The 71,160-nt window shown below is 34.5% G+C and overlaps 5 protein-coding genes, 1 long non-coding RNA gene and 1 other non-coding gene across 11 annotated transcripts in view; 2 read left to right on the top strand and 5 right to left on the bottom strand.

The window, feature by feature from the left end:
* The window catches only part of LOC111016438 (uncharacterized), a 5,912-nt gene extending 3,420 nt beyond the window's left edge, over positions 1–2,492 (bottom strand). Inside the window, 4 exon segments of the mRNA XM_022291843.2 lie at positions 1–406; positions 559–638; positions 1,261–1,409; positions 1,537–2,492. The exon segment at positions 1–406 is cut by the window's left edge and continues 228 nt beyond it. Of these exon segments, the coding sequence (XP_022147535.2) occupies positions 1–406; positions 559–638; positions 1,261–1,402 (628 nt within the window). The 5' untranslated portion in view covers positions 1,403–1,409; positions 1,537–2,492.
* An 18,073-nt stretch (positions 2,493–20,565) lies between these two features.
* LOC111024178 (uncharacterized) lies at positions 20,566–24,997 on the bottom strand. Its single transcript, XM_022301791.2, has 8 exons — positions 24,824–24,997; positions 23,990–24,109; positions 23,663–23,797; positions 23,292–23,393; positions 22,660–22,731; positions 22,278–22,362; positions 22,139–22,199; positions 20,566–22,001 (listed from the first exon to the last, which is right to left on the bottom strand). The coding sequence occupies exons 1-8, from the start codon at positions 24,894–24,896 to the stop codon at positions 20,937–20,939; spliced, it is 1,713 nt and encodes a 570-aa protein (XP_022157483.2). The 5' UTR covers positions 24,897–24,997; the 3' UTR covers positions 20,566–20,936.
* A 4,439-nt stretch (positions 24,998–29,436) lies between these two features.
* Positions 29,437–36,267, bottom strand: LOC111024192 (Thioredoxin superfamily protein). 4 transcript variants are annotated; one of them, XM_088117111.1, is made up of 5 exons: positions 35,882–36,267; positions 35,689–35,762; positions 35,450–35,524; positions 29,967–30,095; positions 29,437–29,826 (listed from the first exon to the last, which is right to left on the bottom strand). In XM_088117111.1, exons 1-5 carry the CDS (start codon positions 36,160–36,162, stop codon positions 29,750–29,752), a joined length of 636 nt encoding a protein of 211 aa, XP_087973237.1. In that variant the 5' UTR covers positions 36,163–36,267; the 3' UTR covers positions 29,437–29,749. The 4 variants fall into 4 exon arrangements, with proteins under 4 accessions (XP_087973237.1, XP_022157516.1, XP_022157517.1 ...); XM_022301824.2 differs by having other exon boundaries at positions 29,967–29,993; positions 35,882–36,262; XM_022301825.2 differs by lacking the exons at positions 29,437–29,826; positions 29,967–30,095 and adding an exon at positions 31,341–31,835 and having other exon boundaries at positions 35,882–36,265.
* Positions 36,268–38,191: 1,924 nt separating this feature from the next.
* TRNAV-AAC (transfer RNA valine (anticodon AAC)) lies at positions 38,192–38,265 on the top strand. The gene has a single exon. It is a non-coding gene; the product is annotated as a tRNA-Val (tRNA).
* A 1,784-nt stretch (positions 38,266–40,049) lies between these two features.
* Positions 40,050–41,546, bottom strand: LOC111024180 (putative indole-3-pyruvate monooxygenase YUCCA8). The gene is made up of 3 exons (XM_022301793.2): positions 40,875–41,546; positions 40,396–40,767; positions 40,050–40,277 (listed from the first exon to the last, which is right to left on the bottom strand). The coding sequence occupies exons 1-3, from the start codon at positions 41,544–41,546 to the stop codon at positions 40,050–40,052; spliced, it is 1,272 nt and encodes a 423-aa protein (XP_022157485.1).
* Positions 40,164–44,286, top strand: LOC148208805 (uncharacterized). The gene is made up of 3 exons (XR_015787105.1): positions 40,164–40,303; positions 40,402–42,439; positions 43,852–44,286. It is a non-coding gene; the product is annotated as an uncharacterized LOC148208805 (long non-coding RNA).
* Positions 44,287–58,156: 13,870 nt separating this feature from the next.
* LOC111024208 (myosin-6) overlaps positions 58,157–71,160 on the bottom strand; it is a 16,520-nt gene continuing 3,516 nt past the window's right edge. The window contains exons 11-38 of one of the 2 annotated variants that reach the window (XM_022301850.2): positions 69,743–69,800; positions 69,524–69,625; positions 68,942–68,979; positions 68,679–68,805; positions 68,365–68,535; positions 68,145–68,276; positions 67,643–67,752; positions 67,498–67,558; positions 66,489–66,666; positions 66,177–66,382; positions 65,859–65,978; positions 65,110–65,208; positions 63,848–64,060; positions 63,578–63,717; positions 63,287–63,401; positions 62,738–62,782; positions 62,549–62,638; positions 62,276–62,461; positions 61,272–61,412; positions 60,984–61,169; positions 60,776–60,901; positions 60,615–60,685; positions 60,434–60,533; positions 60,145–60,201; positions 59,507–59,563; positions 59,329–59,409; positions 59,138–59,220; positions 58,157–58,669 (exon numbers count right to left, since the gene is read on the bottom strand). In XM_022301850.2, the coding sequence (XP_022157542.2) occupies positions 58,555–58,669; positions 59,138–59,220; positions 59,329–59,409; positions 59,507–59,563; positions 60,145–60,201; positions 60,434–60,533; positions 60,615–60,685; positions 60,776–60,901; positions 60,984–61,169; positions 61,272–61,412; positions 62,276–62,461; positions 62,549–62,638; positions 62,738–62,782; positions 63,287–63,401; positions 63,578–63,717; positions 63,848–64,060; positions 65,110–65,208; positions 65,859–65,978; positions 66,177–66,382; positions 66,489–66,666; positions 67,498–67,558; positions 67,643–67,752; positions 68,145–68,276; positions 68,365–68,535; positions 68,679–68,805; positions 68,942–68,979; positions 69,524–69,625; positions 69,743–69,800 (3,208 nt within the window). In that variant the 3' untranslated portion in view covers positions 58,157–58,554. The remainder of the gene's footprint in view (positions 58,670–59,137; positions 59,221–59,328; positions 59,410–59,506; positions 59,564–60,144; positions 60,202–60,433; positions 60,534–60,614; positions 60,686–60,775; positions 60,902–60,983; positions 61,170–61,271; positions 61,413–62,275; positions 62,462–62,548; positions 62,639–62,737; positions 62,783–63,286; positions 63,402–63,577; positions 63,718–63,847; positions 64,061–65,109; positions 65,209–65,858; positions 65,979–66,176; positions 66,383–66,488; positions 66,667–67,497; positions 67,559–67,642; positions 67,753–68,144; positions 68,277–68,364; positions 68,536–68,678; positions 68,806–68,941; positions 68,980–69,523; positions 69,626–69,742; positions 69,801–71,160) is intronic. The other variant, XM_022301852.2, reaches the window with a different exon arrangement.

The raw sequence follows: 71,160 nt of genomic DNA, 5'->3' as shown, positions 1-71,160 counted from the left end.
CTTCCGTGAATTTCTGACGAACAAGAGCCATCTTCTTTTCATCAATATTATTGTCAAAGCTTCCATACTGCAATTTTTCTCTGTCATAATTTGTTTTCAAACATTGCTGCCAGATTCCGTAAACGTCTACTGAGCTTTGATGAATTTGATATAGAGCTCTCTTCTCCAAACAGTCGTCCTCCTGTTCTATACACTCTGGCGGCAGCCTAGATTCTTTAACTGTACACTGAGAACCTCTTGAAGGTGTTCTATTAGCAGCTGAACAACCCTGCTCTGGCAGAGTATCAAGCCCCATCAACTTTGCAACAACGTTTGGGGGAGCAATCTTAGACTCGGAATCTTTGGACATTTCCTGGTCTATGAGCATCTTCATGGGCGTTCCATTTGCCTTCACAATTGGATATCTCTGCAATGCAGTAATAAACCAAATTTTTACACAACTAAAAAAGGAAACCAAAAATCTAAACAACATAGTTTAGTGAATGGACACGTAGTATGTGAATTTTTCATGCTTTGTACAATATGTGCCACTGTTAACAAAGCCTGCTAACAATTTACCAGTCCATCCTCTACATGACTGCCATTGGAGGGATTTGACATCATTGATGCATCTGATTGACTTCTTCGGAGTACAGAACCTGTCCACAAGCAATGTCAATTTCAACAATTATTAGCTCATTAGCAAACACAAAACACACAACAAGTAACAGTGGCATCATAAAGGAGCTCTAGAGATTACAAAAATACATGAGAAAAACAGAATTCAGCAGCCTCAAACTTGCCAACCGTCATCAGACACCCATGATTTTTTTGACCGTATCATAAGAATAATTTTAGGTTTTTCATTTGCCTTTTTTCTTTGATAGCAGGAGAGTTCCGAAATGTGTAATGCATGAATAAAAGTGACCAAGAGCAAGCTAATTTTTTTTACTCGGCCAATTAAATATGATAAAATATGGATTAAAGAAAAAAGACAATTTTCAAGTGAATATGGAACTTGGCAAAACCATATGGGCAACCAAAGTCATGACCGATCGACATTTGAACAGGCAACCAGGTTGAAAACACAAAAACCCAGATTTAGACAGAAAAAAAATCGATAAAATTAAGAACAAAATTCATCCGTTGACTAATAACAATTCGCATTAGCGGACAGTCAAACCTTCAAAGAAGAAATTATATAAATTTGGGAAACGATTATGGTGGAGAGAATAATAAGAGAGAATCGTCGGAAGAACAAATGAGAAAAAGGGAAGTCACCATCACAATGGGGTTTATCCGTGAGAAGCTTGTTCCTACTAACGCCTGCACTCAAGTCAAACAGGTTCACCATTCTTCCCAAGCACCCAGGGAAAGGCTTCTCCATATTATTACGGACTTTTCTTCTTTGTATCTCCTTCATTTCAACACTATGAAAATAGGATTCAACCAAAATTAATTGATTTCTTCAAAAACAACAGAAGCAAAACATTCATCGAGCGTATTTTCAAGAATTTTACAACAACAAGGAAAAAAATGCAAGGGTTAGTTCCGTACCTTAAAGCTTCTGGTTTCAAGCTTCCACCTCAGGACAAGGAACCAACCAAGTTGTAGAAAATTCAGGCAGACGAAGCTAAGAGCGGCAAATTTGGGAGGTAAGATCCCAAGTTTCAAGAAGTAAGAAGCCAATGACCATGGATATGAACAAAGAGGGAGAGAAAGAGAGAGGAAGAAGCCATTCAATCGACAGAGAACAAGGGACTGAATAATGCAGACGGAAAATTCAGCATGTTCACACGAACCATCACATCAGTTCTTACGTCACGGCATGTTAAACCCAAGAAAATTTTCAAATTACACAATTTAATGCTACTGGGTTTTCTGGGAGGAGCTCACTGATCGAGGTCTCAAAGTTCAATTCGGCGTTTAAAATCAGAGTATTGGAAGTTAGAAGCACTGGGATCGAGAATCTCCACTAGAAAAGAAAGGCAAAGCTAAGAAGAAAACCCTGCAATCACTGCCCTAAGAAGGAACTCAGTAAGTTGAAACGCAAATTACTCCGAAAACCAAAAAGGAACAAGTAGAAAGATCGAAAAGGAGAAAGAAAATGGGAGTGATTAAAAAGGAACATAAGAATCTAGTTTCAAAAATCAAGTGAAAAAAGCTGCAATCACGTCAGGCAGAAAGAGAATGAGATTCGAAAACCGGTGAAGGGTTCGGAAAACGAGAGATCGAAACGGAGACTGAAGAATTACACAGCAGCGGCGGGGTAAAGAACCAACATTCTGACGCTGAGAGGAGCATTCCAGAGAGAGATGTCGGAGCCGGAGAAGACGCCGGAGAGGACGGACCGGAGATTCGGCCGGGATCTGTGAGGGAAAAAGAGCGTTCGTCGCGTACTCGTGCGGGAGAGTATAAGTTCTCTCTCTCTCCACCGACTCGCTGTCGGACTTGAAAACTTTTTTATCAATTCTGATTTATTTGCGGCTTTCGATTACGGGACCATAGCGTGTAATTGTATTGGTATCTGGTAATTACCATTAAAAAATGGCTTTATTTATTGAATTAAGAATTTTGTCCTTATATTGCAACATTATGCCCATATTTAGTCTCTATGCTTAAAAGTAAATAAATAATTATCGTCAAAAAGCGAGTTTACACGCAAACATGTTATACTAAAAAATAAATAAATAATTATTCAGTATAGTCAATTCGAATGAATATACATTGTATTTATTATCATTTTAGATATGGCTATGTCCATATCAATGGTTATGTCCATATCACTGTCATTGATGATGGTTTGAAAGGAAAAAAAGTTGTTAAATTTTTATTTTCGCAACAAACAAAGTCAAGATGAAAATCTAGTCCTCGTTACTGTATTCACTAAGTAGGATGATTTTAGGCAACTGAGATCATAAAATTCAAATAGATGATTAAATTATAACTTTTTATCATATCTTCATTTGAAATCTCTTATATATATATATATATAAAAAAAAGATATAATAATAATGTCCTCTCTCACTTATCTCCCTCATGCAATGCAAGTAATCATTTTACCTCCAAGTTCAAGGTTGATTTTGGTGATTTTATTTATTTATAACTCAATTTGGGTCCAGTCAAAAAAATAAAAAATAAAAGAAAATCTCAATTTGGGCCTAATACACCAAGTACAAGTATAAATGATAATTATATCAAATAACATTATTTACCAAATTATTATGTTTGATATTCATTTATTGAATAGAAAATATATTACTTTGTAGGCTATGAAATACGCATATGTATAGAAAGAAAATCGTAGTTTTGTAAACCAAAAGGTTTTAGAAATAAAATTTGTGGATTTATTTCCTTATTGGAAATATAACTTTCTTCTTTTGAAATTATATAAAATTTAGATAATTTCATATAAAATTCAAAATTAATTGGATATATTTCCATTTATATAGCAGTTTTCTATTGAAGTGATTCATATAAATTATTGTTTAAAACTTTCGTTCTAAAGGCAACACAGAGATAATGTTTGCTATTTTCGGTAAAATGATCCAAAAATAAATCTCAATGATGAATATGTTAAAAGGATCAATTTGAAAAGAAATTTTATTTTAGTTTAATATTTTTAGGGATCAAATCAACTCTATGAGTTATAACTCCTGGCAAAAAATCGATAAAATAAAAAAAAAAGTCAAAAATCAACGAAATATCACTAACACATATATAATATTAGTATTAGTAATATTTACCTTATTTAAAAATAGTGACAATATTAATTTGTTAATTTATTTGTTATGAATATTTTATTTTTACAACTTTTCTAGAAATATCCATCAACATCGAATCAAATTGAGATTTCGACATTTCCATCTATATAGACATTAAAATCTATAATTAAACGCTGTTTATGCAATGATATGCACAACAGTGTATTTCAGATTGCAGCTCGAACTCGGCCTCCGGACCGATCTGAATACTGGGGCGGACCTGCACAAAAAGGTGAGCACTCCGACGATCAAGTCAGTATAGGTCGGACTCCCAACTAAGTTCGAGGTCAGAAATCATCGTACCTGATCGTGGAGTGAGGTCCTCTACTTATGGGTGGTAGTCCCGCTAATCTTGCGACGGTTACACCCGGTAATCTCGGGACCGTCGGTTACACCCGGTAATCTCGGGACCGACGGTTACACCCGATAATCACGCCGCTGACAGTAGCTCACATCGGCCCCTACCGAGCTTCCCAGTAGGTCGGACCTCGGCCAGGTTCACCTCGACCCTCATACTTAGCATCTGTCAACGCTAGTGGTGGTGATCTCAGCGGTCCGAGCTGGGCATGACTCATGAGTCATCTTGGAGCACCAATAGGAATCCTCCACGTGTCCAGGGTATTCTCTTCCCCAAACATTGGCCCCCTCTCTGTCGGGTCCGATCTCGACCTGGCAGCGAAGTTCATTCGACTTGCTTTGGACACGTGGCGACTCCCTACTCGTGGGAAAATATAACCGTTGCGGTAGATTTATCGTCGGAATATTCAAATATTCCGACGCTTCGGATCTTAGGAAGGATCCTAGCCGCTCGTTGATTACACGTGTACGGTGGGGAAATTTCTCCGACGAGCTATAAATACCCCCAATCCTTCAGGTCATACCTTACGTTCCCTGAATTCTTGGAGTTCGATCTGAAGGTAGCTCGAACCCTTGGTAGGTCGGTCTCTTCCCTCACTTTCTCTTTCGAACGTAGTAGCCATGTCGTCCTCTTTTAGCAGCAACTTAGGATCCGATGAGGATTTAGCTCGTAGGTTAGAGTCCGAGCTCGAGGAGATAGAAAACTTTAGGTTCTCCGATGACGAGGAGGATAGTGATGCCTCCACCTCGGGTCAGGGTTTGGAATACCCTTCTAGGATACCTGAGCACTACCTCGGATCCCTTCGTAGGGGGTTCGCTATCCCTGAGAACATCCTCCTTAGGATTCCGGAGGAGGGGGAGAGAGCTGACAATCCTCCAGAGGGATGGGTCACTCTCTACTTCAAAATGTTTGAGTACGGCCTCAGACTTCCCCTTCACCCTTTCGTCCAAGAGTTTCTTTTCCGAACTGGGCTGGCTCCGGCTCAAGTGACCGACAAGCTGCTGCTTGAGTTTGGGTTGCTAGATTACAACCCCGTAGTTCGTCCCATTGAATCCTCAAGGCCGAACTCCGAACTTGGTACGCCGAGCTTGCTTCCCTCCTTTTTCCTCTAACCTTGTGTTGACCCCTGTTTTTATTTTACAGCCATGGTTTGCGGATTTGCAAGCAACGTGAAGCGCAAGTCCAAGGGCCGAGTCCATGCTCTCGAGGCCGTCCAGAGTTCGAAACCTGCCACCCCTGCTGTGGTAGGGCCAGCCTCGGAAGATCTAGCCCCAGTGATCGAGCTGGAGTCTTCTGGGGGTCCTTCGAGGGAGAAGCGCCCCAGGGATCAGACCGAGGCGGTGGACGTCTCGCCCTTGGGCGAGGAGGTGAGGGAGGAAGTCCCTCTGAAGCGAAGGAGGAAGAAGAAGAAGACCACCTCCCCCTTGGAGGTCGGAGCTCGTGGGGTCTTGCCTGCGAGCTTCGCAGATCGGGTGGACGATCCTGAGGCCAGGATAGGCGGGACGTCCGATGTGACGGCACGGTTCAGAGTTCAGCCGTCAAGTTCTGGGGTGAGGGACCAGGTATCCCACATCTCGGCCGCAAGTTTGGACCGCTGCCTAAGGAGGGCGTCCAAATTTGTAAGTGACCCAGGGTCCGTTCTGCAGAGGACCATCGACTACGCCGCTGAGGTAAGATTGGTGTTTTTGCTCAATTTACCTAACAGGTAGCTCGGTCTAACTTCTTATTTGTACCTTTTCTCAGGCGTTCGTTGCTTCCATTCAATCGGCTCTAGCCGTGAAGGCCGAGCTGGATGGGAGGGATGTTCTGGCAGCGAGGGAGAAAGAGGAGTTCTCTACTGCCTTGGAGGCTGCTTCCTCCACCATGAAGGATGAGCTGCTGAAGGCTCACTCCGAGGTGGAAATTTTGAAGGCCGAGGTGGAGACCAAGGCCGAGCTGCTGAAAAAGGAAGAAGACAAACGCAAGGCCCAGCTCCGAGCTGCCCACGCTATCACCAAGGGCTTGGAGAAGGAGAAGTTCCAACTCCTCAAGGAGAAGGACGACATGCTCCAGGCGCTTGAAGCGAAGGATGGGGAGCTGAAGCATGCGACTGCCGAGCTGGAGACGGTGAAGGGGCGTCTCAACAATGGAGCCCTATTGGAGGAATCGTTTAGGCAACATCCTGACTTCGATGGATTTGCCAAAGACTTCTCTGACACGGGCTTCAAGTTTCTCATGAAGGGCATTGCTTCCGACATGCCTGACCTTCAGATCGATCTCGGTGGTCTGAAGAAGAGGTACGATAAGCAGTGGGCGTCTGGGCCTAGCGGCACCCCTGGCCCCCAAGCGTTGGTGGACAAGTACGTCAGAGATCTGGACTCTGACTACTCCGACCTCGAAGAGGATCAGGTCGGCACCATTCAAGAGGGCGCTCCTCAAGCAGGCTCTTAGGCGACCACCCTTCAAGAGGCTTTTCGCTGTCTTTCTTCTCTTCTCTTTTGTTTTTTGTTTGTAAGTGTCAGGGCAGAGCTGCAAGGTCTATAAGCCTTGGCTCTGCTCTCCATTCAATAAAGAAGCTCTCATTTGTTTTTACTTTGTTGTTGGCAACATCTTTCCTTTCTTTGCTTTTTCTTTGAACTGCAGCCAATGTTACCTCGCACCTCTTACTTTTGAGGTCGCGCCTTCAATTAAAATAATTTGAAAGTTTGAACTTGAATCTCTGTCTAGCATTCAATGCATTGCACCAACTCTGGATTTTTTAACATCGCACCCTTAACTTAAAAATGTTAAAAGGCTAAAATCCTAAGTCCGTAGCTGTTCTTCATATCGTAGATCGTACCCTTAGGTTCAGAGGCTTGATCATTTTGAACTTTTCACATCGTCCCTTTACCTTGAAGGTTTGAATTTTAAGTTCATCAGTGGTTTTGGCATCGCACCTCGTACCCTTAGGTTTTGGAGGATTGAATTTTAATCGACTGCTAGAATGTGATCGCGTGGGAATCCGTGGCCCCCATTTAATTTCTGGTCGAACTCGGAATCATGAAATTAAATCATCACGTTTATTCCGATCATAATTCTTTTGAAACAGTTTTTTACAGATCCATTGAAAACCCTTTTGGCATTTCAAGGATAATAACGCTTCAGGTGCTCCGCGTTCCACGGGTGCGCGAGGACGTCTCCTTCCAGATCGGCCAATACGTACGTCCCAGGTCGGACTATGCCCTTGACCTCCAACGGGCCCTCCCAGGTCGGATCAAGGGCACCCACATGGGTTTGGACCCTCCTTAAGACTAGATGTCCGACTTGAAAGGTCCGAGGTCGAACGCGGGCGTTGTAATGCCTGGCCATTCTGCCCTGATATTCCGCCAGGCGTAGCTGGGTCATTGCTCTTCTTTCTTCCAACAAGTCGAGGTTGAGGAGCAGCTCTTCCTCATTTGCCGTAGGCTCGTAATGCTCTACTCTGTCGGATGGCATGTCGATCTCAACCAGGACTACAGCTTCGGAGCCGAAGGCCAGGGAGAATGGGGTCTCACCCGTCGATTCTCTTTGGGTGGTCCGGTACGACCATAGAACCTCTGGTAGCTCCTCGGTCCACCTGCATTTCTTGGAGTCCAGTCTAAGTTTGATGCCTCGCTTGATGATCTTGTTGACTGCCTCCACCTGCCCATTTGCTTGCGGATGTGCGGGGGACGAGCTAAGGTGACTTATGCCAAGCTTGCTGCAAAAGTCTTTGAACTTGGCGTTGTCAAACTGCTTCCCATTGTCTGTCACAATGGCCTGCGGTATGCCAAAGCGACATATGATATTTGTCCATACGAAGGACGTGACTCTGGATTCCGTTGTGTGGGAGAGCGCCTCGGCCTCGGCCTACTTTGTGAAGTAATCCACAGCAACCACAGCGAACTTGGTCTGGCCCTTGCCCAAAGGGAAAGGACCAATGATATCTACCCCCCACTGCGCGAATGGCCATGGGGCCGAGATGGGGGTGAGCAGCTCGGGAGGTTGGTGGATGATGGTTCCGTAGCGTTGGCAATTGTCGCAAGTTCTTACGAACTTCTTGGCGTCCTGGCTGAGGGTCGGCCAATAGTATCCTTGTCGGATCACTTTGGCTAATAGCGACCGGGCGCCTGAGTGATTGCCGCACACTCCTTCGTGGATTTCTCTGAGGACGTAAAGGCCCTCTTCAGGGGTTAGGCATCTCAATAGAGGCTGGGAAAAGCCGCGTCGGTACAATGCTCCACCTCGGACCACGAACCGAGCTGCTCGCCTTGCCAACTTTCTGCGCTCCTTGGGGTCTTGTGGTGAGTTGCCCCTAATGAAGTCCGCAATCGGGTCCATCCATGAGGACTCTGGAGCGCCAATCTCCATCAGATCTGGCTCTGAGATCGAAGGATTATCTAAGATCTCGACGGGGACCGACCTGGCCAGGTCGGTCTCGTACGCCGACGCTAACTTGGCCAAGGCGTCAGCATTAGAATTTTCTGCTCAGGGAACCCGGCTTACTTCGTAAGTTCGAAACTGGGCGAGGTACGATCTGACCTTGCCCAAATACTTCTCCATTCGGGAGTCTTTGGCTTGGTACTCTTCCTTGACCTGGCTCACAACCAGCTGGGAGTCGCTGAAGACCTTAACACAAGAGGCCCCGAATGCTCTAGCGATTCGCAGGCCGGCAATAAATGCTTCATACTCAGCCTCGTTGTTAGAAGTCCGGAAGCCGAACCGCAAGGCATACTCAAATCGCTCGCCTCCTGGTCCGAGCAAGAGGACCCCTGCCCCGCACCCCTTCTCATTGAAGGATCCGTCGCATAGATTGTCCACGGTAGGTCGGACTCGCTCAGCTCGGAAGGTGGTGTGAGCTCGGCTATGAAATCTGCCGCTGCTTGTCCTTTCAACGCAGTTCTAGGTTCGAACTAGATGTCGTACTCACTTAGCTCCATTACCCACTTTATCAGGCGTCTAGAAGCTTCTGGCTTATGGAAGATGTTTTTTAGGGGCAAGTTAGTGAGCACCACCACAGTATGGGCTTGGAAGTATGGTCTAAGCCGTCGGGTCGAGGTGACTAAAGCAAGAGCCAACTTTTCCATTTGAGGGTATCTGGTTTCGGCTTCGGTCATAGCCTTGCTTGTGTAGTAGATCGGGTTTTGCCGCGCTTCCTCTTGCCTGATTAGGGCCGAGCTGACGGCGCTGTCAGACACTGCTAAGTACAATTGGAGCTTGTCCCCCGGCATGGGCTTGGCGAGCAAAGGTGCCGAACAGAGGTAGCTTTTCAACTGCTGAAATGCTTGCTCGCACTCCGCTGTCCATTCAAACGGCCCCTTCCTCCGTAGGACTTTGAAGAAAGGAAGGCACTTATCTGTCGATCTTGAAACAAACCGGTTCAGGGCCGCAATCTTGCCATTGAGGCACTGAAGCTGCTTCAGCGTCTTAGGTGCCTCCATCTCGAGCACGGCTTTAATCTTTTCGGGGTTGGCCTCGATTCCCCGGTTGTTCACTATGAAGCCAAGGAATTTTCCCGAAGAGACTCCAAAGGCACATTTAGCTGGGTTGAGCTTCATTTGATATGTCCTCAGAACCTCGAAGGCTTCGGTTAGATCGGAGAGATGCGACTTAGACTGCTTGCTCTTGACAAGCATGTCGTCCACATACACTTCCATATTCCGGCCGATCTGCTTGGCGAACATTTTGTTCACCATTCTCTGGTAGGTCGCTCCTGCGTTCTTTAACCCGAAGGGCATGACCTTGTAACAGTACAGACCCTGGTCTGTTATAAATGCGGTATGACCTTGATCTGGGACATGCATCTTGATTTGGTTGTATCCAGAGTAGGCGTCCATGAAGATGAGCAGTTCGTGCCCGGCTGTGGCGTCCACGAGCTGATCAATCCTTGGCAGTGGGAAGCAATCTTTCGGGCATGCCTTATTTAAGTTCGTAAAATCTACGCACATTCTCCACTTTCCGTTAGATTTTTTAACTAATACAACATTGGAGAGCCACTCGGGATACGAAATTTCTCTTATGTATTCAGCTTTCAAAAGTTTGCTAACTTCCTCAACAATTACATCACTCCGCTCCTTGTTTATAGGTCTTCTTTTTTGCTTTACAGGTCGGAATGACGGATCTATGCTGAGGCGATGCGTCATAATTTTCGGGTCAATGCCAGGCATGTCCTCATGGGACCACGCAAAGACATCCGAGTTGGATCTGAGGAAGTGGATTAGCTCCTCTCTGTCGGTGGCCCCCAGCTTGGTTCCTATGCTTACTTGCTTCTCGGGACTAAGCAGAGGAACAAGCTCGAGCTCCTCAGTGGTGCGGCAAACTCCCTCATCGGCAGGTCGGCCTTGAACTCGAGCGTCCCATCCCTACTGGCGAGAGTTTCAAGGGTGCAGCCCGATGAGCCTTTGAGTGCAGAGGCATAGCACTCCCTTGAAGCGGTCTGTTCTCCTCGGACCGTGCCCACGCCATTGGGGGTGGAATACTTCAAAACTTGATGAAGTGTCGAGGGGATGGCCCGAAATGAGTGGATGATGGGTCTCCCAAAGATGGCGTTATAGGCCGACCTACCGTCAATCACCACGAACTCGGTCATTTGGGTGACCCAAGTTTGGTCCTGCCCAAGCGTGACCGGTAAGTCGATGCAACCCTCTGGGATGACCGATTCTCCAGAGAACCCAACCAGCGGTGTCGGGCTTTTCTTCAATTGCGACCTCGTCCATCCCAGGGCGAGGTAGGTCGGTAAGGATAGGATGTTAGCAGATGCGCCTCCGTCTACCAGCACCCTCCTGACCAGCACATGATCAATCAAGGGAGCGATCACAAGTGCATCATTGTGGGGCAGGTGGACCTCCTTCAAGTCTGCACCGTCGAAGGTGATTAAGCAGGTCGGCCTCTACTCCCTAATGACGCACACCTCGCGCCTGGCTGCACGAGCTAACTCCTTTCTTTTATGTCCGGACTAACCCCCGCTTGGCCCTCCGAAAATGGTATTGATGACCGCAGGTCGGTCAGTGCGTCGGGGCGGCGTCCTCGAACGCTTCCGCGCTTCCTTTTTCTTTGCCGAGCTGGTCCTGGGCTTTCCCACAAATTTCTTGAAGTAGCCATCTTGAATTAGATCCTCAATTTGGCGTTTCCACTCCCAGCAGTCCGACGTGTTATGGCCGTGCTCCCGATGGAAGCGGCAATACTTGTCCTTGCTGCGCCTCTCCGGGGCTCCCCGAAGCTTCTCAGGACGTTTGAGTAGTTTTTCCATTCTAGACTCCTCGATGTTCGTTAGGATCTCGGAAATTGGAATCGTGGTCGGGGTGAAGCGTTCGTAAAGTCGGCTCCTGGTAGGTCCATTCTCCGCCCTCCGATACTCAGCTCGGCCGCTGGAAAAGGATCCCTTGTCCTTGGACTTGGGATCTGCCCTTTCTATATCTTTTCCACTTCTGCCCCGGCCGATCTTTCGTTCTGGTCGGCCGGTTTTAGTTCGGAGGAGCTCCTGTCCATCGATGACTTTCTTCGCCTTCTGAAGCACCTCGGCGAAGGTGGCCGGGGCCTCCTCTCCAAGTTTCACCGTGAGGGCCTCGTCGGCTAGACCGGAGAGAAAATAGCACATGGCCGAGTCATCGGAGCAGTGTGCGACCTTCAACTGCTCCTCTTGGAATCTGGTGACATATTCTCGCAGCGTCTCACCCTCCTTCTGTCTGATGGTGGCGAGATGGGTCGCTGTCTTTTTGTCATAATGCCGAGAAGAGAACTGGGCGAGGAACTCCCTTCTCAGCTGAGAGTAGGTCGAGATCGACCTGGCTGGCAGTCTTCGATACCACAATCGCGCGTTGCCAGTAAGCGCGATCTGAAAGGCGCGGCATTTGATTGCGTCTGATGCCGCTTGGAAATCCATGAGGCCTTCAAAGACCTCAACATAATCCTTGGGGTCTTTCGACCCATCATAAGGTTTCACGGTAGGAGCTTTGAACTTCGGAGGGATCGGTGCTTCCAAAACGTCCGAGGTGAAGGGCGATTCTCCCAAGTCGCCATCGTTCAGTGGACCTTCTTTCTGCTCACATTTGGCCTTTAAGGCCTCCACCTGAGCGTCGAGCTGGCCCCTCAGCTGGTCGAACTCCTCCCTTGTAATCACTCCTGCAGGAGTTACTGGGTTGCGAGAGGATTCAGCCTGCTGGTTGGAGCTCCTGTGTGAGCGGGATGGTGACTGTTCATTTCGGAGAGACGAGCCTCTCTTTCTGTTGAGGTGTTCACGGAGGTCTCCTCTCTGGCGAGTGTGTCCCTCGCTCTCGTTGTCTTCGGGATGTTCCTCCTCGACTGGGCCGAGGTGGGAACCCCTTTGCTCGGGTATGTCAATGCGCGTCATTCGGTTTTCAGATCGGGACCCTGCGCCTGTAGCTATTATCATCTCGTCATACATTTCCTCCATGGACCGCATTTGTGTGCGCATTGCCTCCATTTCTCTCTGGAGTGCGTCAAAGTTCTCACTTGGTGGAGCCGGGGCTGGATCCCGGGTGCCCTTCTTAGCGGTCCCACCTCGGCCACGGGTGGCCTTGGATGTCCTTGGGTGCGCAGGTGGTAGGACAGGCGCGGTGATTCGTGCCGACCTGCGGAGGGGTTCTGTGGCTAGGCCGTCGTAACCTTGCCCATCTACCACTGCTGCTCCGACCTCCCTTTGGTGGGCATCGCCGGCAGCTAGAGTCCTTCGATCTACCGTATTGGTCGAGTTTGCTGGGTGAACCATTTTCGCTCACGTATTGGTTTAAAAGGATTGGGGTGACTTAGATTGTCGCTCCCCACAGACGGCGCCAAATGTTTATGCAAGGATATGCACAACAGTGTATTTCAAATTGCAGCTCGAACTCGGCCTCCGGACCGATCTGAATACTAGGGCGGTCCTGCACACAAAGGTGAGCACTCTGACGATCAAGTCAGTATAGGTCGGACTCCTAGCTTAGTTCGAGGTCAGAAATCATCGTACCTGATCGTGGAGTGAGGTCCTCTACTTATGGGTGGTAGTCCCGCTAATCTCGAGACGGTTACACCTGGTAATCTCGGGACCGACGGTTACACCCGATAATCACGCCGCTGACAGTAGCTCACATCGGCCCCTACCGAGCTTCCCGGTAGGTCGGACCTCGGCCAGGTTCACCTCGGCCCTCATACTTAGCATCTGTCAACGCTAGTGGTGGTGATCTCGGCGGTCCGAGCTGGGCATGACTCATGAGTCATCTTGGAGCAACAATAGGGGTCCTCCACGTGTCCAGGGTATTCTCTTCCCCAAACAGAGTGTGTTAAGTTTAAAGTGATAATTTCTTCGAATTAAACTTTGAAGTTCAAATAAGTAGTGAAAAAAATACCTTTTATTAGTTGAGATTTCTATTTATTTATTTATTTTTGACATGTGACTAAACAAAACTATTTCTTATGTAGATATTGATTCTTTTCATTGGATTATTGGATTTAGGTATTACCATTTTGAGCTTGGATCACATCTTTCTATATGCTTGATTTTGTAGTTGAGTTCAATCATTTTTCTTGTAGTCAAAAGTTATATAATTTTCATGACTTGATTTTAAATATTTTATGTAGAGGGAATTTTGTGTGATTCATTGAAGTTTAGAGCTTAATTGGATGAAATTGACTCACTAATTTAAGTATTGAGATTTTTTTCTTTTAGTTCAACCTAAGTATATGGGATAAATGGAATTTTTTAAAAAAATGAATGATGTGTAATTTAATTATTATATTTATTTAACCAATTATTGATTGACTTAGTAACATTGGGAGTCTTGGGACAAAGGAAAAGGGACATTTTTTTTTTTAATGAGATAAGAAAGAAAGATGGACTTGGGTAATTTTGCATAAATTTCATGGTGCCACCAACTTTAGAATAAATTTTTGGTATTTCTATTGTAAGATCTCGCCGTTGTTACGGACTTGTAAGATTAGTCCAGACATGTATAAGCTAATTTAGATTCACACATATATAAAAAAGAAAATCATGTTTATTTATAAGGTTGTTTTCCTATAAAGAATGAAAGGGGAACGCCTAGGGTTAGAAGAAGAAGAAAGAAAGATGGGGAGACATATACTTTCGAAACGTCTATTTTGGTTCTTGTATTATTAAAAAGGGATTGTTTTTGTCCATTTGATTTTACTTTTATCTAATTTATTTCGATCATAATTTTAATATGACATTTCACTCATTAAATTTTTTAAAATGTAAAAAAAATAAATTTGTATTAAAGTTTTAATTTTGTATAAAACTTGGGTTAAAGTGTTGTAAATAGGGATCAAATTATTAACTTTATAAAAGTTTAAAAGTAGGAATAAAATAGTAATTAAATCTGAAATAATTGAAAAATGAAAGGAGAAAGGAAAAAGGTGTTATGAATAGGAGGTAATTAAAGTCAATTCCCAATAATTATTTTTATGAGGTTTCTTCCACCGAATTGTATCTACCAATCACTCTCAAATTAATTAATTTTTGTTTCATTCTAGAAAAAAATTATTTTTTCTTTCTCTCTCTCTTTATTTTTGTTTTCAGTTTTTAAAATTTGTTTCTCTGTCTCTGTCTCTCCAATAAAGTAGAATGTTAGTTGAAGAATATCCTATCTTAAAACATCTCATTTTTTCTGTCAAAATGTAATAATGAATCATAGAAAATTTTCTAAAATGACATCTCTTGATTCCACGATTGATCTTTGTCATTGAATAAATATATTTTAATTTTTCACTCTCACTAATATACATATAATATTCATATCAATGTGAATCGTTTTTAACTTATTTAGAAATGATGAAATGCTTATATGTTAATTTAAATATTTCTTATAATTTTTTTATTTTTATAATTTTTCTAGAAATATCCATTGGTATTAACATTTTTATTGATATTTCTGTGAAATTGAGATCTCGATATTTCTATCAACATCGACATTTAAAATCTTGTCGGCAAGACAATTAGTTTTAAATTTTGGAACATACATGTTTTTGTGGTAAAATTTCAAATTCGAATGAATATGCTTTTTGTTGAGTTTAAATGTTAAATATTATATGAATTTAAAAAGCAACGAAAGAGACAAATATGATAAAAGAAAAAATTTAAGTAGATATAATATAATTCAAAAAGAAAGTTGTGAACTAAAATTATTACCGGGTATTTCTTTGGTATTCTTTGAAGAGTTTGATTTTTTGAAAAAATGGGAAAAGAAGGAAATGTATTTTGTAAAAATCATATAAGTTAAATTTTTGAAAAATTAAAGTAGTTTTGAAAATACAATTAAACGTATTTTGGTCAGTTTTTGTCAATAAAGTTGGTAGATAATGATATATATTTGTGCTTGCTTACATTTTCTTGATGAAGCAATTTTTTTTTTGTCCACGCTAAAGAAAAAGAAAATATATATATATATATATTGTATGCATATTCTTTCTAAACATGATACTATCATCATCTTCACGGACAAATATAATTTAAGTAATTAATATAAAATTTTTGTAAGAGAATGTTGAATATGTCATTTATAACATTAGAACGTTGGTATTTTGGAATCAAATATTTTCGCATTACCGTGACACCTTTTTCCATTCATGAATGAATATATTTTTACTGCTTGAAATAAAATCTACTAAAAATCGAAAATATAATATAATATAGATATAAATATAAAAACTATTAAATAAAATATATGAAAAAGTTGAAATTGTTCCATATAAATTCACAAATCTTTATTTTGAAAATCTATATTTGTTAATGCAATTTTATTTATATTGATTGACGTTTTAATTTTTATCACATATTAGTAATTATAAGGCAATTTTTTCACACAAACATATAGCTCACATACTCTTTTTTTTTTCCTAAGAATTTGCTCAATGTTCATAATTGATAGTAAAATGTAGATTAATCTTCATTTTAATAGTAACATGCTGCAAAATTGCAAGAACCATAGTCAGAAATTTAAGAAAATAAAAATGTAGTTAAAAGGCAAAGAATTTGTAAAAAAAAAAAAAAATTAAGTGCGTAACAATTAGACCATTATTACATGGTAAATGAATAAAGTTAGGGAACAATTCTTTTTTTTTTTTTTAACACATGCGTTATTTTAGATTGAATATTATACATTAAGTAATTATTTAATATGCCAAAACGTAGTTAAGTGCTAATTGACATATATCTCCAATCAATATGTTGTAAGTTGAATCTTCTGCCTTGTTGTACTAAAAAAAAGTAATTATTTAATATTATAATTAATTTTCTACAAGCTAGCTCCATGATGAAATTGAAAGTTTAATATTAGAAATGACTTATATAGATGAGTGGAATTTTCGCACATTATTGATACAATTGATTATATAAATTAATATATTAACACATTTGTTTAAACAAAAAAAAAACCCTAGTCATTCTGAAAACATCTTTCAGAAATGAGCTTAAAAAAAGACTAATTTTGAATTAAACAATTTTATTTTATAAACTTCTTTATCAGCTAGATTTTTGACAAATTCCGTGTTTTTTTTAAACCAATTATTATTTTTAGATTTCATACCGAACTCCCCCTCTAATTTCAATTATGAACCTAAGGCTATATAAAGGGAGCGATGCAAAGAAGATTAGAAAGCAAAGAAATGGAGCCAATTAGTTGCAGGGTGTTTTTGGGAACATGTACTCTTATACTCATGGGATTTCATCTTATCGTTTTCTAGATAGATGCTAGAAAAATTATTGTCCCCATCAAAGATTTAGAATAATCTATTCAAGAAAACGAATCAATGGTTAATAAGGAAATGTACTTAAAACAAGTACCAATTATGCATCCAACTAGGTTGAGTGAGAGGTCACGTCCTCCACCGCGCTCCATCGTCTACCATTTCAAAGAAGAAATTGTGACCTTATTTTGTAATACATCCAAAGGACAACCTAATTTCTCATTCTGGGCCGGGTCAAAGGTTTTCTCACTCATTACCACCTCCATCGAAGGGATTATGACCCTTTTGGTAATGCATCTAAAAGGTAACCTAATTCTTCATTTTGAGCCGACTCAAAGGTTCCCAGACTCATAACTTCCTCCACCAACGAAAGGATTATGACCATTTTTTGTAATGCATCTCAAAGGTAACCTAATTTCTCCTTCTAGATTGAGTCAAAGGTTCTCGGACTCATCACCTCCTCCAACGACGATGGGATTATGACCCTTTTTCGTATTTCATCCAAAGTAAACTAATTCCTCCTTCTGGGCCGAGTAAAAGGTTCTCAGACTCATCACCTCCTCCACCGACGAAGGGATTATGACATTTTTTTGTAATGCATACAAAAGGTAACCTAATTCATTCTTCTGGGTCAAGTCAAAGGTTTTCTGACTCGTCACCTCCTCCATCGACAAAAGGATTACGGCTCTTTTTTTAGTGCATAAAAAAGGTAACCTAATTCCTCATGTCCAAGTTAAAGGTTTTCGAATTCATCACCTTCCCCACCACGTGCTCCATAAATCATTTTTAAGAAAGAAATGAAGTTCAATTTTTAAATGTATCAACAAGGTGTACCTGTTACTACATCTGTGTGGAATGGAAGGATACTAAAATTACTATCTTATTAACGGTCTTTCCCATCACAGTCCTCTTAATTAAGAATCTCATCACTACTTATAATAAGGGTTGATGATTGAGGTATCTTCCTTTAGATTATGTCAAAATAAAAATACCTATTATTTATTTTTTTTTATCTCAAAAGTTCACCTTAAATTTGTCCTACTAAAAGCATTAGGTCAAATAACTATAATTTTATATTTTTAAAAAATTAATAATCGTAATAAATTACATGAGTGTAATTTTATTTTTATTTCTAAATTTTATTGTCTTCGAATTAAAAAAAAACATATGTTTTCTTATTATTATTTTTTATAGTTTTTGTAATATTTCACTTATGATAAATGAATAATCATTTTGGACTATTATTTTCACACTCTAATTCAACAACTTTAAATAAATAAACATAAAAAATAAAAATAAGTTCATTTAATACATCAAATTAAAAGAAATAAATAAAACATAGATCAACGGCAATAAAAGAAAAATAATAACACCATTAGAGAGAGAAATCATACATGGCTTTTAGATAATTTTCTTAGAGTACATTGGTATTTGGTTGTAGTTTAAGATCATGCATGTTGGAGGTGTTGATCAACACTATGTCACGAGGACATAGAGTGGAAGGACCAGCAAGTCTATCAAACATACCATACTCGATTTGACTAGGCTGAGCCAAGTTGAGCAGAAGTCTTGTGCACGAAGTACGCTTTTACAATCCTACTCTTGGATCCACTCAACTGAACCTATTGTCTGACTTAAACATTGAAGTGTGTTAGGATTATCATCACACTGGCCTCATTTTGTATGTGATGTTCATTGGTGCATTCGATATCGAAACCCGAATCCAAACCCCTTCATCAAGATATTATATATTTAAATTAATACGCAGAAGAAATAAATATAATATAATAAGAACCAATCTTTCGAGAAAAAGAAAATTAAAATTTTGATTTTTCTAAAAGATACGTCTAAAATCCCCTTTTATTCATTTTAGATTATAATTATATGGGATTAATGCTAAATTTTGTATTTAAAAGGAAAAACATTCACTTTTACCCTAAACTTGTACGGTATATCAATTTTTATTCTAAAATTTCAATTTCATCCGGTTGCACTATAAACCATAATAAATGTGTTTTCTTTTTTTATAAATACAATTTACTCTTTACACTGTACACTTTAAAAAAGATGCAATCATAAGTTTTCATTTTAAGAATCATAAAAAAAAGTAATTAATTATAAAACATTTATTTGATACCCAATTGGGGAAAAAAACATTAGAGCGAGATGTTTTCTTTTTTTTTTCTTCCTTGAATTTGTAAATATGATAGAAGTTATTTAATAGTCGATTTTGTACATTAATCAAACTAAAAGTTATGCTATACTTTATTCTCATTAATTAAATTAATAAGTTCTAAATTTAGGCTTCAATATGATAAAACGGAAAGTTTACGGTGAAAATTGATACAACTGGCTAAGTCTAAAAGTAGAAATTGATTCTTTTCCATAACAGTTTAAGAAAATAAAAATATTTAGAATGGTTAAGAAAGTCTATTATTTATAAGCATTGCTGAAAAATGAACAATAATTGAATAATGGAATTTGGTGAGAAGGGCAAGGGACCATATAGAGTGTTGGTCATATAACAACCACCCAACCACTGTGGCTTTGGTGGAACAAATAAAAACCTTCAAATTTCAATAATACAAAAGTCAATTTTAGGTACATTTCTTTCTAATTTATTTAATGCCATCCCATGTTACTCTCCACCAAATTTCTCTTTCTCAACCCATAAAAAAAAATTTAAAATTTTTAAAAGAGCAAGATTATATGAAAAATAATTCTCAAATCACTTTCTATAATTATTTTGAAGTTTTTGAGACTTGTGGAATAGTTGTGAAATATATTTAGAAGAATTTGGCTCATGTATGGTTTAGAATTAAGAAGTTTGAATTTGTGTACATAGTTGTTCCGAGAGCAGCTCTATTGGCAAGGACATGGGACGTTGGAGTTTCACTTACCATGATATTTTGTTATTAAACTTTTGGATGAGTGTTTAATATCGAAAACTCTTGATGTCTCTCGAGGTCCAAACTTTGAGGTGAGCGTCGGTGCTTCTAGTATCGGGATAAAAAGCTAAAAAAAAAAGACCTTTATGATTTATAAATTAAATGTGTGATTTGTTTGTGCACCTATGTTGTATTATCAAATATATAATCTAAAATAAAAGAAATTAAAAAAAAAAAAACTTGCGTATCACTATCAAACATAGACTTAACATTATAACTCAAGTAAGACACCCAATTCATGAACCCAAAAGGAGAAAAAGAATCATGAATCAAACACTCCTCTAACATTTACAACTCAGTAACAATTCTTAAAAATAATTTCCTTAAATTACAAATTTAGTCTTTAAACTTTCAAAGTCTTGTCTAATAGGTCCGTGAACTTTAAAGAATATCTAATAGATTCACAATTTTTCAATTTTATGTCGAATAGATTCCTAAATTTTGAAAATGTCTTATAGATTTCAAAACTTTTAATTTTATGTTTAATAGATCCTTAATTGATCCCTCGCCTATTTGACATTTTTTACATTTATAAATCTATAAGACAATTGAGTTACGTGTCTAATAGAATCTTGATTTTTCAATTTTAAAATTGAAAAGTTATGATCTTATTAGACACTTCTAAAGTTTAACGATCTATTAGACACAAAATTAAAAATTTAGAACCCGTTTGTTAACATTCTTGTTTTTGTTTCTGATGCCCAACCCACATAAATTCAAGCATGATAAAACTATATTCTTATATATATTTTATAACAAATTGAAAACGGAAACAAGAAACAGGAAACTTGTTTTTGTTGTTCCAAAAATTTCTATACATGTTTCTATAAACTGAGAAACAAAAAACAATAAATAGGTGTGAAATGTTTATATTTCTTAATAATATTGGAAACGAGAAGCAAGAAATCGTTCTCTCAAGAAACGGGCCATGGATTCCATGAGTATGAATGTACAAATTAGTTGGGGGTAGATGTAGTAGAGTGGTTCTCTCAAGAAAATGATTCAAGTAACAATCTGTCTCTGTACTGCACAAAACTTGAAGCTCTTAGAGAGAAATTTTCATCCTACCATGAAACACTACCCCTTACGTATTGACTGTATTTCAATCAAGTTGAGTCCTCTCCAAGTCTCAACCAAGAAACTTCTTTTTTTTTTGTTTCTTCCACACACACACACCAGAAAAAGGACACAGAATCAAAAGGATCAATCAAGTCATATGTAATCCATTTCAGTTATATCAACATTTATTTTATCAGTCAGTAGAGAGCATACCTTCCTTTCTTGAAAGAACGACTTGGGCTGGATAAAGAAGGGCGGCCGATCTTCAACGAATGCGTCATATGAACTGCCATAATTGCAATCTTCATGGACGGGGACTGTAGGTCTCATTTCATCCATTGGGAATTCAAGTATATGATAAGCTGTTTGGCAATGCTCTTCTGAGCCTGAGAAACATTTCCATCCAAGATCAAATACAAAGCCAGAAGCGCTGAGACTTTCTATAGAAGAATGCTGAGGTTCGTCATCCAGCACATTGTTCATAAGCCAACGCGCACTTTGTGTGTGGAAGAAGTCACAGCTGCCATTGTAATCGGTGTAATTATCACACTGAATAAGACATTTGGGTACATATGAGAAGTTCAAATGCAGGTTGTTGAAAGCGGCATGTGTATTTTCCTGCCTACTTGACCCATGAATTTGATAGCTGGCTAAACTGGAGTATGGAAATGAGTATAAGTTTCCATGATTACTGGAAGGGAAAGGAGATGAACACAGCGCCACGGCACCAGATCTCTCATGCAAGTTTGGCTGGTGATCATCAGCAAATGAAGTTGGTGGCTCGGCAAATTCGTTCAATTCTGTAAGTTGAGAAGAAAAAGCACTTTCATCTTTTATGTTGTCAATATCCCAACTGAGCAGAAGAGCTTCTGGCTCTTGCTTTATTAGTTGCAAAGGTTCACCAAAATCATATCGACTATATCGCGGTTTGAACTGGCTGGAAATAAGCGATTTATAGTCTTCAACAGTAAGAAGTGAACTATTGGCATCCAGCAAAGTAATTGTTCCTTCTAATTCACAGTCAGATTCGTTGGTTCTGTACTTAACTTGGAATTCGTTATCATTGCTATTGGTTGAGAAGTCAGAGTGGGAGAGAACCCTTCTTCTCGATTTATTCAAACGAAAGGATGATGAATTATTATTCAAATGATGCTCATGATCAAGTCTTGAAGAGCAACTTCCAGGAAACCATTGTAGTTTTTCCGAGTTATTATCGAACTGTGGGGAATCAGGTTCATTCTAAAATCAGTAGCTATTCACATAGAGCTGAATTGATAGAATTTTTAAGAACAGTTTTAATTGAGCTGAAAAATCCGAAAAAGTTGAAACTATTGGATAACGGTAAAAGAGCATACCCTATACTGACTGCTCTCAGGTAGAAGCCGGCCAAGTAGCATGGAAATAACACCACCAGACCTGGAAAAGTTTCAAAGAACTCCATTGTTGGAGCCAGAAAGTTAATGAAATAACAGATAAATCAGAGGCGAGTCTGACCCCTTTTCGTATGAATCAAGCGTTCCATAGAATGACATACTCTGAATGAACTGACGTAATTTCTGCCTCTTCCTACTAAAAATATCTGCATGAATATCCCATCTTTCTTTTAATGTAGAAAGGTAAACAAATACATTACATGTCAATGAACACGACTCAGAATGTTTTTAAAACTATAAGATCAAGAATCCCCAACTCCGTTAAGAATGCAAAAATGGATTAAAAAAGAAACCAAGGAATGTAACAACAAATTTATGTATTTCCAAAAGATGACACTCGCTGATCAAAATTCAAAGTTGGGATTCTCTATTTTTTTTTTTTTAAAAAAGGAAGAAAGATAAAAAAAAGGAAATAGAAAGAAAATCAGATGACAAAGAATTACCATCATTTTCCATGCTTCTCTGTTTGCTCTGTATATCCAATGTTTCATGAGCTTGTTTCACATCTACCTCCTCTTCAATAAAACAAAGGACTCAAGTTACTATTTGGAAACTATTTTGTTTTCCTGTAGGCTTTGATTTCATCATGTAATTCAAACCCAAAATAACAAGAACCAAATTGAGAGATATTACTTTTTTTTTTCCAATTCATTGTATAGAACTAACATCAGTAAATGGTACACAAATTATGTTTTACAGACTTAATAGATATCTTTTCAGTGACACATCAATAGTGACAACTCAGTTAATACTAGCCATATACTTGCTCCATTGACTTTTTTACACATCCATCCAGGATCATGCACATCAATTATCAAACCAAAATTCATAATTTATGTTGATTTGCTTGCTTGCATATAATTTACTCCACTACATTAACCTACATAGTATAGTGGGAGGAATACATGGAGGTATGCATGATGAAAGAAAAAGGTAATGTTACAAAATATTAATAACGTCTTCAATTATACATGTTCTGTCAATCTACATGTCAGACACGAATTGACATAAAATAGAATATAAAATTTGATGAACGTCTGCAAGCAGTGTACACCCGAAATTTTGGAGGAATTACCGAGTGGAGAACTCATTGAATCAAAGTTAACAGGAGTCACATTTTCAACAAGAAAATGTGATGTGAAGTCCTTGCAGCAGTTTTTGACAGGGCTGGTTCTCTCTGGTTGGAAAGAAAAAAATTGTTACAAGTTACAAGGCACGTACAACTTTTATTGTGATCCTATGTTTTATGGTTAATTCTAAGAATGGTTTAACTTGAAGAAAAAGTACAAGCTAACATGAGGCTGACTGGAAGGTTTTAGCCTCACATGTGCAGATATAAGGAAGATACCGGAAGTATAGTTCTTATAAAAGATCTACACATTTTTCGTATCCCAAAGCATTTTTCTTTTCTTTTTTTTTTTTTTTTGGCTAAAACTTACGTCTTACCTCTGAAGCAACCTCTTGGGTTGAACTTCTTTGATTGAAGTTCCTTTTGACGTGGAAGAGAGGAACTGAATCTAAGGGTTGCATCTTCCTTGAACTTCTTAAAGAATGCAAACTCAGAAGTTTTTGCAGTATTTGCTTCTCATTGTTCCCACAAAAGAAAACATTTCAACAATTCAACAAGGGTTCGTGCGTTAAGACAATAAGAAACTTAACTAGAATAAAACAAAAAAAAAAGTACAAAGATGAGTAGTAATAATAACACCGAGCCTTATATCTCGCTACTGTAGCAAACTACAACAAGAGAGTTGGGTAATTTATAAAACTTACGGTTCGTAACATGTCCTTCTTTCGAGGGTATGGCCCGTATAGGAGAAGTGTCTCTTTTGCATGTCAAAGGTGCATCATTATTAAGATCTCTAACTTTTATTCTTTTACGACAGCTACTTTCTGTTAGGAATGTTCATAAAGGATTAGCAACATTATTTGAAAAGAAAAACTGTCGGAGTCATTTAATTTACTAGGTAGAAATTCACTAGCTGTAACAAATTAGAGCAAACAGGGGATTGACTGAAAAATATACTCTTGTAGTTTAACACAATTGCAAACGTAACTTGGATGGTTGATACATAGGAAAACCTATCCTTATTGCTAATATGGAACCAAACTAAAAAGGGTGTTCTCGCATTTTGCAAAACAGTGACATGATAACGAGAGCGAAGGAAGAAATCAATGAAGAAAAAGGAAAAAGAAAAGAATCTTTCTCACTATTTGTACAACTACATGAGACTAAACAATCATTTTCAACCCAAAAAGTTACATTTATAAGTGTGTTAAAAATTGCATGTGTCCCAAAAATGAAAAGATGAAACTGATGTGATCTGAAAGATTCAATATGTATTCAAATCAATGATGTTGAATTTTACAAACAAACCACATAATAGTTAATTACAGAGTATATACAATACGAGATCAGAAGAAAAATTGGGTTCGTGCAGAAATTGATATACAATTGGCATTTTTACGAAAGTAATCGAAAACTGGAATGAGGAACTGAAATATCAAAGGGGGAAAGCATGGAGTGGGATTGATGATTGAAGAGCGAAACGAAGAGACAGCAGTATTATATTGGAAACCCAAAAACATGAGAAATGGAAGAGAAACCATTGTTTGGTTGGAATTCTGAGGCATGAAGACGCTGTGGAGAAGCTCGGAGGAGGGTCGCTTTGCGCTTCATCTATGCCCTACAACCGAAGGATTCTGCTTCTTCTTGGCGTCTCTCCCATGGAAAATTAGGCGCCAAAATGCTTCACGGAGACCGGATATCACATTTTTCACTTTTATATTTTACACCAATTAGATTCACGTGCTACCCTCCACGCTCGGCGATCGAATTCACCATTTGATTTTCAGAGATATATATCAATTATCAAAAATATATGATTAATCTTCTATTAATAAAGTTGGTTGATAATGTGTGTATATATATTTTTGACAAAGTAGATAATGATATATATTTGTGTCGGTATACCTCATTTTACGACGAAGAGAGTTGTTATTGGATGCATATATTCTTTCTAAACATGATACTATTATCTTTTTCACCGATAAAATATAGTTTAAGAAATTCATCTAAAATTTCTATTAGAATAAGTTTAATCTGTCAATGTTGATGTTTTGGAGTAAAATATTTTTGTATTACAATGGATAAATGTGATATATTTTTCATGAACACATTTTTCAATCCATGAATGAGTAGGTTTCATTGTTTGAAATAAAATTTGTTAAAAATATAAAACATAATATTTTTAAATTATATATAATATAGATATAAATATAAAATTATTAAATAAAATATATGAAAAAGTTGAAAATTATACATTACCGTTACTTCTTTCTTTCAGGTGATTTATATTAGGTATATTTATAATTTCCAAATCTTTATTTTTTATTTTTTATTTTTACATGTATTTTGAAAATCTATGTTTGCTGCAATTTTATTTATATTGATTGATCTTTTAATTTTTCTCTTCGCTTTTCAATGGACAATTCTACTTCTTTTTCACCTTTTTTTATTTGCATTCGTTTTTTGTTTTCCCATTGAAAATTAGTAACCATATATTAGTAATTATAAGAAAATTTTATCGCACACTTTTTTTCAAAGAATTTTCTCTATGTTCTTAATTGAATCTTCATTTTAAATATAATATACTGCAAGATGCCAAGAAACTGATTTAGAAATTTAAGAGAATAAAAATGTAAGGAAAAAACAAAGAATTTGTTAACCTCAAAACTTAATAATTAAACCATTATTACATAGTAAATGAATAAAAGTTAGGAACTACGTTATTTTAAATTTAATATTATAGATTAAGTAATTATTTAATATTATAATTAATTTTCTGCATATTATTTGTTTTTCTAACACAAAAATATATACGGACCTTAAAACTAAAATAGTAAAAGGTATCTAACATATCTCAAAATTTAATGCCGAATAATAATCTTGTCTAGCCGTAAAAATGCCTACAAGTTGTCATAAATCTTAAAATAGAGAAAGAAAGAAAAATAAGGGCTCATCTGTTGACCTATTTCTTGTTTCTATTTTTTCATTTTTAATGAAGAGAAATGGATTGTATAGCTCCAACGTCTCTAGATTCAAGGATGATAAAATAATCATTTTTATTTATGTTTTCGAAAATGGAAAGAATTCTAAAATTTCTATATAATTTTGAGAATGTTCCGAGAAAAAGATAGAAAGAAAAAACATAATAAATTACAAAATACTTAAATTTCTTAAGAAAATTGGAAACGAGAAATAAGAAACAAAAACAGAAAGACCGTAGACTACTCAAAGGTGTTAGTTTAATCACTTAATAAAACTCCATGGTAAAATTGAAAGTTTAAGATTAAAATTGCCTTATTGAACTGAGTGGAATTTTCGCACATTATTGATACAATTGATTATATACTAATATATTAACACATTTGTTTAAACAAAACAACCCAACAAAATTAGGAAAACTTTGAAAATGTCTTTTAGAAATGAGCTTAAAAAAGGACTAATTTTGGATTCAACAATTTTATTTTAGAAACTTCCTACCAACTAGATTTTTGACAAATTCCGTGTTTTTTTCAAAACCAATTATTATTTTTAGATTTTATACCGAACTCTCCCTTAATTTCAATTCTAAACCCAAGGCTATATAAAGGAAGCGATGCAAAGAAGATTAGAAAGAACGTAGAAGAAATGGAGTCAATTAGTTCTAAAGTGTTTTTGGGAGCATGCACTCTTATACTCGTGGGATTTCATCTTTTCATTTTCCAAACAGATGCTAGAAAAATTATTGTCGCCAACAAAGATTTAGAATACTCCATTCAAGAAAAAGAATCGATGGTTAACAAGGAAATGTACTTAGAACGAGTACCAATTATGCATCAAACTAGGTTGAGTGAAAGGATATCAGACTCTTCACCTTCTCCACCGCATGCTCTATCTACCATTTCAAAGAAGAAATTGTGGCCCTATTTTGTAATACATCCAAAGGGCAACCTAATTCCTCCTTCTGGGCCGAGTCAAAGGTTCTCTGACTCATCACCACCTCCATCGACGAAGGGATTATGGCCCTTTTTGGTAACACATCCAAAAGGTAACATAATTCCTCCTTCGGGGCCGAGTCAAAGGTTCTCGGACTCATCACATCCTCCACCGACGAAGGGATTTTGGCCCTTTTTTGTAATGCATCCAAAAGGTAACCTAATTCCTCCTTCTGGGCCGAGTCAAAGGTTCTCAGACTCATCACCTCCTCCACCGACTAAAGGATTATGGCCATTTTTTGTAATGCATCCAAAAGGTAACCTAATTCCTCATTCTAGGACGAGTCAAAAGTTTTCTGACTCATCACCTCCTCCATCGACGAAGGGATTATTGCTCTTTTTTTAATGCATCCAAAAGGTTAACCTAATTCCTCCTTCTAGGTTTCCAGACTCGTCACCTTCCTCATCACGTGCTTCGTAAATCATTTTCAAGAAATAAACGAAGTTCAATTTTTAAATGTATCTACAAAACATACATGTTCCTACATCTTTGGGTGAATGAAAGGATACCAAAATAACTATCTTATCAACCATATTTCCTATCACAAATCCTCTTAATTAAGAATCTCTATTACTACTTGTAAAATCTCATCAGTACTTGTTCCTTTACTATATATATATATAAATAAAGACATCTAAGTTTGTAATTTTTAAATTATGTCAAAATAAAGACATCTATTATCTTCTTTCTTTAATCTTTAATCTCAAAAGTTCAATGTCTTACCTTACATTTGTCCCGCTAAAACTATTATGTCAAATAACTATAATTTTATATTTTAAAAAAATTTAATAATCGTAATAAATTAAGGAGTGTAATTTTATTTTTATTTCTAAATTTGTTGTCTTGGAATAAAAAAAGAAACATATGTTTTCTTATTTCTTATTTTTTTAAGTATTTGTAATATTTCACTTATCTTTATACTTGCTATTTAAAAGTGGGATAAAGAGTGGGATAAACGAAAAATCATTTTGGACTATTACGTTTCAACCCTAATTCAACAACTTCAAATAAATAAACATCAAAATAAAATAAATTCATTTAATACAAAAAATTAAAAAAAAATAAATAAATAAAACATTACATTCATTTAATACAAAAAAAATTAAAAAGAAATAAATAAAACATAAATTAATGGTAATAAATAATAATAATAATCGCACTATTAGACAGAGGAATCATACTTGGCTTTTATATAATTTTCTTAGGGTATATCCATTTTTAGTTGGCGTTCAAGGTCATGCCTGTTGGAGGCATTGACCAACACTATGTCACGTGAAGGACATAGAGTGGACGGACTAGCAGGTCTGTCTTTAATTATGGTTCACCCACAAAAGTGATCGTAAACACTTAGTCAAAAAAGACAAGTCAGATAACTAAATCGTCTCTTAATATTGTAATAAATAAAAATCTCACACCTACTTCTCTCCCTCCATCATATAATTTAACCATTGTAATTTATTAAATAAAATAAATCTTTCTACATTCCACAGTCAAAATATAAACTTCTTACTTTTTCTTTAATAGTCAATACAATTTATCTTAATATTTTATATATATTATAATTTAAAAAAACTACAATCTTTTTGAAAATAATTTTGGATAATTTTGTTTTTATATAAAATTTTAAATTTACAAAGCTTATGTCACTCCCCCTAATAACTACTAAATGATAATTAATTTAATTTAAGTCATAAAATATAATACGAAAAATTTTGTCTTAAATTGATTCATAATTATAATCTTATGGCAAAAATTTGAAACTCTTTCCTTTCTTAAGATTATAAAATGACTCTTTTCATTCATTTCTTACAGGAATTTGAACTATATTTTTCTTACTCTTTTTTCTCCCGATTTTTGTTTGGATTTTCAAATTTAAGATATTCTATAGCAATCTCAACCATTACTTGAAAGGTTGTAAGTTGCCAAAGCGAACATAGCTCATCGATAATTGACATATATCTCTAATCAAGAGGTTGTAAGTTCGATCCTCCATCCCATATGTTAGTGCTAAAAAAAATATGAAAAGACCAAAATGATCACTTTTTTATAGTACGATGACGAAAATAAATATTTTGAAAGTACCACCAAAGATCAAAACAGTATTTAAACCAATGGAGTGATATTGTGATTTTTTCTCTCTCATGTCTAGGCACATTTATGACATTGACCACAGCTATAGTGGTATCATAATGCAAGTTGAAATAGTTTTTTAGAATAGTATTTTCAAGACACAATTTCAAACAAAGTAAGAATGAACAACATTAAACCCTTACAGTCCTTGGGTTTAATTGTAACAGCATCTAAGTGCTTTTAAAGACAATGTTGAAGACATCACCAGCACTCCAAATGGTAATAAAATGCTCTCTTTTTTTGTAACAAATGCATCCACAAACAACTTGACATATATTTTCCTAACTACAACCCAAAGTGTCTCTTCAGGTAGAATTGAGAACATCAACAGCTCAGAATGCAAAATGTCCCCAGAGGCTTGCTTACGTCTCCGAATTTTTAGCATTAGCTTCCGACAGCAAAGGCTCGAGTTCTCCTTTCCGGTGTAGCTTCATGGTATCTGCATCACAACAAGAAAGCAACACCGACACCGACACAGTCACCAACACCAGAATAACTGAAGCAATGTAGCCTTCCCTTCAGTGACTTGAAGATTTCATAAAAATTTGTTTGAAAGAAAATTATGCCATAAAAACGTACCTGTACAGCCGCCTATATGTTTACCCCCTGGCCAAAGAGGAGAGATATGTGAGTTTAAACAATACTCATTAGGCATTCGAGAATCCGCGACACTGACCGGAACAAATTGATTGAAAATTCTTTGAATGACTAGACAAAGGGGCAGAATTTTCAAACACCAATTTCACAGTTGGTAAAATATATAATAATATCATGTTTTGATGTCACACGCTATTTTGGAAGGCAGGATTATGTCTGATACACAACATGATCAGGCACTACCAGTCATAAGAATGAAGAGTAGACACAATGAGAAAAAAATAAAACTAATACATATTTGAACAAGAAAGATACTTCTTTCAGCTTTCGACTCATGTTGATGTGCTTTTTATAAATCTGGAAGCCTGCCTATGGACATCTTGGGTGTTTCTATGTAAGCATTTTGAGCCTGGGAATTCTATTCCATGTTTCTTCTTGGGTATCTACATGTAAACATTTATTGTAACTATTTATTTCTTTAACTACAGCAGCTAGGTATGGAAAAGAAGATGGGCTCAAGAGGCCACCAAAGGCATGGCAAAGCATGGACTTTAACACATGGTAAGCTACCAGCCATCAGGATTTAGTTAGTGAAGGCATGACATGTGTCCTTAGGTAAATAGTTTCTAGAAAGGAAAAAAAGCAATGGATTTCTAACAAAAGCTATAACCTCCAAAATTCCAAATCATACCTATCGAATTCTTAGAATTAAGAATATATGAAGAACGATCAAACTTAGATCCAATTTCGTTATAATACAGTCAAATTCAGCAGTAACTTAGTATAGGGGAGACATCTTCCTCAACAAAACACACTAGGACTCGAAACTCTCTCAGTCAAATGGGAAGTAGGAGAACTGAAATATGTTTAGTTTGTTGGAGACCATAAACATTGTATCCTATTTATGAACCCTTCCTACAACCCATTAAGCCCACTAAGAGTTCTAGGGTATCCACCTAAATAAAAGTCCATATCCAATGAAAGTCCATGAGTCCATTAAATTATAGATCACTTTAGACGATTCTTTAAATAGTCCAATAATATAATTATATTAATAGGTGGTCCACATTTTTACTAACAACTTTACCGTAGAACAATCTCATCTATTTTTTGTAATAGTAAAGGATTAGGATGGCTTTCACTATTTTTATTGTTGGATCAAGGATCGTCTCTTGGAATGGAGATTGTCGTAGCTAATTTCCACTATTGATGTGGAGATTGCACGTTAGGTGACCTTACATTCCAATTTCCAACTGGCCACCCTTTAATGAGATCATATAAACAATGGGATAGAACACCATATATCTACATTTATATAACCAATGCTCATAAACAAACTATATAACATTTCTAATCTGCATAAAATATAAATCACAATATATATGTATAAAAGAATAAAACACTGTAGGAAAGTCACTCCCACTTAACCATAGGTACTATTAACTGCAACAACACAAGCAGTATGCTCTAGAAAGACTTTAGGTGTTAAACCTTTGGTAAGTATATCTGCTAGCGTTTCATTGGTTCCTATATGTTCTATGGTAATTAACTTATCATATACTCTCTTCTAAAAACAAGAAAATTTATGTCAATAAACTTAGATTTCGCTGTATTAGAATACGAGATTGCTGACTTATTATCACGAAAACTTTTGAGTGGCCTTTAATGTCATCAATAATCCTTAGTCCTGTGACAAACTTTCTAAGCCATAAAGCATAATTTGACTGCCTCATAGCGTAGCAATGAACTCTGCCATCTGCCACCATGGTCAAAGCTACAAGAACTTGTTTGGCATTCCTCCATGAAATAGCTCCTCCCGCCGTCATGAACAGATATGTTGATGTAGAACGTCTGTTTATAAAATGTGAGGGAGGTGAAATGTCTTTTATCAAACAACATAGGAAAAAAAATGCTGCTCTGAGGTAGCAATGCCAAGTTTCCATTTTTTATCATTCATTTTATGTTGTTGAGGTGGCTTGAATTGAGGCTTAAAAGGTGGCATTCATTGAGGTGGACAGTGGGCAGTAAAGGTGTTAAACAAAAAGGAGGGCACATTTTGGCCCTAGCTAGCATGTGCAGGCATGACAGCCAGCCACGTGCGTGTGAGACGCGCCTCTCCGATTCTCTAGTGCCAAGCTAGTGCACTGCCGAGCCGCTAAGCCACCTAGTCGTTGAGCTGTCGAGCCCCAGCAGCCAAGTCAAATTGTTTTGGATCAATTTGTCTGGTTTTTTGGGTTATTAATGGTCAAATTTTGGTTTTCCTTGGACCTTTAGCCTATTTTGAGGACCTTTTATCCATTTAGTTAAATTTATGCATGATCAATAATAGTTAACTATTGAAAGATGAGGAGATTGTTGAGTTAGCAAATCTTCTATCTTTCCTCCCCTCGACTTTGCTTCATGAGACAGAGGATATTTGGATTTGGAATTTGGAGTTTGGAGAATTCTGGCGTTTTCACTGTTAGCTCTTTAGGAAAGATTGGGGCTGGTGTCCAAAAAGAGTCAATCTCTTGTCTTGGATTCTTCTTATGGGAAAAGTCAACACATCAGAAATCTTGCAAAAGAAGATGCCTTTTATGTATTTACAGCCAACGGTATGTCTATTGCGTGCTGCTAGTGGTGAGTTCCAACAGTATGTTTTCTTCTCTTGTTCTTATGCGGCTGATTGTTGGCCTCTCTTCTTCTCTTTGTTCAACATATCTTGGGTTTAGAATTTGGAGACCTCTAATAACATTCTACAATTATATTGCGGTGCTTATTTTCATAAGAAAGCTAATCTCCTTTGGCTTAATAAGCCATCATCTCAGAATTATGGTACGAAAGGAATCAGCGGGTTTTCAAAGCAAACACAAATCCTGTATATATTGCTTTTCAGCTAAGTATAAAGCTCCACAATGGTTTGCTCTCTCATCATCTCAGAATTATTGTTGTTTGTTGTTATTTTATTTTTACTTTTTTTTTTGCTCTTTTTTCACTCTTTTCGAAGTTTATATCTTTGAACATTTCTCCTTTTCATCAATCATTGTTAAAAAAAAATTTGTTAATTATTGAAAATAGCTTTGGTATTTTATTTTCTCATGGATATAATTAACGATAATAAAATATTAAGTCCTGCATAATTGTCCGCTTATTTATCAAATGATAGAACATGTTGTCAAAGTAGTCTTTGTTACCGAATAATTTATATAGTCAAAATTATCAGATGTTGGAGAATGCGTTATTTGTGCATTCTAGTAATGGCCCAAATGAAGTTATTAGTTTGGCGAAATAACATATTCACTTGCTACAATGAACATAATGCCATGAGGGTGATAGTCAGCTCAAAGGAAGGTTGTTAATGTTGTGTTTAGTATCTTATTTGTCCTCATAAAGCTTCTTGTTATTACTAGTGTTGAGATTTATTGTTTTTTATACCATTGCTATGGGTTACTACAACTAATATTCCTGCCCAGTTGGGTCAAGTCCCCGTGCTACTAACTAGTGCAAATTTTAAGTCTTGAAAAGAGTGCAAAGAGATCATTATGGGTTGTATGGATCTCGACCTTGGGTTTTGGCAAGGCAAATCTATTTCTACCCCTCGTGAGTCTAATGAGGCAAGTGGAGAAATGGGAAAAGTGTAATCGCATGAGTTTGATGATTATAAAACATTTTTGGGTTCAATTCTAGAAGATGTGGATGCACATAGTTTTCTTCAAAAGTTGGAAAAGCGATATGTCAGGAGTGACAAAGTCGAAGCTAGTATCAATTATAAAACACTCAATTCCGCAGCTAGTAGATATGTCAAAACAATTCTCCTTGTTTTTGTTAGTTGAGCTCATTAGGTCGTTGGAGAGAGAAGAAAGTAATCTATTGACCTTTGGGGTATCGATGGGTTTGTCATTAGAGGAGAGTGTCAAACCTCTCGATTGTTTGGCTAGACTATAATATTATGTTATATGTAATAAAACTAGAGATTTCTTAAGTCCTATTAAACTAGCAGCAAAATGTTTTTTTCTTTTTTTGATAACCGGGAGTCTAAGCTTTGCTCCCCTGTACCTAGGGGCACCCGCGCCAGCCTTTGGGAATGGATTCAAAATATAGGAGGATTCTATTGGAAATGTACGAAATGTTGTTGAAGAAAGTGAGGCAAGAAGTGAAATCATTCAATATGAAGTCATTTGAGGAATTGGGTAGAGACTTTTGGCACAAGATTGAAGAACAAAGGCAAGGATAACAATTAGGACAAAAGGAAAATCAACCCAACAAGGTGAGTATATGCATCTTATACAAGATCAAAGAGAATTGATCCAACACAAGTTTGAAGGTGATGGAGAAAGTTGTGAGAGCTGGAATTAGGAATGAAAGGAACTTACATAGATCGAGACCCTATAGATTCACAAAAAAAGGGAATGAACACAAACAGGAAAATAAATATGAAATTGAACTACAAAGCAAGGACAAAAAGAAACCAACGGGAGAGGAGACATGACAGAAGAGGAGTCAACCGTAAAAGAAAGAGAAGTGGGAAGAAAAGTTATTAGCAAAAATAGTGCACTCCAATGTTAGAGAAACGGAGGCATCTAGGCTGTGAGTGGTGGAAGCATGATACGAAAGAAGAAACAACCACTAAAACATATCCATACTTCTTTGCAACTGTAAAACTTTTGGAGAATAAAGATGGGGTCCTGGAGAAATAGTAAGAGAATGGAAACCATCAATCACTTGCGTGAATGGCAGTTGGGGAGGTGGGTTTGGAGGCTGATTTGGAAGGAAAAAAGTCATCCAAATTTGTTTTATTTGACGGGAGAGTTAATTGATCAACCACACCTTGAGAATAAGGTATATTTTGGGGGCAGAGTAGAAAAATATTAAGGGTGTTAAGAGGGCATATTTGGGAAATTGTAGAAGCACCTCACCCAACACATTACATCCACTGTGTGTTTGTTGAACTGCCTCAATGAACTAACTACCAGTACCCACTATCCCAAATTTTTTCCTACTAGGTTACTCTAGTTTAGTTTTTTTTTTTTTTTTTTAACAAGAAACAAATTTTTCCCAAAAAAAAAAAAAAAGAGAAACAAACTTTTCACTGATAGTTGAAAAATGAATAAAAAAGTTCAAGGAAACAAACTTCAAAAGGTCACTCTTGTTTAGTTGTAGAAACTAATCATCGCTGTGTGGTAAGTTTCCTCTCCTTTCCATGTGCTCCTTGATTTGGGAGGTCATGGAGTTTATTTAGCCCACCACTCATAACCCTCCTAAATTCACTCTGAGAGAATGTAAGGACTAAATTTTAAAAAAAGAAATCAATATATAAGGGATGAAATTGAAACAAAAGGGCGTATTAGGGACTAAAACATATATTCAGCCTAAAATAAAGCATCGCCTCGACATAAATGGATAATATTTTCCTCACATGCAATACAAGATTGATTGATAATTATGATGACAAGCAATAGCTAAAGATTCCAGAATACAATACTAACCGATGAAAACATTTGGTACGGTATGCTGTCCAGTAAGCCTCTCGAGAACCTTTTGCAATTGTGGCCCTTGGAGACCTGAAGGGGAGAAACTTCTTAGTTCTTAACACAGATTCTCACATATGGGCTCGGATTATATTTGATTCACGAGATCAAATACATGAAATTACCAAGAAAACAACATTACAGAGCGAGTATATCTAATGTGAAGTGTTATTAAAAGCGAAGATAAGAAAAAAGACCTAATTCATCCAATTCAATGACCAGTGGCTGCACCCCAAGCCTCTTGAACAACGCCTTAACGTCGGAAGAATACCTTCAACAGAATTACCAAGAATGAGAATCCTATTTCAACACAAATCAGAAAAACGGGCATCGAGAAAATTGAAAAGGGATTACAAATATTAAGATCGAATGGATGAGATTTGAACTCACGAACACCATGTCTTGGAGTATACCACAACTGGGTTTTGGGAGATAGTAGCTTTGACACTCTCCTCGAGTCTAGAGCCAAAAGAAGAAGAGGATGAGACGGCTTTGATCGAAACGAGCTTGCTCCTGCTGGAGCCATTGACGGCATTATACGTTGAAATGGAAGTGGATTTGAAAGTGCAGGAGTTGTGAAAGGGAAGGGAATAAACGGACGCCTTGAAGAAGAAAGAAAGAGTGCGCGGAGAAGTGAGATGAGGGGAGGTGAAATTGGAAGCAACTGCCATTGATTTCAAGCTCTAGCTCTAGCTCACCTTCTTCTTCTTCCTCCAATTTTTCTGCAACTTTCGCGTTCTAATTCTAACTATTACCATTATATTTTTGGCTAGGTTAAATTGTGAAATTTTATTTATAAATTTCTAAAATTTTCAATTATGTCTTCTTTTTATTTTGATTCTGATCTTTTCCTTTTTATAACATGTCGGGGATTCTAACTCATATATGGAGGATATATGTCAATCACGCGTTTCGACTTTCTTTTTATATAGTTAAAATAAATATTTTTTTTAAGTTTAACAACAACGTGTAATTGGAACCAAAAATATTATGGGTGAAATAAAGTCAGAATAATGAATGGATGGAATGATCATATTTTGATGGGCCAATTTCAATCTCCAAAATTTAAAGAAACCAAAACTAAATAAATAGATCCGGCCCAAGGAACAAAGTCAACGAGCAGAGAGTTGGGGGGCCAACTGTCCACAAAGTCGTGGGTTGACCAGTCAGCATAATTTTGGATCCATAATTGTTCAAATATTCTAATATTTAGTGGCAAAGTAGCATAATTGAGTACCACCTGTTTTAAATTATGTTACAATAGTATGTAATCTAGTCTAAAAGAATCCAACGTTTCGTATTTGTTGGCTAGAATTGGTCGTATTTCTAGATTTTTAATGTTGTTGATAAATTATATCCTAAGAACTTTTCTAGGGTTATTTGTTCATAAAAAAAAAAAAGTAAGTGGTGAACATTACTCGAGGAATGATGAGTAGTTAGAGCTAAGGAAATGATCAAGAAAATTAATATTTTAATCAATTTTCATAACCTTTGGAATAACACGTGAGAGTGGAGATTCGAACCTACGATCATGTTGACATTTTCAAGAAATATAAGATCTAATCTATGTATAGTGAAGTGAGACAAGTTAAACCATCCGGTCCTTTTCCTCTTCTAAACTTTTACCAATTTATTAAGGATTGGATTATATTCTAAATTTATTATCAGCAAATTTTAAAATTTACTAACCGTGGGGACTAAAATATTCAAATATAGAAGACTAAATTGGAACGTTTTGAACGGTTGACAGTAAATTGAAAAAACGCCTAACCATGTTTACTTATCAGGAATCGAAATGAGAATGAATCGTAATAAAAATCATTCGGAATGGAAATTTTATTTTTTTGATGTTGTTTACTATAAATTTTATGGAATCAGAATCATAATTAATTTTATGTTGTTCACTACAATTGGAATCGGAATCAGATATATGATAATTACTAGTATACTCCTTTCTTCTTTCTAGTTAATTATAAATACATTATTGTGTTAATTTTTTTTAATTACAATAACAATAAATTTTAATTTATTTTATTACTATGATTTATAGTAAATACTTTTTATTATAACTATTTATCTAATATTATTAATAATGAATAATTAAAATAAAATTATATCAACTAAAATATTTTTTAATTAAAATTTAATCTAAAATATTATTAAATTTTATTATTCTAATATTCAATAGTAATATATTATATTTAAAAGAATCGATTGATATTAATTAATAATAACAAAGTACAAAAAATTTTAAAATTAAATATAAATTTATATTTTATAATAAAGTCATGACCAATTTTTATTAGAATACAAGAGATCAATAGTTGAAATGAAAAAGAAATAATTAATAAAGTTATGAGTCTCGTTAATAAAGATAGATAAAGAACAAAAGTAGTAAAGCAACTCTAATAAATGTACGGGACTCACATATCAGAAATGGAATGAGATTGCCTTTTTTAGGGATAATTTTCCAAATTTAAAAGGGATGATTTAATTTAATTCCTAGGTAAACATGAAAGGGAATGAACAAATTTATTATTATACCGGGAAGTAAACATGGCCTTAACCTATTTAATTCTCTACAAATTTGCAAACTCGTCATTTTGGATCAATGGGCCCAGCCCAAATCTGCTTCGACTTTGTGGATAATAGAAGACCCAAAAGAATTGCTTTAAAAGTTTAAACTCTTAGGGGCAACACGGTGTCGTGGTGTAGTTGGTTATCACGTCAGTCTAACACACTGAAGGTCTCCGGTTCAAGTCCGGGCGACGCCATATTATAATAATAAAGGAGACTTAAACTAATAACCAAAACTGATAATAACAATAATATAAATTGCAATTTAGATCTTAAATTTAAACAAGTGTTGCAATTTTTATCATACGTACAGTATTCGCTAATTCATAAGTTAATTTTAGCAATATACAAGGTAAACATTAAAAAAAAATCACTAATATTAATGAAATCAAACTTGGCATAAAATAAAATTTGATTAACTCATAAATTTGACAATTGAATAACTTTGCAAAACTGACAAAATTTAGCTAAAAATCAACATTTTTTTTGTCAAATCCCATCAAATTGTACTAAACATGTATTTTATAATTGATCATTTAAAGAAAAACGGATCAAAAGGTAAAATTTTCAAAATATTTTCAAATTTAAAGTAAATTGTAATTTATAGTTTTAACAAATTTACCTTGAGAATTCTGTCTTTGCCCTATCTCCTATCTTCTCTTTCCCTTTTAATTCACACACTTGTTCGTAAGATCACTGGGCCCAACCCAACCCAAAGCCCACTTCGACTTTGTGGACTATACACGGCCCAATATAGCAATTTATATACCCTCAAGAGCCTGTTGCCATGAAGGAGTGTCGTGGTGTAGTTGGTTATCACGTCAACTAAGACACTGAAGATCTCTGGTTTAAGTTTGGGCAATGCCAGTTATAAATTTTTAATAACATATATAAATAATAATAAAAAAATTATTTATTTAAATTTCCATGGTGGTTTTGCCAAACTAAAGGAGACCGAAGGGAACTGATAATCAAATGGAAAAGATTGCCAAAGGTGGTTGTCATGAACTGTTCTACAAAAAAGGGGGTTTCTCTCTCTTTTTTGAAAGAAGAAAAAAAAAGGTTGAAATTTAATTAATTGAAATGAAAGTGTGATAATTGGGGCATCCAATCCAATCCAATCCATGTGCAAACCAATGCCAACAAATACTAATGATCATCACATTATTCACTAAGTTTTGGGGTCAAACCCAATACATTATTAATCTTCATCTTCAACTTGTCTTTCTTTTATTCCTTTTCAAGGGAGAGAAACCAAGTTTTTTCTTTCTTAAGAAAATTGAGATTTCATGAATCATTTATAGAAAAGATTTCAAAATTATTGAAATTGAGATAAAGAGTCGTAATGAAATCTAAACCTTCGAATATTTGCAAGGAACAAACAAATGAAAGTAAAACTAAATTATCTAGCAGGAACAAACAGATGAAATAACTTATGTTATTTTTCTATCCATACTTTTAGAGCAACAATAATATTAAATTATGGTCGAAGATACATACTTTGAGCTACGGAAGAATAATCTCGATTACATGTTTATATGGGGTAACTTCAAATAAAATCAATTGAACATGAAGATTGATGGGATGTGAGCTAATTGAAGAAGTAGACAGAATTGTGTGTTTGGAGATGGAAATCATCCAATGTATGGGGGCAATGATGAGTTGATTTGATTTGTTACCAAAAACAAATTGGTTTTGGTTGATGAAAAAGGAAGAACAAGAGAGAAAAGTGTCAAGTTTTAAACTACATTCACTGAACAAAACAAATGAAGGAACATTTGAAAACGCCTCATCTTCATCTTCCATCTTTTACAAAATGCCCAAATGGGCCTCTGGAGTGGAGAGGGCTCTGTTTGTTTCTATGTTTGTTTCTTTGTTTGTTTTTTCTTTTTACAGTGTTATTTCTAACTTTCTCCTTTACAGGGCTGTGTGTAAATGTAAATCGTCAATGGCGGCCATCAATCGCTCTCACTTCTCTTTTTCAGAACTGGGAAATGCAGCGTCTGTGGCAAGCGGTGGTTCTCTTCTTCTGCTGCTTCGTCTCCGCCTTCCATACGCTGCCAATATCTTGAGCTATTTTCATGGCGTCCGACGAAGCCCCTGAAAGCCCTCTCCTCGAGAACCCAACCGCGTACAGCCCCGCTTTTCCCTTCCACCCATGTGGGGATGCTGCTTTTGGGAATCCATTTTTGGAGAACAATTCGCCTTCCTGTTCATTTCAATGCCAAATTTTCGGTCAGCCATTTTTTTTTCACTTTTTCGTCCAACACGTGTTCGACGAAATTACTCTTAGAAAATGTTAGGTTTAAATTCAATGTTTGCCTCACCTGAAGCCAAGAGGGGACATTGCTGCGGTACCCAGTAGCCAGAACTACTGAATCTACATCAAGCTTTTCGCCATTGACAAGCTCTACTTGGTTGCGAGTGAACCTCTTGATTCCTGGTACCACTTTGATGTCACCGGATTTGATTTTCTCCAATGCTCCAATGTCAAGAACAGGGGTCTTCCCAGTCTCGTTTTTGAGCTCCAATGGACCCATTGATGGCCGTTTGAGGCCGTAGTTTTCAATGTTTCCGAGCACCAGCCATGCCAGGACCAACAACAGCTTGTCCACCATCCACAGGGGTAGCCATTTCATCATCGTAACAGCTAGTTCGAATGTTGATTTTCCAAGAACTTCCCTTGGCAAAACATGGACCTGTTGGGAACAGAGCAAAACAAACGCCATTAGAACCATAACTCCATGATTCAAATTGCATTGAGCTGATCATGAACAGTGATATTATAGTTTGTTCCAATGCTTACCGAGCTCCGGACCACCATTGAAGGAGAGGCATCATGGTTGCACAAGTCTAGAGAAACCTCCATGCCGGAGTTGCCACTGCCAACCACCAACACTTTCTTTCCAGTGAACTTCTCGCCGGACTTGTATTCACAAGCATGGGAGACGTCGCCGCAAAACTCGCTGAATCCTTCAATTTCGGGCATTACACGTTCGGCATTCTCGCCGGTCGCCACGACGAGCCACCGGCAAATGTACTCGACCTCGTTGCGGGCTGACCCGGCAGTCGAGATGGTCTTGACTCGCCACAGGCCGCTGGTTTCGTCGTACCTTGCTGATTGAACACACTCATTGAACTGTGGGTTGATCTCAAAATGCTTGGCGTATGATTCAAGGTACTCAATGAACTGCCTCTTGGTTGGGTATTCAGGGAAGTCTTCAGGGAATGGGAGTTTTGGGAGCTGGCAGAATTGCTTTGGAAGGTGAAGCTTAAGCCTGTCATAGGTGCGCTTTTGCCACAGGGAGGCTATGCATTCAGCTCTTTCAAGGACTACAAAAGGCACCCCTTGTTCTCTAAGACAAGCAGCTGTGGCCAGCCCCGAAGGTCCTGCCCCGACGATCACGGGACCGTTAACCCAGATGCAACGGCGAGAGAAGAAGTCGTCGTGATCGGCAAGACGAAATAAGTTCTCCATCACTACTAAGGTAATTCCTCAAAAGGTGTTTTGGTTTGATTGAAACTGTGGTTCTGTGTTTTGTGTTTGCAAATTGCAACAGGTAAGGCTTTTGGAAGTGCTAGCTTTTGTTTGTAGGAGAAGATTGTGGGTAAAGTTTGAAGGGTTTTTGGAATCGGAAGAGAGAAGAGCTTTTGATTTTTGGAGATGAGAATGAAGGGAGGAGTGGAGGGCTTAAATAAGGAGAATTGGATGGTACCATATGAAGAGAGAGAAAGAGGAGAGAGGGAGAGATGCATGTGATGGAAGTGGGAGTCAATGAGCTTTAAAGGGTCATTCTCAAATCATAAGCTTCTGCCTACCCCTTAATTATTTTATTTCCTTATTCCCCTCTTCCCCCTCAATATAATATTAGATCTCACTAATTCATTACTTCATACTCTTTTTAAAAGAATTTAATGCTGAAAGCCCACCATATAGACTATTATTTTGAACCTCATTAATTTAGCTTTTCAAGGCAATTATGGGGAGAGTGGTGATCGGGTAGAGATTCGAACTTCTGACCTATAGAAAAGACTATGTGGGAACCCGAAGCGGCAGCAAATGGATCAGATCAAGGCAATAACCCGAAAGGGATGAAAGGGAGAGATATATGGAATTTTCAAAGGAGTTGAGTCGATCAGGTGAGAGAAGCAGAGAGATTTAATGGGAATGATGGGGGTAGAATGCTGAGTAGGACATGGAGAGGGATCCCACGTGGAGGGAGGGAGAGGAGGGCATGGGGTGAGGGGGCCACACGTCAGCATCCTTTGGACCTCTGAAAAACAAAGCTGCAATGAGAATATTATTAGAAGAATTTGTTGAGTTGAAAGGCTGTTTTGTTTTATGGTTCACACCATCCATCTTGCCAACTGGTACCCTTCAATTTCTCTGCTGCTCATAAACACTACTCTATATATTTTTATTTTTAATGCAATAATATATATATATATATATATATATATATATATGTATATGTATGTATATATATATATGTATGTATGTATATGTACACTGCATATTTACTACCGTTGAAAAATTTGATAACAAGAGAGAAAATAGAATAAATAACTGTCAATCTTTTAATGGTAGATCCTACTCACCGATAAGTACCTAAATATTATTCTTTTTAATATTATAATGTCATATAGATTTTTCACTTTTCTAAAAAAAGTGACTGACAATTAATAACTTTCTAACTCTTCTATGTTTTGGAGCAAAATATTACTTTGTTTAGTATAGATAATTATGTAATCATCGTTTCACTTTGGTTAAAATAACCGACTGTTCTTCCCTATATTTCCAGCTCTTATAACGTTTTGGTTCTCATATTTTTATCTATAATTGTTGAGTCCTTATCCTTTTAAAAATGTAATGACCAAGTCATTGAGTTAAAATATTCATAAAAATTAAGAAGTATGATAAAAAATGAAAAAACTTGTGCATAAAATATCAACAAGTGAACCTCTTTTGGTCCAAAATCAAAATTTCATATGTTTTTAGTAACTAATGTTAGAACTTAATAAAAGCTTAAGTTTACTTTTTCTCTCTCTCTTTTTTTCTTTCTTTGCCTTTTTTTTTTCACATGCCAAGTGGCAGTCGAGATTTGGCTACACATAAACTTTAAGAGGAGAAGAGGTCCGGTAGAAATCTAAACACATGTTTTTAGGTAATAGCGAGGTAGATTTAGACGGTGAAAGAAAGATATATAATACGAGTGTAAAAGAAAGTGGTTATGTGGCCCTTGGAAGTAATGACATGTATGGACATATACTTTGAAATTACAATCTGTACTCCTTTTGACGAAAAGTGAGATTTGGCATTTTCTTTTTCTCTCTTTGGAAACCTAAATGAGTAGTATCCTATCATCATTCCCAACTTTCACTCTCATCATCAAACCCCCCAACTTTACATACCAACCTCCAAGAATATTATGTAACACTAAGAACCAATTATATATGCACATAAATATATAATATATAATATATCTTTACCTATTTAGCCAATATTAGATAGGGATATTGTTGTGGTTTGGTGTAATCATTCTTGTGGGTGCTCATGCCTCTTAATATTGACATACCTTAGTTAGTCATTTCACAACTATTACTTCATAGGGAGTTTAACTATGTACACTGTTAAACAACTAAGTTGTAATGCAGTTTTTTAGTTCAACAATTGCATAGTGGAAGATTGAATCATCCCAACCTTTATGATGCTAATATATGTCTTGTCTACTGAGTTATACTTGAATTGACTCATAAAAAGTTATTACATTACATGTTACTAGGTAAAATCTAATACTGCACAGGGTCTTTTCCTGCTTGGATATGTGTGTCTGAGCTGTCCAAAGATGGGGAGAATGGGTTCGTGACTTCATAAGGAGAGCTTAATCTGACTCCAACTTGGAGAAGATTCTCATCAACGAAAAATATGTTGACATTCAACGGAAGGATGATTTTACTGTCAGAAGATCTTCCAATTATCAGCAGAAAATCGTTGAATGATAGATATGACAGTTTCAATGATAGAACATCGAATTCTCAATGTTCTCTTGTAGAAGGTAGGAGTCCCACCATTTTCAAAGGTACACAATCTCTTACAATCTCGGCATGACATCAACTCAGACTTAATACTAACTTAAGCTTCAAAGTGTGTTGTCGAACGTGTAAATTTCTGTTTGCTTAATATATGAATATTTGAGTTGTGCTCGGGTTTGATGAAATTATGAAAAAAGGAAAAAAGGGGGAGAATATTGGGGAGGGGTTATTCTTGTTATCCGCAGCCACCCAACCAGGCTTGCAGTGCTCCCACAGCCAGCTTGGATTTTGATGAAGAATTAAGCCTTTCCACTTTTGGCATGGGAGAGGGAGAGGGAGAGGGAGGGAATATGCACTTCTTTCCCTAAAACCCTAAAAAATTCCTTCTTTTTTTGCTTTCAAAAAGAAATAATATTATAAACCCTAAAAAGTTATTTACTTATTTATTGGGAAAAATTGAAATGTGTAATAATTAATGGTGAGTTTTCAGTCACGCGTGTAACAAAAAAGGTTGAAGAAACCAAAAAATCATTGGTTTTTGTATGCCAAACCTGGCATTAAGATGCAACCATTTGAACCTTCTTTTTAAAATAACTTCTTTTCTTTTTCTAACATTTATGATTTTCGACTGGTTTATAAATAATTAACCTTACATTTTTAAATACTACTTTCGTTTCTATATTTTCGAAACATCTATTTTGGTCCTTATATTTTGAAAAAACGACTACTTTGGTTTCTATTTGTAAATTAAAAAAAAAGTATACAAAATAAAAACTATTTAGTACAAATTTATGACTATGTTTCAACAAGTTCGGATCATTTCTTAAATTACAGGGACTAAAATGAAGGATTTGAAAGTATATAGATCAAAATAGTATTTAATCATACTTTATAAATAATTACCAATAAATCATTTATGAAAATATAATTTTTTTAGTAAAAAGTATATATCTTAACCAGTTTAGGTATGTTCTGGTGGGGTTTAAAAATATTCTGTTAGCTACACTATTTATTATTATTTTATAAGATACATATTTTTTACCCATAATTTATTTAATAAACTATTTGCATATTAGTTATTCATGGATGAATATGAATGAACCTTGGGTTTTAAAACTCTACAAATCATATATTTTCTCTACTAAAAAAAATCTCTTTTTGAGTAACGGTAGAGTAGAAATTTGAAAGGAGTGCAAAAATTTACAATTCAAAAAAAAAAAAAAAAAGAAGAAGTAATATTTGTATTATATATAAAGATATTGTTTGCAATTTATTGCAAAATAGTCCACCTATAACCAAAAACAGATGAATTGAGAAAACTTGTTCCTCCTCATCAATTAATTATTTTTTAATGTTTTATTAATTACCATTATAATTTACCAAACATATATATGGAGGGTATCTTGGGATTGTTTGTGACAAACATCTACATATCTTGCTTGGAATATATGACAGATGGATTTTTCATATTATTACCAAATATACTATTATTTGGACCAAAATACCCTTCCCCATGAAAATAATCGGTACCAACGATAACTACATAGATAGATACATCGACAATATTAAAGCTTAATTAGATTATTCTCATTTTTCTGTTGATGTTGGTTAAGTTCTTTTAAAAATTTGATTATTGGTATAAGTATGATCAAATCACTTGATTTTAATTAGTTTAGGTTGAAGGTTAATTAGTGAAACCCTTTTGGTCAAACTCAATGAACAAGGGAGGGAATATATACTTCTCTTAGAATTTGGCTGGAAAGGGAATATATTAATTATTAATAATTATGAATCATTTATTTTTCTCTTGAAAAGAATTATGGGGTTAGGTTCACTTCATGATTGTTAAAGGGCCCATTAGATTGCAAGGGGTTCCTATTTCAATATATTAATTTCTCTCTCCCAATCCAACTCAAATTGGGTAGGAATTTCTTAATTTAATTAGAAATATAAATCTTTTTCTTTTTAGTTAATTTTAAGGGGGGAATGAGAATGCAATTCTCTCGTTTTCGATCTCGAACCAAAATACTTAAATTAGAAAGAGTGTGACAGATCAGAAGGAGTACATGAATAAACCATCACTACATTTAAATGAGAGAGATCCTAAAATCAACTACGCATGCATGATTAAAGTAGGAACTACTTATACAATCTCTTTTTATTAATTCAATCTTAATTAAGGATTAATATTTCTTTCATTAGGGTCGGAGATCGGGAACAAATCTTAGACTTTGCCTCTTTCTCTCCTTCATTATTTATAATTATTTGCCCCCCTAACTTGATATGCTGTAAAACAACCATTGTTTTTATATTATTTGAGAAAATATATATGCTTCCATTATATGTCACAAAGAGATCATATATGTACAATTCCACAAACATTGCAACAATAAACAAAATTAATTATTACCCCAATTTGAAGTTTTTAATGAATCGCTCAAATTAAAATATAACAAGTAAATAAGAAATGGATTATGTGTCACAAAAACACACCATGAGAATTGTTGGGGAAAAATGAATAAATAATTAAGATAATTACAAAGAAAAAAAAACAAAATAAAATCTTGAAGAATCTATAAGGGCATATATTAAAGAGTTGGGGAAAGATTTAGAAAATCTACATCATTAAAAACCCTCTGATTTTTTTTTTTTTTCTCTTCATGTGATTCATGGGTGACTCACTTTTTTCTTCTTAATTTTAATTTTTTGGGTAGTAAATTAAAATTAGTAAGGAATTAATTAATTAATTAATATGAGAATATTTTCTTTCATGTGTTTAGATATTTTGTGATCTATGATCTTTGTAACTATGATTGGTACCAAGATATTCAATTATCATCACTTTAAGAACATGGGACTTTTGTCAAAGACAAATGTTATCACACATAATAAAATTTGGTCAAACATGTTTTTTTTTCCTCTTTCTTTCACTAAGTTCTAATGTATTAATTAAATATTATTTATTGGAAAAAAATTAATAAGAGTCATTAATCTTTTTTTTTCTTTTTTGAAAAGAAAGATTCATCATTTTCTCCTTTTAGGGTGGTGTTGTTTAATTTTCAAAGTTTGTTTTTTTTTTTGTCTGTTATATATTTAGTATCATTGTTTAGTTGGATCAAGAAATTGGAAAATTTTCAAAAAATGAAAAATAAAATAAAATTAGAAACAATTTGCAACAAAAATTACATAATGTGATATTTGTTATTTAAAAGATCAATTGAAAATTGGGCTTAATTTTTACACATGAAGATAGAGAGAGATGGAATTTTGATTAACTTATAATTGGAAGATTCTAGAATATAAACTATAACTGCAAATTTCAACTTAATCATTTAGTGATATTGTTCCAAAAAAAAAAAAAAAAAACTTAATCATTTAGTCCAAGTTAATCTTATAATTATAACCTCAAAGTATGGACATAACATTAGTATTAATATATGGATTCCAAAACTAATTTTTATTAATTGGTTAACTCACATGTAATGTAATACAACATGGACTCCATATTTCTTACTTTATAATATAATGCATATGAAAACCATATTATAAAAAAATAATAATAAAAGAAAATTTTAAATAGTGAAAACAAATTATTTGTATAAACTTAATCTTAAATCATTGTGCTAGCTAAGCTAAGAATGTGGCTGACCTCATTCTTCAGTTTCAAATTTATTCCAATATATTGCAAATCACACCCTTTATTTTGTTTATTTTATAAATCAAACCATAATATATATTCTAAAAATGATTTCTAAGGCCCCTATCTGCAAAATCATAATCATATCCTTGTATTAAATTTTAATTATTAACTTCAACAAATCGATACACATGGCGCAATCAAGATGTGCCACATATACAAAATCACCAATTATTTTATTAAAGCTATTTTTAAAATTTAGAAATTTGAGTTGAAAATACAGAAAGAAAAAACAGAAAACTGATTGGAGAATAGGTAAAGGCAATTTCTCTTTATATTTATTTATATTAACATTATATATTAGAAAATTTGTAATGGATAACCTTGTTTGAATGGAATTTTAAACAGTAATTAATTTTGGCAACCTAAGCTAAACTTTTAAGGTTTTTTTTTTTTATGTACGTTCGAATTTCCACCAACTTATCTTATTCTATTAAAATGAAAAGAATAATCAACTTTAATTGATATATTAATCAATCAAAATTGACTCAGATATGAAATTATGAATATTTTTTATATCTATCCAATTTAAACTTAATGATTTTTAGTAGTCATGCTTTTGTTTTAATACTCGTTGATTTTAATGTTTTTGTACGCTTTCAATTTTTGTTCATGTAATTTTAAAAAATGACAATTTTGATCCATTTATTTTCATTTTTTTACCTCATTTCTTTTTATCATGGCACTTTACTCAATTCATTTTTTATCTCATTTATTTTTATCATAATTTAGCATGACACTTGACTCACTAAATTTTTTAAAATATAACTATATACTTGTATTAAAGGATTTCAATGGGTAAAAATTTGTAAATATAGATCAAATTAATCACTTTTCAAAAAGTACATAAACAAAAACAGACATTTTGAAAGTACAAGAACTAATGAACAACACAGTTGAAAGTACAACGACCAAAATAATACTTAAATCTAAAAACATAATGTTGGAATAAGATTATTTTTATTGATAAGGCGGGTAGGAAAACGATATGATTGAAGTAATTTATTTTTTTTAGAATATCACGTTACAAATATAGGATTGGAAGATTTTAGCCTACGATTTCTAAATGAAGTCGGTCGACACGGTTGAATGCAGTAGAAATGAAAATTTCTTTGTTATATAAATTTTAAAAGAAAAAGAAACAGAGAAGTGAAATTAGTGATAGATTAAGATGGGCATGTTAGAGTAGAGGCATTGCATCTGCCACATTCCCTTCATTTGTGGCATTATTGATTGATAATTTCAATAATAATTTAAAATTTAATTGGGTTTTAATTTAATTTGGTCTCTTAAATCTAGGTGCCGCCCCCCTCTTCCATTCTCACACACAAATTTAGTTCTCCAAGTTTGAGAGAGAGACATGTTGTGAATTCCCCAATGTATTATTATATTTTAAAATGCTATTAATTAAATTTTAGCATGTGTTATGCTATAGAAGAAAAGGATGTTCTCTACTCTTGTTAATCTAAAATCATCAAATATTTTCATAAATTAAAGGCTTTTACGGGTATCGATACGAAGGATTAACCGATTTTTTCATCTTACCTCGACAATAACATAATTACTAATAATAAAAAAAATTTGACGTTGTTTTACTATAACATGTGGGGTGAAGATTCGAATCCACCAATTTTTGATTGGATATATATATATATATACACTTTACTTAGTGAGCTATATTCAAATTGGCTAGAGGTTTTGACTATAAATATTCTCCCCTTAATAATTTTTGTAAAATTTTTTAAAAGTATATATATGGAGATATTGATGTTTTCATAAATTTGAAATCTTGAGATTTTCATTTACATCTACCATTTAAATTTGCTATATTTGGTTTACAACTATTTATAAAAGTCATTTTTAAGAATGATAAAAGTGATCATCTGTCCTTTGCAAAAATAAAAAATGATTTGTAAATGTTAAAATCATAATATAATTAGAGAAATATTTAGGTCAGGGCCTATTTTATTGCTTACCAATATTAAAAATTTGATAAATTCTTCACTAAAAAAGAAAAAAAAAAATCTACCTTTCTACATTTCTCTTTCCTACATGTCAAAACTTTAGTAGCCATGGGTCAAAGATTAGTGGGCCGGTTAACGTCTAAATATTTAACTTAAAAAAAATTATGGTATTTGAACTTTCTATTGTTCTAACACAATATTTAAAAATCTTTTACTAAATCATTGAACTTTTAGGAATATGTATATTTAGTCTCATTGTAGCACATAACAACTTTTTAGTATAACATGTTGAGAGGGGATTCAAACTTAGAACCAGCTATGCTCGTTTTGACCAATGTAGCACATAAGAATTAGACTAATAAAAATTAGTGAAAAAGATTTATCAAACAAAATTAAAAGTTAAAAGATTTACCATAAACATTAAAGATGGAATAAACACAACCATGAAAGATTTAGAATACAAGGACTAAACGAGCACAACCTTACAAATTCAAAGACCAAACTAATTTAACTAATAATTATTTATAAGCTCACAGCTCTACCATGAAAGAAATCTTGGATATGTCTGTGACAATGATACAATTATTAGATATTTGTCTAAGACAAATATTTTTACAACGCCTAAATTGAGATCATATTGCATATATAATCACATTATGTCTATTTACATACTAATCAATCATATATATGTATTGTTTTCTAAAATTGTAAAACAATCTTACATTAATTTTTGTAACTATAGTTAATTAGCCAAGCTTAATGTCAAGATTTTAATATGATTCTCCTCTTTATCAACTTTTTTTTTTTTCATTTTTTCATATGGTTCTCAAATTTGTGAAACTCAATTTTTTTAGAATTTTTATCGGTCTTTTATTTTGATTCCTACGTTTTAAAACTATCACACTCCATAAAATTTTAAAAATTTTTAGAATTTTATCGATATATTTTTTATTGAAATAAGTAACTAATGAAACAACATTTGAGTAATTCCCTAAAATTTTAAATTCAAAAAAGTAAAATTTTTATGCTATATCTATTTTTTTTATATTTATTATACATTTCACAAATCAAAAATGATAAAATAAATTTTATCCTATGTCTGGGAGAAACTAGAAACATGAACAAGAAACAAGAAATTTGATTGGTTGTTTCCAAAATCTCTATTAAAATTTTGAAACGTTTCTTAAAAATAACAAACGAGAAACAGAAATAATTATCAAGCGCATGCATTTGTTCTAAAAAATTAAAAATGAGAAACAAGAAACAGAAACGTTACCAAACATACCCTTTATAATCTTCAAGATTATTACAATTCGTTCGCTAAAAAACCGATCGAACATGCTGCCAAACAAACCCTTAACTAATAGGAACTAGGACAATTAGAAAATAGAATGGGTTGAAGAACCAAACTATACTTAATCCTCATATGAAATACATATTAATTACTTAATCTTACATCCCAAGGGTTTAGGGTGGGGTTTTAATTTGATATAATTTGCACACAAATCATAGTAGTTGTCATTTTGAAAATTGGAGTAAATTAAATTAGGTTGAAAAAAGGGCAAGATGCATGCATGATTGCATATGCATATTCCTTCTTAGGTTTCCATAAGCATCATGCTCCTCCTCTCATTTCCCTCTTCCCAATTCTCTTTTCAAACCCTTCTTTAATACATTAAACAATCTACCCAACCTCTACTTTCTAATATAATCTTCACACTATATTCTAAATTTTTAAAATTAGTTTACTTTGGTCCAACCAACTTTTAACTACTTTTCCAATTCCTACTAGTAGTGATATTTTTACGATCTGGGTATCGGAGAAAAAGAGTTCAGGAGTTCGAATTCATGCAATGCTATATTAATAGCGTGTACATATGGATATTAGATCTTATAGTACTGGTATGTGAGCTCACGAAGCGTAATGGTGGAGAGTATTTACTTTTTCACTCTAGTAGGGATACATTTTTACAATTTGGGTATGAGAGAAAGAAATTTTGAGAATTCAAATTCACGTGGTGTCGTTTCTTTCCTACCCGTATTGATATTCAAGCCCATCGATGAGAGAGAGTGTATGAAGATGATGTATTATGAAAATATTAAAATTTTAACTTTAGTCCAACTATTCATGTTTTTGGGCAGTATGTTTATTGTTTAATAGCAATAGTGATTTCAAATAGTATGGGAGAAAAAATAACACTTCATAATGTGTGTGGATAATACATTGGAAAATGATGACACATTTAGTGTTTAATAATAATTAACATGATACTAGAAAAAAAAAATACCACTTTAAATATTCGCATATGGAAATATTATTTCTCCTCACATCTCATATTTATAGTCGACGTGTCAGATCTTATATTATTATATGTATTGGAGCCCGCATGTGAGACGATAATGGGCAGAGAACATACTAAAAATATAAAATTTACTTTAGTCCAACAATAACTTATGTCTTTTTACTTTATTCAAAAAAAAAAAAAAAACTTATGTCTTTTACTTAATCTCAAGAGTTAAAGCCAATTACGTATTATTATTTCTTCCCACATTTCATATTAATAATCCACACGTTAGATATTTTGTTATACCTAAATTCACATGTGAGAGTGAGAGGGAGGGCAGTGAAAATAAACTGGAACTACTTAATTTATTTTGTTTGTCCAACTACTCAACTTTTCGAGTCTTAGTAACGGTTTTTCACAATATAGTATTAGGGATGAAGATCTCAATTTCAAACAACCATTATACTATCTTTTCTGAGTACAACGACGATTATACTATCATTTTATTATCCAAATATGCATGAGAATAATAAATTTACTCTTAACTCGGTGATTTCTACAATATGACGGTATATGAGAAGAACATTTTAAGATTAGTTCAAACTCCTACGATATCATTTCATATCAATAGTAGGTTGACGTATCGATAGTATTGTTAGATAAAATTGGAAGTTGAAATGTTTATTAAAATTTATTCACTTGAATCAAAGTAAATGGATGAAAATAAATTTGTGTCTATACTAATTAATTAATTAGATTAATTATGTGTAAAATTAAATAGGGAGAGAAAAATAGCACATGGGATGCATTATACAGAGGTGGCAGGCAATATCTAAGGGCGGTCGTTGGGCAGATTTGGATTTTTATGTTTGCTTCCAATTAATCCTAACCGCCCAAATATTATTCAGTTTTTATTTTCTTATTTAAACAAAATAAATAAAAGAAAAGAAAGGAATTAATTCATGTGATGACTGATGCCTTCAAAAAATTACACTCAATTAATAATCAAATAATATATTATTTAGTCAAACCCCTCATTTAATCAATTAATTAGTAAATACCTAGATTGCCCAATAAATCATTCTCCTTCTCTCTCTCTCCCAATAATTAATTAGTTAATTAAAATTGTATAATTTAATAATATTAGTTAATTCAGAAGCAATAACTAACATAGCAACCATAATAACTGAATTAATAGAGAGAGAGAGTTGTGAGAGAAACACATGAGACCACATGGAAAGGGCAGTTGAAAGTTTTAGTTAGAGAGAGAGAAAAAAATTTATTATAATTAATTAATTAAGGGAGGACAAAATAGGAAATTAGTCAAACATTACTATAAACCCTATTTTTGGAAAAACCAAGGTGCATAAATATTTTAAATAGAGTAAACCATTTTGACCAAACACATCATTTGATCCTCAACTTAATTAAATTCAATTTTAAAGGAAACACATGTTTTTATTTCAGACGCTCATTTTAATCTAAAAAATAATTATTTTTGTTCTTGCTATTATGCTATCACCTAATATTATTTATCCACTCTCAACGTCTATTTCAACGAACCTATGTGATTCAAATACGTGAATAGATTAACACATTAATACAATACATATTTGAAGTCATATTATCTGTATATTAAAAAATAATGAAGAGTAATAAATTAATTGTTTTTCTAAGTTCCGGCTAAAATGAATATTTAAAAAGTTTAAGGACAAAAAAAAACTTTTAATTTGAGATTATTGTAGTTAATGAACCAGAACGAAATTTAATTGTAAAATTGTTTGTGCATACAAAACATTCAACTGTTTTTAACAATGGCAAACTCAATTATTAAAACAAATTGCACATTTAAATATTACTTGAGAAAAATCAAAACTTGTTGAGAAAAATTGTCCTTTTCCAAATTTAAGACATTTGGAATTCCTTTTAGAGAGAGGACAAAAGATTAACATTTAGAACCAATATTTGAATTTGAAGAATATAGTATTGTTATTGTATTAAAATATTGCACATTATTAGTTTGTACTCATTATTTAAAATCCTATATTAAATTAAATTTTGTATTATTATCTTAACATATAGTAATAATAATAATAATAATAATAATAATAATAATAATAATAATAAAATGTGCCTTCTTCTTTTATCTCCAATCACTCTCGAAACTCCCCAATTCAATCTCCACCACAAAACCTCAACAAAGGAAAATTTAATGTTAGAATTGGAAAATTCCATCATATTTATGTATATGATTTGGGGGTTGAATGTGACCTCAATATGTCACCTTCATTAATGGATATGAGCTAACAAGACAATTTTAGAGTACATATATTATAAGATCACTTTGTACCTTTATTTCGACATCGAATATACATCCAATTAAGATTGGCCCTATATAGCGGGGACAAAATATCGATGTCTTTTTGCCTCAAAATAGTACATTTGAGGTTTAAGAGGCAAAATCGAGAAGATAGGAACATTACAAATTGGCCTAATTTGACCGCAAATATATATATATATATATATAAATCCTGTATAAAATTAAGTTTGCTCCTTTTAATCTAAATTGGAGTGGAAAAAATTTCTCCCAATATTTTTAATCATGTTCACATCTCGACTTAGAAATATCAAAATGATCGGTTTTAATACCATTATAAGAATTTTTATCAATTCCAATTAATTCTAGGGAATTTCATTGGTAGAACTGCCAATGAAACTTCCAAGTATTAGCATTCGTTTCTTGTTGTTGTCCGTTCTTCAATATGTCAATGCCTTTTTATTTTTTCTATGTTAAAACTGCGTTGGAAAGTTGATAAGAAAAGTCTTGACTCCTTTATTCTTCACATTCAATCGCCATAATTTTTGTTTCCTCTTCTTCTCCTTCTCCGTCTTGCAATGTGTCACGTCCGTCGCTCCCCTATCACACAACTCTTGAAAAGAACTACAGATTAATATCCTTTTGGGATCAAATGAATAGATTATTTTGTTATCAATTTGATCTTGTTTCATTGATGGGTAGAATTACAGGATGACAATTAACAAGTTCGATATATTCTTCATTTTAAAATCAAACTATTATCCACATTGATTAGGCTTTTTTGATTGTTTTATGATTTGACCCACAATTAGGTATAATTGTTTTAAGCATACCAATTAATTAGGTAGACTACATCAATGCATGCAACTTGAACATATTGGAGTTGACTTTAATCATTTGCAAATTATTTGAAATGTCATTCATGTATGATTTCTATATACATTATGAACCCAAAATATTTTATAAAGAAATGAAGATGTTAATGTGCAATCCGTCAACAACTAGAACATAAGTTTAAAAAGAAAAATCAATATTAGTCAAATAATATATATAGTTGCAAATAGGATATTAAATTTCCGTTGATAGGTCGACACAACTATCAACATTTTCACATGTTTATGGATTCGACATTGACATCATCTGTTAATCGAAGTTTTCATCGTATCATAAAAAAAATATCAATAAAATGTAATATCACTAGTATTCATTGACATTGAAATTTTCGTAAAATTGAGACATCGACAGTTTTGTCGACCTCGAAAATTAAAACCTTGTTTGCAAATTAAATTTGGGTTGCACAACTTTTGGATAGGACCAATATTTTCAAATGGGAATGCATCACTATGCCATATGGAATGTGTATAATTCATGTGGTTGATGTAGATTTTTGGCCAATGGAAAGAATATAGGAAGGATTGGAGGACCCAAATCCATGGACCAAATTTCATAAAGTTCAAGTTTGAAGTGACATGTAAAAGAAAAGTCCTTCAAATCCCTAATTATTAATATAACTCAAACTAAGAATAAGATTATTTGTTATTTGTTGTACATGTATGATCCTAAAAAATAATGGTCTAATGAAAAAGGTTGAGAATGTGAACATAGTCTTGTATCGGTAATTGACATGTCTCCGAAGAGATTGTGAGTTCGATTTGACAAGCCCTCCTAATAATAATAACAATATTTGCATAGTTGATTTGGCAACATTGAAATCTGGAAAAAGTGATCATTGAAACACGTTAAACATAATGAATTAAATTGAAACTTTTTAGACACACGGACTAAGACATACATTATAAAAATGAAAAAAGTGTTAGAGTTAGCTATATTTAGAGACAAAAATAGCGTTGTAGAAATGGACACTAATGATTTGTTTGATTATGAGTCCAAACACATAAAAGAAGAGATGAAGATGTTGATGGGACCAATGTTTGTGAGGAATGATGAGAGAATGAAGAGTCAAAAGCTTGGGAAGGGACCAATGTTTCAAATGGAATGCATGAAAATACCATATGAAGGGTCTAAAATTCATGTGAATGATGTGGAAATTTTTGGGCCAATCTTAGAGAAGAAGATGGACCAAATCTCATAAATTGGAATTGGAAGTGACTGATAAAATGCCCAAAACAAGAGCCACATAGGATTTAGGGTGGTCCAATGGAGGTCCTAAATGGTCCCAAATCATTTGTGTTTTTTACTTTATTTGCCCTTTCCCATTCAAATGTCAAGGTTTTTTAAAAAAAATTTATGACATGCCCAAAGTCAATGGTTGCTAGTTTGTTGATATCATGCAAGCTTAGGCTTAAAATAAATAATATCATATCGATGGTGGAGACATGAAAAAATCATTGTTCAAAGTCGAAGTCACGCATGTCATCATTGTCGGCAAAAGAAAACTCTTCAACGGTATGTCTCTACTTGATCATATATGTCTTATCCAAGGCTGAACGTCGGAAACACATCTTATCTTGTGATAATCACTTTGTCTCACATACGATAACACTCGTAATAGATATCTTGACTGAAACATGATGGCATATCTTTGCCCGTGATGATCACTTCAATTAAAATAACACGACAACACATAATTGTCTCATGAAAGTTTGGTGGGAATTAAGTTCCTGTTTAGTAACATTCTCATTACTTATTTCTTGTTTCCTCGAAAAATAAAATTGCATGATCCCGACACTCATTGATTCAAGAATGATAAAACAACATTTTTATTTATGTTTTGAATAAACATAAATAAAAACTCGAGTCGTCACTCTTGTGCTTCACCTGTCATAATCTAACTACACGGACGAGACAATTCGATATTTTGGAATGCACGTCACCCAGACATTTGAACCGATAACCATCTTTCAACTAACCTAGTCTCCTCCGTCCCTTGGGGGCCAGCCAACCAAAGAAGGTTAGTAGGACTCGGTTAGGACCCTTGATCCGGTTCAGCAACAACTTTAACAAATTTTTGCAAGAGCTGGCAGATCATCCACTCTTCCCTGAGCAAAGTAGGTTAGTATTGAAAGTTGCGTTGGAAGAAGTTTTTTGAAAAACTCCGTTTAAAAAGCCTAAGGAGATCCCAATTTTCTAAAGATAACTTGTTCTTCTTTGTCAATGCTACGTTGGACCTAAAGGAAAAGGCGCTACTTAGCTCTACATTAGTAGAAGCAGCGAGAAGTCAAATATCTCTTTTTTTTTTCAGTGTGCACGGTTCGCCTGCCTTCCTGACCACGAATAGATTTCTTATTAAAATTAGAATCGAAAAACAATAAACATTGAATATTACCGAACAAGTTCTAAATATCTTACTCCTAAATAAAGACTTTTACCATCACTTCAATTATGAATTTTGCCTGAAATTACAACAACAAAAAATGATCTTCTTTCCATTTGCTTTACAATCATTTAGAGTCTGTCCATTTGATAATTAAAACATTTTCAAATTGTATATAAATTTGTGTCTATTTTATTTTGTTTTTTTAAACAAGAATAAAAAGTATATTTCATGTATCATTTTTCATTACTAAAGAAGAGATTACAAAGAACAAGAAAGGACTATTACACAGGTTTTTTTGAGTTTAAGACAATAAATAAAAAATAAGAAAAATCAAATGAGCACATTACCACACCACGTTAACCCTAATGAACAATCTCAAACTAAAAACTACCGCAAAAATAACAAAAATTAACATATAACTAAAAGTCACTTTATCCATCTAACATGAACATAACTTAACTTAATGGTTAAGGTATATAACTTCGCGCATATTTGTAACCAAGAAGAAAACAAAAGAAAATAAAAGAAATGGTGTATTATTTTAATCCAAATTTATACAAACTTGACATCCTCCTTTTTACAATGAAATGTGAGTGGAGAGCAATAGTGTCTCAACCACCAAAAAGAAGAAAAAGAGAAAAGATACAATATAATGCATATTTTCTAAGTTGCTGTAAAATTGGAGCCAATGGTGGCAGAAGAACAATATAAAGAATACACACTATACCCAAAATTATAATTATCCCCCAACTCCTCAGAGTCCCAGTGAAGAAGAATTTACACTAATTATCAAACCCAGATTGAATGAATAAATAAATTTCATCAAGGAGAGGGACCTTCCTTTGTGGGAGAATGGTTGATACAAAAAAAACGACCTTTCTGAGCTGCTGGAGCCACCTGAGCCATCCTCAGCCTACTCGTGTAAAAATTGGAAGGCTGGGTTCTCGAGCAATTCGTCGGCGGGTTTCACACCGGAGAAATCTTTCTCCTGCAGCGAGTTCGAGAGATCTTCAACCGAGAAGGGGATGCTGTGTTTCGAAAAGCATGCATCAGCAGTAAGCAAGTGTTAAACATGGCATTTTGTGCAGTTTCATAGTGTGAACTTTAAGAACTGAAGGTGTTTATGTTGAAATACCAACTATAAAATTGATGCTAAGACCTACATATCTCCATTATTACGAGTTAACCTTGCAACTTATGATCCATCTCTACCCACTTGTAACCAGTGAGACTGGACTCGTAGTACCTCTCAAACAAAGAACCACCGAGAATTGCAATTATCTTAAAACAATCATACATCTATTCACCGTCTTATCACATATTAAGACTTTTCTATGTTTAGGCTGACGAGTCTTCCCTAGAACACATTTATTATTATCTAATAAAGCTTGACCACGAATCGTACCATTAGATAATTAAAGTCCTTTGTTAAACCCTTTACAAAGATATTATATCTTACTTTATTTTAGCTCTCTACCTAAATTTTTAAGACTCACCTGGAATTGTCATCCAACAGGAATGAACTGCTAACTGCATTGTTGGAGTCCTCAGTCATCAGTACTCTCATACTGGATATTACCTGTTCATTCCCACGTAATATATTAAAAGATATGATGACCATGATTCACTTTACTAAAAGTTTTGTGTTCAAATCGAGAAATGAACATAAACAAAACAAGATACTCACATCAGGAGATACGCTTCGAGTGTTATAGTTGTCGTCCCAGTAGAGCGTACATATTCTATAGAGTTGCTGGACGCTCAGGATCTAAACCAAACAAACCAAAATGTCGTGTTTTAGATTTCAATAAAGGGCTTTAAAGAAACTGAAAATTTAAATCAGAGAGATAGATAGAGAGAATTACAGGGCAAAGATCATTGGTGATTTCATCATAGGAAATTCTGTATTTCTGATGTATAACCTGTAATCAAGGACATGAAAATCAAGTAAGAAAGATCTTATTCATAAGAAATAGAGATTTATTGTAAGAAAATCCCATGTGTACTTGTGGGTTTTACTTGGGGATCAGCAGAAACACTTTTGGAAGAAAACTAATTAAATGCTTCATCTAAATACTTCTTTGAGTGCTTTTTATCCGTTTTTATAATTTTTCAAACTATCTTTTGGTTATCAAAAAATATTAAAAGTTATTTTCACGACTAAAAGCATTTTTACCATTTTTTTAAATTTTAACCAAACATTATAAATTTTCGAAAGAAAACTTTTAGTTTTCCCTAAGAACTTCCAATTGCAAATTTCAGTCTTTTCATAGATTTTTCAATGGCATTTTATCGTAACTCTTGGTTGGTGTAAATGTTGTTTTTCGTTTCTCCTTTTATAGATTATAGGTTAAATGACCTCTTGATGAGCTGGAGGCCTTTTTATAGCCACTTTTACCGGGGGCCTTTTCTTCTGTATATTTGTTCATATCAATAATATATATGTCTCTCATTTAAAAATAAAATAATAATGCATTACAAAAAAATGAAGTAGATAACATACCAAGAATCCAACAGCTTGTCTTATGTGTTTAAGCTCATCCCAAGAAGCACCAGCATACTGTAAAGAAATAAATTAAGAAAGTAAAAAAATTTAGATTTATTGACTAGCATGGCACCTTACAAAGATCAAACAACAATTCAACAAAGTCTTTCATAGCAATTTACAGAATACGACTTCTTTGTGGTGTCTGAACCACAAATTCTTTTGTAATTACAGCTTTGTGGACAATTGTTCGTGACTGGAAAGCAATATTAAAAACACTTTTTGATCAAAAAGAGAAATTACGTACCTCCTCTTTTGCCTGGCAGCACCAGAGCTCCAACTCAGCTAACCCAGATTTTACATATTCCCCGTTGCTGAATGTACAACATTCTCGGCGAAGGAGGAGGCTGAAAAGAATAAACAACGTTCTTGTTAAAGTGTTTTCCTTCTTAGTATAAATTATCGAAGAAAAAGGATCGACGGCTTACCTATTGAAGAGTTGAACATTGATATACGAAAAGTTTTGAACAAAGATATTCTGGATGAGTATTTGCGGAACCTGAAATCTCAACCATAATGAAACCATTGAGAAAGATGTCCAGAACACTCAAAATAATGAAGTTGAAAAGTTCCAAGGAAATGTCCATACAAAATTTTCTTTCAATGTGCAGAGAAGCAAGTTGAGGTTTTCTATGATGCTCTGCCAGTAATTTTCTGGAGTACCTTTCCCGAACGATCTCCCAGATCGTAACACTCCTTTCGATGTCCTTGGTGCCTGAAAAGGGGCACGGCAGATTGCATACATGAGTCAACTTCAGAAGAAAAGAAGAAAAGGTTGCTAGGAGAATCCTACTTACTTGGATACACAAGGAAAGCAATGATGTCAACTCCTTCTTCAAGTTATCACGAATAATTCCGAATATTTTTTCAACATAAGCTGTCAACTGCTGCTTGAATAGCAAAGCTGGATATTTAGCGTCCACTTGGCGTACTACCTTAAGCGCAGATCCAAGATTGTTGGAAGAAGGAGACGAACGGAAACCCTGAACAATTAAGTTCCCTAAGAGTATTAAATAACAGAAAATGGAAGTACTTATCTACTAAATAAAGGCTCATAAAGAACAACGATATTGAATCCTAAATACCATAGTCATCCTTCCAAATAAGGATGTTGAAGGTGGCGGTTTTCGGGGAGCACCAGCAGCTTTCAAGCTTCGTTGAAGCAAGAATAATAGCGCAGATGTGTTTGATAACCAATAAGCCAGATGATCGTTGTTATCTTGATTCTGGAACTCAGCACAAAGAATGGTGAGTGATTTAATATCACAGTTTGTACAACAATTTCATATTCATAATTCCTCGAACTAAAAAATCATGCACATAGGAAGTAAATTTAGATCAATACGGGCATAATCTCAAGTTTCTTGCAGACCAACAGGTGGGATTCACAATTTACCCAATCTACAATTTCTAACCCGAAGCCAATAACCAAGAGAACCCGTAGAAGAATGGACCCCTCCACATTTCGACAATGGTATGATATTGTCTACTTTGGGCATAAGTCCTATACCTGAAAGGTCTCATGCCAATAGAAATGTTGTCACTCACTTATATACCTATGATCTTCCTCTTATCTAGCCAATGTAGGGCTTTGATCACATCCCCAACATCCAAAAACTATCTTAACTTTATTATTTATCAAATCAAAATTTTTGCCACTTGTGAGTGATTAAGGAGGAAAATACGAGGGATGATGTGAACAACAGAGAAGAAACTAAAATTTTTTGTGGCTCTAAGGTTCAAGATTAAAGTGACTTTTGTTTTTCAATGTTGAACATTAATGACAATGGTGAGCCTGAACAAGGAAAGAGAGGCAAACTAACTTACTGAAATTAATCTTATATGGTCTTAAAATCTCGGGAAAATTTTCTTCCTAATAGCACATATCAGATTTTTAAGTTAACATTTGAATCGACTTGAACAGTTCATGTTCCTTTTCATTAATCAATGAAAAATTCGTTTCTCGTTAAAAAAAAAGATTTGAATTGGTTTCCAAGTCTAATAAAAACCAAGAAATCAAAGAGTCCTGGTTTGAATAGAATAGCAAACAGCACAATCTGAGTAACAGAGAAGAAATTTATCCAATTACCTCAATTTCGGATCCAATCATCTGAATTAGACGATCAAATACACTAGTTTTTTCAGCTTCGAAAGATTTCCACTGAAGAAGGCATTTATAAATGGTAAATGCAGCTACAGGCTTCCCATTACTAAACCCAATGTTATTCATGACACAACTGACAAGAGCATCAACATTCTCCTGTAACACAGGAATCTGAAGTTAAAATATTACCAGTCTTAGATATATCACAAATTGGGCCAAAATATGATGAGTAGCATTCAGTGATTTAGAAGCACATACTTGTTGATGTTCAATATGTGGTCTACTCAACTTAATTTCAGATTCTGAGCTGATTCTCTTCAGTGTTTTCACAGGTGTCACGACCTGCTCCTATAATTAGAGACATATTTATGAAAGTTACATAACGAAAATAACATTATCAAGTAAGAACATGGAGATAAAATAATAAGGAGCAGAAAGGAGTATTACATCAATTCTGTTATCTTCAATCACATGGTTACCATTCTCCAATTTCTGGAAAAAGAAAAAGAATATTGTTAACATATCAAATAAGAGATTAAATTTTGCATAAGTTATGAGCTTAAGTGGTTATTGAACATGGTATCAGAGCAAAAGGTCCTACGTTCGAACCTCTGTCATGTCATTTCCTCCCTATTTAATATTGATGTTCAGCCTTGTGCAATTTTTCAAGCTCACAAATGAAGATAAGTGTTAAAACATCTATATAATATTAAATTTTTACTCTAACCCATCAGATTAAGCTTTTGGGTAGATGAGTGATTTAATCAATATTATTTCTCAATAACAAGGAATAATGTGTGCACAAAGGTGTTGAAAGGAAGATGGATAAGAAACTAAACCACAAGCAAAAAGCCTGCAAAAACAGAATCAAACTGCAAAAGTCCCCAGTTTTAGAATCTGAAATTTCTACCAGTGGAAAAGAAGAAACATCTCTTGAAGAGTCCCATAAAATTACAAAAAATAAATAAATAAATAATAAACAGTTACACAAATAACCTCTGCTGCTGCTATAGGAAGATGGTCGGCTATCTTTTTTACTGGTGTTTTCAGGAAGGTTTGCTGCCGAAGAATCTGGTTTTCAGATTGAATATTTGAGAATTTTTCTTCAAGCCTGTATTTAAAAGTTTAAAACAATAAATAATGGTATAAAATAGCTGAAATCAAATGAAGGGACAAAAAGTTGGCTCATGGTTGCTTGACCTTGAGTATATACACAATAATGAACAAAAAAAAATAGTTAATATGAAATATCTTTTCCATAATCTAGTATAAGAAGCTAATGGCAACCTCTGCATTGCAGTCTTTAATTGAATAATCTTTGTTTCTGCCTCTGAGGCTTGCTTCAACCTCTCTTCGCTAACTCTGTTTGCCTCTTCATATTTTTTCTGTGTTTCGTCAATTTTCTTTTCCAGTGAATTCACCATCGCCTACAATTTACCACAAGGAAGCAACAATCAGTAGCTAAACGAGTCAATCATAACTGAAATAAATGCTGTTGAGACATCTTAAACAATTTAAACAAGTATACACGTGAATTTGATACTTTAAAGCATGTACCTTGAGCTTCTCATTTTCACTGGAAATTTTCTCAATCATTGCATTATCAACAACTGGAACCTCCTTCACAATTGGAATAATATCTGCAGCTTTCTTTGCAGCTTCGCGTTCCTTCTCAAACGTTGCTTTAGTTTCTTTCAATTGAAGCTGCATATCTTTCAAAGCAGATTGGAGCTTTTCATTTTCTTGTGTTTTAGCTTCTTCCAAGTCAGCCTGAAAATATATGGCTCATTAGACAAGTGGATTATCATATTAAAAAAGCTTTATAATAAAATAATGATGCAACCTAGATTTAAAAGGGATTAAATCTTCCACAATTCTTCAACTAAATCATAAGAAGCACGAATACGGGCACGAGACACAGATACAACACAACATGGACACGGTGACACGTCATTTTTTTTAAATCTAGACCACGGATACAGCAAGTACACGTTTATTAAAATATAACATTTTTTTAAGTACATATCATTTTTATACTGGAAGGTCAAAGTCAATAAGTTTTGGCACTTTTATGCTTAAAAAATGAGTTTGATGTATTTTACTCTCAAAATTTATTATTTTTTCCTATATTACTATTTATGTCCATTTCTTATGCTTAAGAAGTGTTCAATACGTGCCTAGTAACTGTCGAATCCACATTCACTCTGTACAACTAGTGTGTGACAGATATCTATTGAGCTACCAAGTATCTAATATCTGTCCGGCGGTACCCGAATCGAAGTGTCTGTGCTTCTTAGACGAAATCTTGATTTAGTGATCAAAAAGTATATCCAAATACAAGGGATCAACCCCCTCTCTTTGTAAAGGATTTAAGTTGACTAATCCAAGAAAAGCAACTAACTAACAACAAACAAACTCAAACAAGATTACAAAACTACTCCTAATTGCTCTACATATTATGCTGCAAACGCAATATTTGTATTTTTTTTATTAGCATATAATGTTTCACTTTATTATCCAAACCCACATACATTTACAGCTTCATGCTTCATGTTACAAGTGAGATTATAGGATTTTCTAAATAAAAGAGGCATACAAACAAGACTGAAGCCAAAAATAACCAACAGCATCAAAGAAAAAAATAAGCACCCAAGTTCAAAGGCAGGGAGATAATTATTTTGAGCTTCATAATCTAGTTAACCAGATAGAAATCATAGAATTAAAATGCTTAAACTGAAGTCAACAAATAGGATTTAACATTATGCAGTCCATTTATGCACGATAAAACACATATCCTATGACTGTCTAGTTGTGTTTACCCTCATGCGCTTCTCCAACTGTAGTCTCCATGTTAATTCTTCGACCTGCTTTTCCAATTTATTCTTGGCAGCTTGGAGAGCTCCTGTTTCCCTTGCAGCCTACATTAAAGAAAAAATTGAATGCTCAATACAGTAGGAAAACTTCAAGAAAAAAAATAAATTAATGACTTGAACTGAGAAAGAAAACAATTTAAACTGCAAATTCTTTCTTCGGTGACTTTTTATGAAGTAGGGAATTACAAACTCTTGGCAGTTATCAAGCAGCTGCTTTAGAAGTTTACAAATAACATGTTACCTAAGTAGTAAACAGATATATTTGATGAACAATTTTCTATGCATTCTATAGTTTCTACTTTCATCAGCCTATTGGATTTCCACTTACACACATATCCTTCGGTTTCGAGCATTTCTAAAAGCATACTCATAATTAACAACATAAGGTGCTAAAGGAGAGCGTATCCTCACTCCAAGAACCAATGAGAATACAAAGAAACTGTTCAATTAGCTAGAACTCAAAAGGCAATAAGGAGTAGAATTGATCTTTTTGTATGAACTCTGGCTTGTTTTTCGTATTCTTTCAATTTATTCCAATGAAATCTCGGTTTCTCATGGAAAAAAATAAAGAGACCAAAAACTGACAAGGACTAAATCCTCAACAATGCCAAATTATTATCTTTTTTTTTTGTTATGAAAATGCTACGGGATATTGGTAAGTAGACACAAAGGACTACAAAGATCAAGGTGTTTACCATCTTCAGCTTCCGTAGTTCCTTACGAGCAACTCTTCCTCTCCATGCACATTGGGTGGTGATTACTGCTTTCTTTAACTTCTTATAGTGCAGTTGAGCCAAATATCTGCGACAGTAGCTCTGTGGGACAAGAAAAGAAACCTTCTCAACAACTAAGGAAACTCAAAAATGTACCAAAAAAAAACGATCGGTTGAATAGACATGGAAAGCTATATAAGAGCAATCAAACAATTTCAAGATTGATAATTTATTCTTTTTTTTTCATTTGGAAGTTCATGTGATAGGAACTTCAGCGAAACATGAAAGAAAAATACAAACCTGGATAATAATTGCTGCTTTAGATCGTCTTCTGAAGCGTAGCTCATTGCGAGCAGCCATTCCACGCATGCCAGTTTGAATAGAAACAGCTGAAGAGTACTTTTCTTGGTAAGCTTTCCTACAGAGATACATGCGCAAATTCCTTTGAATCATTAGAGAAGAAGCTTCTCTCCTCAAGCCCTCAAATACTTGTCGAGTAAGTTGTCCTAGAACCAAGTTAGATCAAAATCCAGTCATTATCGCCTAATTACATATGACTTCTTAAGAAAGTAGGTCCAGAAGAACAAAAATGCCATGAAGACAATTAATTACCTCTACACGCAGATTGTAGTTGTATAGCTGACCTCCGAATCAATATAAAAGTTCTACGAGCCAAATAAGAACGAACTTTCCTCTGAATAATGCTTGCTGATCTCCCTAGGACCTCAGTCCTAAGCCCATCAAGTTCAGCCATCTGACCAGCCCTAAGAAACACCTTTGTCTTACCAATCTGCAAGAATTTGTTAAATTTGTAACATAAATCACTAGAGTTTGTACTTGGTATAAAATAAATTAAGCATGCATCAAACTTGTATAAAAGTCAATTGTGGCAGATAAAGATACACATAACGCACAAGGTCTGTGTCTGATGGAAATGCTTTATGACTAAACGTAAAATGAACTTCTCCAATGCCAAACTTCTCTAAACTGTTCCCCAGCAAAAGGGAGAGAGAAGAAAAGAAAGAAAAGAACATAATAAAGAAACAAACGCGCACAACAAGAATTCAGTCGGGCAAAACTGATCACCATCCTTACCTCCATTTCGTGGACACCAACTGATGAAAATAGCATGTAAAAGAAAATATATCCAAAATCAATGATTGTAGAAATTGGCATTCCTTTATTTTTCCCTCAATTCTTTCTTCTCACTTCCATATAACTGTCATAAAAACATGTTTATTCAAGCTAATTCTGCAAGTAAACGAGTAGACTTTTTTTTGGTTGATAAGAAATAAAGTTCAAAGTAAGTTTCTGATGTTTATTTGGTATCCCAAATGTTCATGTCGGAGATACTTTGCATTTGTCAGAAGAAAAAATCCCCTGAAGTTTTAACTGTTAGGAACTCCAAGAAAGAAAGTGCAGATCATTCCATGGTCAAAACGAAGGAATTTATCCAATATCAAAGGAGCAATAAACAATGGGAAATACTTGAACAAATGAAAGTCTAAGCTTAATAAGTAGTACTCTTTCAGAGTCCAACATAAAGTATTGAACTAGTGAACAAAGATAGATTGGTTGTCAGTTTCGATATAACAATTTTGATCTCTCATCAGACAATTACCTGATATCCTTTAAGTCCAACCTTCTCTAAAAGCCTCTTGCAAGCAACCACTTCATCAGAACTATCAAAATAAATGTTGAAGAGAAATCAGAACCACCAATCATAAACATAATCTGCAGTCCGAAGAAAGCCAAGAACCAATTACCTCCCATCCAAAACTTCAGGTGCAAGGAGTCCAAATCGATCAACAAACTCATCAAATGTTTTCCTCGTGGGAAAACCAGCACAACTTATCCTAATCGCCTCCATGACTCCCTGATGTAAAGACGGTGAGCAATAACATTTTGATAAAGTATATTTTTATTTGACAGACGATGTTCATGTGATTAAGACATCAGTGTGTCATATGCTTCAAAAGTTAGCATTCCCATTACGTTGACTGGTTTACAGCAGCGGTAACCACAACCAAAGATAAATTAGAGTGTAGTTCGGGGTATTTTTGAATCACATGCTCTACCAGCACACTTTTGCAGAAAAAAATGCACATATTTAAAAAGCAATATTTCTAAGTGTTTTACACAGATATAACCTAACCGTCATGAAAATTTTGAAAAACAGTTCCATACACTCAATTAGAGTTCTCCTTCAATACAATACCCTAATATTTATTTATTTTAAAAAAAAATTACAAAATATCATATTCTTACCCCACATCGTAGTTGTTGTAATATATTCTTATTCTCAAAGATGGAAGGCTTTAGAAGATTATTGGGCTTTACACATCGAATGTAATGGGGCTCAGTAGCACTCAGAGTTTCGAGCAGTGCTACCAATTGTAGCTGCAAAAAGGAAAATGAGCTCCCTTATAAGCATAAAGACTAGACCAAAATCTAAGATCCCAATTCCTAATAGAGACGGGTACCAGACCTTGAAACGAGAACCTATTGAAGAGAACTTTGATGATTTGGATGATTCTTCAGCTAATGGAGGAAACAAACACGACACAAAGTAGCATTTGGAAGCAGTCAAGAGCGCTTGATGTTCAGCAACAACATAGTCTTTATTTTTGTCCAGAAACAAATCAGTCTGATAGGTGACCTGAAAATTATTCGACAAATTAAATGCAAATGTATCCACTCCAAAGATTATCACACCTCTTCCATCAATGGATAAGGACTGGATGCAGACGTTATGGGACAATGTTTTTGTATTTTTCGAAGAGAAAGAGATGAGATACTCACATCACCGGCATAATGAGCAATTGTGAAGTCACTCCGGGCTAATTTTGGTTTGCTGAAACGTTTATGATTTTTGAATGTCTGATACAACTTTTGAGCGAATGTTTCATGAGTTGATCTGGGGAACATACTGCAAATGACAAGTACAGGCCATCTTATTCAACAATATAGTCGGCTTCAAAGATCAATACTCACTTCATGAACTGCACATGATAAACATCAACACAAAACAAATAAAAAGGCATACAGAAAATCACTACACTTACCATGCTTCATCAAGAAGGGCAATAATACCACCAGGTTTCTGAATTGCAAATGAATAAGAAAAAGGGTTATAAAGATAAATCCTTAAGAATTCTGAGATGATAAGAGAGATTAGTTATAAATAGAAAATAATTTACTAAGTTATTCTTGTGATAGGAAACCAAACTTCGATTGGGAAGAATGAAAGAGCCAAGATTCAAAAAAGAAAAGAACAAAGGTAGCAAATTATATCTTATAGAAATTCAATAAAAGTATGACAATTGATACTTGAAGAAACCTAATAATGTCAGAAATCACTTTTACTCAACTTCATCTCTTGCATAAAATCACCACTTGGGAACTGAAAATCTATGTGAGATACAGTATACGTGAAGAAGATACCCAAGAGGAAAGAGAGAATAAAAAAAGCTTGATAGGCTTTGAAAGCCAATGTCCAAGCAAAATTGATTTATACTATCCAAGTAAAAATAAAAATTTACTTCAAATGGATGGGTACAGATCCAAATGAAGTAATAAACACGCCAAATGATACAAAACTTAGAAAAAGCTTGGGAAAACATTATACTGAATCACACAGCACAAACCTTTTCAATGAGATCAAGGACGTCTTGATTATCAACAAAATCAATATAACTCCAATCAATTTCCTCTTTTGTGTACTCTTCTTGTTCCATCTTGAATACATGCTGTTCGTTAAAGATAAAATATCATGAGCTAAATGCAGTCCATATTAAATTTTTCTAAAAGAAAAAAGGACCAACAAACTAACCGAAGAAAAAGAAATTGATATGCTTCATGTTTACCTGATTAAAATGTTGCTGAAGCTTTTCATTAGTCAAATTGATGCAAAATTGCTCAAAACTGCAATATTTAAATATGGTTAAGAATCAGATAAGAAACTGATGGAAGTGCTTCTGGAAAGATAAACAGAACAACAACTCTATTTAGCATCACAAACTAAGGGAATTTTAGCAATAGCATTCTTACTTCATAAGGATTCTTGTATCACTCTCTAAATAAAAGCAGAGAAAGTTGTGTTTATTCAGTCTCCATGGTAAAATAAAATCTTCAGATTACCCTTCTTCTTAGTTGAGTAGAACAGTGTCTGTTAAGCCTCTTGAAATTGTAATTATTTAGCTTCCTTGGGTTAGTTAGATATTGTAAGTAGATTGGGTGTGCTATGAATACAGATTATTATCGGTGATTAATGAGAGAAAGACTGTAGTAAAATTTTTACAATTAGGTTTATTTCATATTTTGAGATTTACCTCTACAACGGGTAGATTAGTCTTTCACTAGCCTAACTTGTTCGCAATGAGAATGTTATTTCTCTTATATTGTTTACTACAATTTTTTTAGAATCGAAATTAGAACCTTATTGGATATTGTTTGCTAAAATTGTTGAAATATATGACAATTAATAGGATGTCGCTTTCTTATTTCTAGTTAATTACAAATATATTAACTAAAACGAATGATAAAATTATTTTTTTAATTAAAACAAAGTGTGCTAATATTTTTTTTAATTAAAACGATAACAAATTTTAATTTATTTTTAGTACTATTTTATTGATAGTAAACATTTTTTTATTATAACAATCAATTGAATATAAACAAATAATTAAAAAATAAAATTACATCAATTAAAAAAGATCAATATAATTTATTTTATTACTATTTTATTGATAGTAAGCATTTTTTTTACTATAACAATTTGTTTATACAATTTATTGGCATAAAATATTATTAATTTTATTTTTATAATATTTAATAATAATTAATTCTATTTTAACATTTTTATTGAATGTTAAAAATAATTAAATTAAAATAAATATAATTTGATAATATTTTATAATAAAATCACACGAACCAATAAAAGTAGGACAAAGAAGAAAAGCATTAGTGCTATAAATAAACAAACAAATAGTAGAATAGTAAAACAATTAATTAAATAAGTTATGAATTTCATTAACAGATGAGTGAGAAATGGGAACAGCGTTATTTTCGTCCGACTTTCTTTTCTTCTTCTTTCTCAATTTTTCATTCTCAAAGTTCGACACAAAGCATTTTGCCAAAATTTACTGATACGGGAAGAAATGTTATGCCACAAGATGTTAAAACTGAAAAACAAACAGTGAGTGGAAAATTTATATTTCCAAAGATAAGGAAACAAGAGAATTATGGCTGATATCATGCAGTTTGGTTATAGAGAAATGTGCAT

Source organism: Momordica charantia (genome assembly GCF_013281855.1).
Source record: "Momordica charantia cultivar OHB3-1 chromosome 9 unlocalized genomic scaffold, Mcharantia_2.0 BLBB01000009.1, whole genome shotgun sequence".
Classification (NCBI taxonomy): domain Eukaryota; kingdom Viridiplantae; phylum Streptophyta; class Magnoliopsida; order Cucurbitales; family Cucurbitaceae; genus Momordica; species Momordica charantia.
This window is presented reverse-complemented; position numbering and strand designations above follow the sequence as displayed.

What these genes read in the sequence shown, in the direction of transcription:
- LOC111024192 (XM_088117111.1), bottom strand. Translation starts at nt 36,162, where the DNA reads ATGGCAGTTGCTTCCAATTTCACCTCCCCTCATCTCACTTCTCCGCGC. An exon ending in CATTGAATTGGATGAATTAG is followed by an intron (nt 35,525 to 35,688) that starts GTCTTTTTTCTT and finishes TCTCCCCTTCAG; the next exon opens with GTCTCCAAGGGCCACAATTG. An exon ending in ACATATAGGCGGCTGTACAG is followed by an intron (nt 29,827 to 29,966) that starts GTACGTTTTTAT and finishes GTTGTGATGCAG; the next exon opens with ATACCATGAAGCTACACCGG.
- LOC111024180 (XM_022301793.2), bottom strand. Translation starts at nt 41,546, where the DNA reads ATGGAGAACTTATTTCGTCTTGCCGATCACGACGACTTCTTCTCTCGC. An exon ending in CAATGGTGGTCCGGAGCTCG is followed by an intron (nt 40,768 to 40,874) that starts GTAAGCATTGGA and finishes TGTTCCCAACAG; the next exon opens with GTCCATGTTTTGCCAAGGGA. An exon ending in ATGTCCCCTCTTGGCTTCAG is followed by an intron (nt 40,278 to 40,395) that starts GTGAGGCAAACA and finishes TGAAATGAACAG; the next exon opens with GAAGGCGAATTGTTCTCCAA.
- LOC111024178 (XM_022301791.2), bottom strand. Translation starts at nt 24,896, where the DNA reads ATGAAGCGCAAAGCGACCCTCCTCCGAGCTTCTCCACAGCGTCTTCAT. An exon ending in AGAAGGACATGTTACGAACC is followed by an intron (nt 23,798 to 23,989) that starts GTAAGTTTTATA and finishes AACAATGAGAAG; the next exon opens with CAAATACTGCAAAAACTTCT. An exon ending in CTGAGAGCAGTCAGTATAGG is followed by an intron (nt 22,002 to 22,138) that starts GTATGCTCTTTT and finishes GATTCCCCACAG; the next exon opens with TTCGATAATAACTCGGAAAA.